Source organism: Cibotium barometz, chromosome 29 (assembly GCF_041138505.1).
Source record: "Cibotium barometz isolate CiBa-2024 chromosome 29, ASM4113850v1, whole genome shotgun sequence".
In the NCBI taxonomy this organism is placed as follows: Eukaryota; Viridiplantae; Streptophyta; class Polypodiopsida; order Cyatheales; family Cibotiaceae; genus Cibotium; species Cibotium barometz.
The window spans coordinates 10,531,968-10,604,056 of record NC_141074.1 but is presented as its reverse complement, the minus strand read 5'-3'; the positions used below and the strand labels follow the sequence as shown (position 1 = coordinate 10,604,056).

The window sequence follows — 72,089 nt, the reverse complement described above, 5'->3', positions numbered from 1 at the left end:
CTAGAACCCTTAGCTAGAAGACTTGACCGTACCAATACATATGAAAACTCACTATGGTTTGTCATAACATTTTTATAAGGGCATGTATGTCTTTTACTGTTTTACTCTACAAGCTTAACACACTTGGATTCAACATAAGTGAGAGAAACAGCCAATGGATGGGTGAGATATTTTCATTTTGCTTAAACACTTACGATGTCTTGGGGGTACAAATGTTTAAGTTATGAAGACTTTGAGAGATGTTAACCACCTTTAAGTAATGTACTTAGAAAGTTTCTAATTAAAAGTCATTTTCTAGTTATTTTTAGTAGCCACAATTAAATTTGACACGATGTATATAACACAATTTGAGAATTTAAAGCTTCAATCACAAATAGTTAAGTTGGTTTATATAGAGGTTTCAAACTTCTTATATCTTAAGACATTTATGGTAGAAACTAGCTCACCTCCACCTGATATTCAAATGAGGAAATAGGCACACTAACTCCCACACTATACACATGTGTGCTAACTTTTATCCAATAATGTATGTTAAACTTGCAAACCTTCACAACTAGACTAGCCTCCAAGATAAATAAATTTTCGACAAGTGTTTTCGGCAAGCGTAGTACACATGTGGATAAATCTTTGAGGCTCGGACAAACCTACTCAGAGGGAGGGGCAACCTTCTTGAAGGGGAAACTTCCCTCCAAGTAGGTTTGTTCGAGCCTCCAAGATTTATCCACGTGTCAGAAGCCAAAAACACCAACCCTAGATATCGGGCAACGCTACAACTATGCACTAGAAGCCAAAAACACCAACCCTAAATATGGTATCCTCGGGCAGCGCATTGAACTCTTATCATCTCTTACAGAACAGAGAATGACATGTTAATGTTTTTTTTTGTTCTTTTGGATACTAAACCTAGCTTAGAATATGAAAAAAAAGACTTTCACATTTCTTAGAAATAGTATGATGATGGAACTTTGTTCTTTTGGTTTGAAAAAGTGCTGGAGATCCTGAACCAAACATAGGGGGGACATTGGAGAACGCCCCACACACGGCAATCCATGCGTGGACGGGAGACAGGCAGACCTATTTGGAGGACATGGGGAACTTCTACTCGGCCGCAAGGGACCCCATCTTTTTTGCCCACCATGCCAATGTGGACAGGCTGTGGGCGGTCTGGAACAAGATAGGTGGCCGCCGTCGCGACCACACAGACCCGGACTTCCTCGACGCGGAGTTTCTCTTCTACGACGAGCATGCACGCGCGGTACGTGTGAAGGTGAGAGATGCTCTCGACTCCTCCAAGCTAGGGATTACCTACGCACGTGCCAAAGCAGACCAACTATGGTTAAATTATCAACCCCAGCCTTTATCATCAACGGCGGCGCAGCCACCGCCCACCACTGCACCCACTACGCTAGGGCCGGCGTCGCAGAATGCAAGCCCTGTCAAGATTGATAAGAAGCTGGCCACTCTCGCCGCAAGGCCCTCTGCAGTACCACAGGATTTGACTGATAAGGGCTTGGATGAAGAGGATATCGAAGAGGTTTTGGTCCTGGAAGATGTGCAGGTGCCTCGCAACGTCGTCACCCACCTTGCCGTCTTCATCAACTTGCCGGATGCCGATGCTCAGACGCCCCTTTCCATCGCTGAGTACGTGGGCTCCTTCGTCAACATCCCCCACCTCGTCGGTGAGGGCATGGATATGACCACGCGTACGCTTACCATCAGATTTGGGATCACTGATAACATCCAGCGGCTCGGCATAACGGATCTCTCCAATCTCATAGTCACGGTCGTGGCTAAGGTTGGCGGTACAGAACTAGTGCCCATTACAGTCAAGGGGATCAAAATAGAGTATGAGTGATTGATCTCAAAGAAAGGCCACTCTATTTTGATGATTTCAAAGAAAGGACTCAGCTATGATCCAGTACAAGTTTTTTTTGAGTGTATGTTGACTTCTTGGATTGCATTTTTTCCCCACATTAGTGTCAGAAATAAAGTTTTTTTCTAACCAGTGAAAAAAAGATCAGTTTCAAGTCCAAACTATTTTATTGAAAAAAAAAAGCATAGAGTAATCGGTTTTTTAACTAAAACTTCAAATTTTTGAATCTTTAAATTCAAAGATAGTGAAAATTATACCCGGTTTCTCTCAATTTGAGCCGTGAATATTGCAGTAAAGGATGTTTATTTTCTGACATTGCCCTACACCTAGAAAACATTGCTCAAGTATAATTATTTGATCTCTAGAATTTTCATCTTCTCCTTGGTGCATGTATTGTCACCGTTTCCCAAGAGCTCGGGTTTCTTCCAAAATTTTGTAACTTGTCTTTTTTTAAGTAAGTTTTTAGTAAGGCCATCAATTTGATTTTTACTATACTAAAATAAGACTAGTGAGTTAGGAACTTCTTTGAACACTCTTCCATTGTGGATAGAGAAACCAAAAGAGGCGAAATTCTTGCCCCCAATTTTAACAAGGGGCAAGTTATATATCTACCAACAAGGCGTTAACAAAAGAGAATCTCCCAATGCTTTTTCAAAAGCAAAAGTGAAGAAATGGAAAGTGGTAAAAATAAAAGCTATATGAAATAAAAACTAATCAATGATCACAAGGTAGAAGGCAAAATTTAAGGAATTCTATGGCAACCTTGAGAAAACGAATTATGTGGATAGCAGGAAGTTTCTTTTGTTGACTAAACTCGATATTGGCTCCAACTTTAGTCACCAAAAATAATTCCCGCTAGCAATCTCCTAATAAGCAAATGTTACACCTGATAAAAGGGCATACATTAGCTCTATGGCCATGAGACAACATGCGGTTTTCACGTAAGAAATTAAGTTCCACCAATAGAGAGTTATTGACAGGGAGTGGCCATAATTCATTTGTTAGACTAGGTATAGCTCACCAACTATGTGCTAAGTTGTAAATACCTAGTTCTAGCACTTGGCTAATGAAATAACCTAGTAAACGTCCTCATGCACAAATTCAATAATGTACAAAGCTCACTCTACCTCTCTCAAAACACCATAGCTTATTGAGAAATAAACTTACATAAACATGAAAGAAGAGAAGATCCATGACACACACATTGGGTATAATCTCCCCCCACTTGCTTGATGGCTTACGCTTTCAAGCAAGTGTATTTAGATATCTTTTTTTATTACTTTGTGAGTCAAAACTAACTTTTACACTCTACTTTGGGCTTTGCCCCTAAACTTTAGGAAAGTGTCATGCATGAATTAATATAAACCATCTACTAAGGGTAAACAATCCATGGACTCTTGGAGTACAACATTGGCCATGACACTTATAGAAAAATGTATGTAATCCATAATAAACATGGACTCTTCTCTTTCTGAGGATGGGCATCTCTTCCATCTGAATGGTTATGACTACATCCTTGTTTGGTGTCACATCCTAATAGAGTTTGTAATGTAGGAGGAAAACCTCCTCAGAAAACTCTTTATGGACATGGCCGGTCTTTATTTTTTAACCTTTGGATAGTTTTGAGCAAGTAAAAATTGACCCTCAATCATCCTTATTAATGTTGTGCTCACCTCAAATATTGGTGGTGGATTGTTTTCTCCACATCTTTCACTACGGATGAGAGGATAAGAAGTAGGGGGTAAGAGGATAAGGGACAAGGCTACAAGGATGAGAGGAGGACTCGAGGTAAGAGAACTAGGAGGAACTATTAGATACTATGGTAGTACCAACTCCACATGCACAAAGATATAGAGGAGACGGGCAATGCCTTTTTAAAAAAATTAGCCCTTTAGAAGAGGTGATGTTTAAGATGTAGTGCATTGATTACAAATGGATGCTATATTTTCTAGTTTTATATAGATTTACTATAGCCTTAAACTTATTTAACTATGTAAAATGTACTAAAAAGGATAAAAAAACAGATACATTACTACATCCTCTTATTAGAGCTACTAATGTGCCTTGTGCCTTTGGTGAATGAAGAAATTCCATACCTCTCAATATCCCTATCCTCATCATCAAATATGGCTCTTCTTCTACTTATGTGACTACATAACCCTCAAAACTTTAGTAATGGATTATGGAAAACAAATTGTAAGACAATATAGAAAAGGATTTTGTTTCAATACTCAAAAATCACATATAAGGGATTCTCAAATTACCCCTTGAATGCATGTGCTATATAGTTTTTCTATGGAGTCAACCCTATGAACACAACAAATCTAATGTGGGACATTAAAGTTAAACCTAAGTACTTGTGGATATATTTGTTAGTTTTTTTTCCAGTATTTTCTTTGTTTTTCCAATTGGATTTGTAGAGTTGGAGCCTTTGTTAAATGCTTGTTTTGATCGTGTTGTTGTCAAAATGTGTCAATCATTATTAGAGTGAAGTGATGAAGTTGATGCAAAGAGAGGCTCCTTTAGAAAAGAAGTGTAGAGCCGACGAGCGTGTAGCTCAACTGGTAAAATTGTTGAGTTCCACGATAAAGACCCAAGTTCAATACCTAGGGACTACACGTCAGGCACACGACATGCACAAATTTACCATTAAAGAAAAAAAAAAAGAAAACATTTACGTTTAGAATCTTACACGTGCAACACATGCGGTGGCCTAGCTAGTTGCTATAGGTGGGGATAACGTGAGAGGGGTGATTTCAAAAAGCAGTCACAAATGCACCATTAAAGAAAAAAAAACATTTACGTTTAGAATCTTACACGTGCAACACATGGGGTGGTGGTGGCCTAGCTAGTTGCATGATAGGTGGGGATAACGTGAGAAGGGTGATTTCAAAAAGCAGTCCTTGCTATCGTTGGGGGCTGCTACTGCTACTGTGTAGTGTATACTTTGCCTCTCCTTTTGTAAAGTAAATTTAAAGAATGATGGTAGGAGTGAAGTTTGGCGACAAGAATACTTCTTGGGCTTTGTGAAGACAGACGACCAACCAGCTTATATAGCCTAGGACTGCCTACAAGCACCATTTGAGAGCTTCAACACTGTGAGCTATGGCTTCCTCTCTCCTTCTCAGCCATGCCCCCACCATCTCACCCTCTTCTCCCAACAAGCTGCCCACCTTCACCTAAATCAATGCTAAGGTCATTGATAGAGCGCCAATCTAAGCCTTAGCCGCACAATGCAATGATAGGGCTGCCTTTGCCAAGCCAATTATGCCTTCTGACCTTAGCAAGTATGAGCCGGCTACCATCAACCCTCCGCCGGGGCAGCCACCTGCCCCGACTGAATACGTAAATTGCTGCTTGTTGTTACCGCCCACGAAGCCTATCGTCGATTTCAGACTGCCGGCCAACCCCAGGGTGCGCAAGAGGCAGGCCGCCCACACTGTGGACGAGGACTACATCGCCAAATACAACAAGGCCTACCAGATGATGAAGAACTTGCCCAGCTCTGACCCCCGCAGCTTCATGCGCCAGGCCGACATCCACTGTTCCTTCTGCAACGGAGCCTACAACCAGCTTGGCAGCTCCACCAACAAGATCCAGGTCCGATCAGATAATCACATAGTCTTAGCCTTAGTGTTAAGACTAGGCATATTTTCAATCAAATAATCACACAGTCTTAGCCTTAGTGTTATTTGGAAGTGCCTAGTTGATCTTATATATTTCAATCGAATAAACATAGAGGTGTCTACCAAATATATATATTTGGTCCCAAAGAAAAGAATCTGTTTCATATGGTTTAGACCAAAGTCATATACCATGTTTTCTTACTAACCATACATAGAGGTGTCTTAGAATATGCTTCATATTGGTTTCCACGAAAGTCAATTTGAATCAAACATTATAAAGTTTTAGTGGCATGGTATAAAGAAGATTGCATTGAAGAACAAATAATACCATTCCAAGTCTTTAAACTTAATTCGTTAATGGGATCGCCACTCTTCCATTGCCCTCTTCCCATATGGCAATATCATGGGTTATACATGCATGAATGGTTTATGCACGGATGATTACTAAATATTGCAACAACACCTTAACAAATTAACTTGCTTTTATAGATACATTTTATCATTATAGTTTGCTAAGCACATCACAGTACAAAATTTTCATCCATTCTTTGTTTTTTAATGTAGGTTCAGCCTTGCATTTGTTTTCTCATTTAGATTCAATTAAACTAGTTTGTACAGAACAATATCTTTTTCTTTTCTCACTCATATTTTGTAGATAAAAACGCAGGTTTATTTGGCAAGCTAGAAGAGATCCCCAACCCACTCTTAATAATCCCGAATGGCCCAAACCTGATGCTTGGACCATCTTATGCTTAAAGTTTAAGATGGTAAGTGATATCAAGACATCACTCAAGTTTTCAAAGGCATCTAGGTCAGTAGGGCTAAATTGGTTTTGTCCTAAATTACATGTTTGTGTGCACATGTTCAATTCCATGCCAATGCACCAAACAAAAATAATGCATATTTGTAAGGAGGACGCTCTGACCTCATTCAAGGATTACTAGGAGAGGGTTGGGAGGTTAACATCAAGGTGATGTGTACAAGTGCAAAGTAGTAGATTCTACAATGTCTTTTAGGTTCTTGAAGGCAGGCTCTATTTTGTACATGCGTGTGCACTACCAAAGATGGATGCAAAAGCACGGGACATGGATCCCACTTCAAGCCTCAGAAGAAGAAATTATGCCTATTGTTGAGGTAGCTGTGATGATGCAAAATGAGTGGCAGTAAGCAAGCATTGGAGCCTATCAGACCTGCGTCAACACTTTAGCATCATGGGCTTTGACAATGTGGAAGAGTCAAGTTTCAAGTTGATGAGAAGAAAGGTATATCTGATTCCACTACATGTCTAGAGTTAACCCTTACACTTTCTGGTTATTGTGCCACTTTCTATATTTTTACAGATTGGGAAGCGTAAGGAGGTGACAACCATGGTCTCAGAATCATAGCGAATGGGGGACCTTGAATTTTCAGCAACAAGGTGCATAGCCCTACCAACACATAGTAGGCATGTGGAAGAGCTTGAAGATGAACTGAGTATATGGGAAAATAGCCTCTGTTCTGATGCACGTGAGGGGCAAGAGTTTCAGGATCGAGGTGAGAGCAATGACAAGCTTTCAAGTCAACAAGGAGATGGAGATCAACATGAAGTAAATGTCACAAGAGGGGCAAAAAATGAAGACATTATAACAATTTTAGATTTTGCTTATAATTTTGTAGCAGGCTCTTTTTTAACCAATCTTTATTTAATTGAAATCTTAATATTTTGCAAAGTGTAATTTTTTGGTCTAGCGGTCTAGTGTGAAAAGGCCAAACTTTAAATTTTAACTATAAATAGCCAAAGGTGCCTTCTTTCTCATTTTCACGTGATAGAAACCAAGCACGAGCTCACACTATCTCTTTGCATTCACATGGCTACCCACTTTGACAACTTCTGTGAGTTTCTCTCCACCACCCCATGGGCGGGCAAGAGCGAGCTCTTTGTCATGTTCTCTCGTGAAGTCGACTTTGAAAAGTCGTTCGCCCTTGCATCCCAACATTATGAGATGCAGATTGCATACATGGAGCAATACTTGGCTCCCCACTCCATCTCCTTTCCCCATTGCCCCAATGATCGATGGGTGCCTGTTGAGCTACTTAAGTACATTCAACAATATGCCCGCCCCTATATCCAGCGCCTTGAATGCTTCATCAACATCTGCATCCCCGTAGGAGCTTACTGTACCTTCAATAAGCAGGAGGTGAAGAGTTGGGGAAGGGCAATTTAGGAACTAGGTTCCTCTCGTGGCTCGCCACTTTTGCATTCCTCATCACAGCGAGGAGCGATGAGCATTCAAATGAGGAGGTAGAGATGCCTGCATTGCAGTTGGTGGCAGGGTATTTGAGGGATGACAAGGAAGTGAAGGCAGTAGGAACGAGTGCTGGTGTAGAAGAGCAGCTTGCATCAGAGCACTTTCCAGAGGGTGCACAATCTCCAGTTGAACAGCCCACTGTAGTAGAAGATGCGGGGCCATCTTTCCCACACTAGGAGAGCAAGGTGCTGCCAGAGCTTGAGATCAATCTCTTGAGCACCATTGTGGTGGAAGGTGAAGAATACTTATTTCTTCATGACCTTGAAAAGACAGCTAGCTTGAGAATGGATGAATGCCTGGGCATTATATGCACGCGATGTGAGGTGGACCTTGATATGTCCAACCTCGGTCCTCACCTAGATAGTGCTATATTACCCCTTAGAGAATCTATCGTAGAGACAGTTGCTTTGGTCAAGGAAACTGTGGTTGAGACCGCGGAGCAAGCCCTAGTTCCAGAGGAGGAATTCACAACCTTATAAGACAAGCTAGGCTGAAAAGGATACCCTTGCTGTGCTAGAGCAATGGAGGAGACCAAAGCACCAAAGAAGGATGAGGCTAAGTCCTCGATTGACCTCTCCGCCCCCACCAGCACTTTGGCAAAAGAAGACATTGAGCAAGAGGTAATAATCGACCTTTTGCAACCTAGAAACATTTGTAATTATGTATAGAAAAATATTTTGATTTTTCTATACATCGCCATTATCCATAGAGACTACACCCCTCAATCTGCCTTCACTCTCCTCTGTTTGAAAGCCCTCTCTAAGGTGCTATGTGTAGCCTCTATGGCAAAAAGCACCAAATGTATAGTTCTAATTAAAAAAATCCCTTGCCTTTGATGTTTTTGGTTCTGGATTTAGGGGTAAGCTTCTTGCTCATATAGGTATAGCCAAAAGCATAGGCATAGAGGATTCTCAAGAAATAGCCCAATCACTCCTTAAGCACACTCTACCCAATAACAAGAGAAGGAAGCTCAATATACCAGCAGCACAGGGAATTGGTGTGGTGCTCTATGTGTAGATTAAATCACATCACCATCACAGTTAAGAGCAAGACCATTACTCTATTGTGCTCACTATGTAAAATTAGGAAATCGTGACACTTCAATGTGTAGATATCCAAGGTTTCAAAATGTTGCACAGCTACCATCACTTAGAGTCCCATTGGCTTTACGAGTGCCACTTGTGTACAGATCACCGCTACTGCAGGACAACCCAACTCTTCCTACTTACCTAGGGGCCCGATGTTCCGGGTACAAGACGCTTCACCCTTGCCGCCACCAGTTCTACCACCACAACCACCACAGGCTAAGATCAATCAAGTATTGATTGAAGAGCCATCAAAAGATGTTGATATGGTGCGGGAAATAGAACTTAGCGGAGAGTACTACGAGAAAACTGCTGAGATTATGCTGGAATACTACGTCCTATAGAATAACACGTCAATACCTGTGTTTCAACCCACGGTACAATGGAAGGGCAAGGACATGAACTCAAATTTAAGAAGAGGACCACTACAATGCTTTGGCTGCGGAGGGCCGCATCGAGTAGCCAAATGTCCAAACAAGAATATGAGTCATACACATCAACCACAACAAGTGGCAGCTTCGCCCAATGACATGCCATTGCTCACCTGTACTAAATGTGGAATTGATCATTTGATCAAGGATTGTCCACACTACCAAGCAAGTGGCTCTTCTTCTACTACCAATCAGGCCATTATCTTGACCATTAGTGTACAATCTGGGAAGATCACACCGCTCAATGTCCTAACAAGAGCTCAAGCTCGACTAAAAGACAAGGGAAGAAATCGAGTGGATGCGATTATTTCCAGAACTAGCCGCAGTAGGAGAAGAGTGAAAAAAGTAGGTAAGGGTGACACACGAGTCACAATTCACGACGGATCTGAGGAAGATGCAATTGATATCGGATCCACCTAATCAAAGGAAGAGGGGTGTCAAGGGGTCAATCATAGAGGATCAGACCAAGGAAAGCTAGAAGAACAACCAACAACTCCTAAGGGGGTCGGTGAATATCCCAATGCCAAGACGAAGAAATAAGAAAGCTCGAAGATGCCAAGGCCCTAGTCGAAGAGTACCAACGGCTTCATGAAGCCAAGTTGAGGGCCAACCGGGTAAGAGATGCAGTTTATCCACGAAACGAACCAACCTGGGGATAGGGAATTGGACGTGCCAACCCCAATTTCGGAAGGAACAGAAGAGGAGTCCCAAGCAAACACAATGTCCAGAATGTTTGAGGAAAATGGGTTAGGGGAGTCCATCCATTCCTTCCCTATGGAAGAATACGAGACACCTGCATGGGAAGAACCCTCTATCTCCAAAGAACCTAGAGATATAGGAAGTCTCACGGCTGTGCTATCCACGCCTGTCCAAATGCCATTAGGGCAAGTGTTACATAATTCACCAACCCTATGGACACACGTAAAATAATGGGTAGAGAGTGGTCTAAAGCTAGCCGATACTATAGATGAGACTCTTCCACCCCTAGCAGAAAGAACCTTGAAGCATACAAGGAAAACCCAAGTCGTTAAGATACTAGTTAACCAACTGGGATGCTACTACAAAAGCGATGACACAAATGCTACCATTCCGATTCATCATAATGGGTACCATGCATTGGCTATCCTGGATGGTGGGGTGGGGATTAGCATCATTACAAAATGTTGCTGGGAAAATTGGGGGAAACCCGATCTAAAAAAAGCAGATCTGATCATTAAAATGGCTGATGGAACATCGTCAAGGCCCATTGGGCTTCTGGGAGAATGTTAAATTCAGACTTTTTACGTTTTGCTATCATCATACATTCGTGGTCATAAACTTCCTGTGCCAACTTGATGCATATGACATAATATTGGGGAGACCCTTTGGGAATCCAAATTGGTGCATGATTGGGCCTTAGATCACGTGTATGTATGTAGGGATTCGCAAATCTTAAAGATTGATCTGAGAACCTAGAAAGCACACCCCATGAAGGGGCAGTTGTTTGGTAACGATTTCGTCACAACGAAACAAACCACTTGCATACAGATATGGCAACCCGTAGAGGGAGATTTCAAGGATAAAGAGGAAATGAAAATGTATGCGTTACTACCTCCTCCAGACTTTAGTGAAAACTGGATGCATGTGTTAGCTGATGTAATGCAGCCCAGGGGAACCCAGTATTTGGAATCTGGAACCTTCCCTACAACCTCTATTTGCATGGGGTTAATTGGTAGATCATGGATGAGGAATCAAGAGGGGAAACATCTAGAACTAGAGAAGGTACTATAGCACCAAGCCGTACTAGTGCTCAGCGCCTCAGATGATAGCAGAAATAGAAACGGTATATAGCTCGACGAAATACCCTATTACGAAGAAAACCTACGGACGCCCAATGATGAGATACCTTGAGGCCACTAAGGTACACGATGAGTTCTCAAAGGATTGGGGCAATGAGTTGAGTAAGATATCTTTGGAGGGAAGGCACAAAGAGAAAGTAGTCCTTCAAGAGCCAGATGCACCCAAGCTTACAAAAGCAGGGCGCCGAAAACACAATAAAGCCATAGCAGAGGCAGAACATGAGGTTAAAAAGATCATAGCTAAAGCCAAAAGTGACAATGAGGACAAGCCAGACTCAGTACCCAACCATTTCAAGAACTACACTATACGATCGGAGGGTGGTCCGACTAACAGCTACTAGGGTGAAAGAGGATGGGCTGTCCACATCATACAATGGCCCGGCAGAAGTCAAGGAGGTAGATATTGCGGGACCAGGGGAAGAAGCTCCGCCCATATAAATTGCTAAATATTTGACTTCAGTTGAAGAAGAAGAGCTCATTGCTCTCCTCAAGGAATTTAAGGATTGTTTCACCTGGAATTACAAGGAGATAAAGGGGGTACCATCTGAGGTGGTATAGCATACGATTCCAATCATGGAATCGTATGCTGTACCATCTGAGGTGGTACAGCATACGATTCCAATCATGGAAGGATCGAGACCAACTAGGCAGAAACCATACCAGATGAATCCTAAGTACGCATACGATTCCAATCTTGGAAGGATCGAGACCAACTAGGCAGAAACCATACCAGATGAATCCTAAGTACGCAGAAATTGTAAAAGAAGAAATTGACAAGCTCATTGCTGCAGATTTCATCTATGAAATCGAACATACGGATTGGTTGTCACCAATCGTGATAGTACCTAAAAAGAATGGAAAACTTAGGGTATGTGTTGATCTTAAAAAGGTTAATGCGGCCACTAGGAAAGACCATTACCCATTGCCTTATACAAAACATGTATTGGAAAGAGTGGCTCGGAGAGAAGCGTACAGCTTCTTGGATGGATTCTCCGGCTACAAACAGGTGTCCATAGCACCAGAGGACCAACACAAGACAGCATTCAACATAATGTGGGAAACATTTGCATACAAGGTTATGTCGTTCGGCCTCACAAATGCCCCACAACCTTTCAATGGTTGATGTGCACAGCCTTCAACAATGACTACTTACAAAAGTGGTTGGAGGTATTCGTTGATGATCTATGTGTACACTCGTGATGGGTAGATCATCTGGCCTGCTTAAGGAAAGTGTTCGAGGAGCGATGTTGATTATATCGTATATCACTGAACCCATTGAAGTGTCAGTTCTGGGTCAAGCATGGTGTGATATTGGGCCACATTGTCTCAAAGAATGGTATATCCACTGATGATAGTAAAGTCAAACTGATATTGGAGCTACCACTACCTACCAATTAAGGAGTGCAAAGGTTTATGGGTCATGTGGGGTATTATCAATGCTTCAATTTTTTTATGCTGAGATAGCCATACCCTTGTATAGGCTTCTTATTTTCTTTGAGTGGACTGAGGAGTGTCAAGAAAGTGCGCCAATTCTACGACCCCCCAATTGGGATCTCATATTTCACGTGCACATCGATGCATCAAATTGTGCTATTGGTTGTGTGCTAGCCTAGCTTGGTGAGTTCAAATTGGACTATCCAATTTGTTTTGCTAGTCGTCAGTTGAATAATGCGGAGGTGAATTACACCACCACAGAGAGAGAAGGATTGGCCTTGGTTTACGCCGTCAAGAAATATCGACATTACCTCTTGGCCAACAAATTCATATTTTTTGTAGACCATCAAGCCTTACTATACCTGGTAAATAAACCTTGCACCACGGGGAGAATCACACAATGGTTACTATTGTTGTTGGAATTCAACTTTACAAACACGGTGAGGAAGGGAACATAACATGTGTTGGCCGACCACTTGTCTAGAATTCCAAATAGGGAACCAGACTGGTGTTGATGATGACCTTCTTGATGCTTTTTTATTTAAGTTGGACATGGTACTTAAATGGAGCGAAGAAATCTCAGAGTATCTAGCCTAAGGTTTTCTGCACGAAATACCTTTGAACAAAGATAAAATGCGAAGACTTATCAAGCTGGCTGCACCTTATCAATTGATTGCAGGAGAACTATATAGACTGGGAAAAGATAATGTGCTCAGATGGTGCGTTAGAGGATGAGTTCGTCACCATATTGGAAGAGGCTCATTTAGGGATAGCGGGCGGGCATTTTGCTGGAGAAATCACAGCTCAAAAAGTGCTTCAAGCAGGACTATGGTCGCCCATGTTATTCGGGGATGCCATAGAATTTGTTAAAAGATGCGAAGAATTCCAATGCTTCGCTATCCCACAGCAAAAGGACAAGATGCCGCTCACCCCTATTATTGTAAGACAAGCATTTAAGAAATGGGAGATAGATTTTGTGGAACCGATTAGTCTAGTGGCACATCCATCCCAAGCCCGATACATAATCGTGGCCACGGACTATTTCACAAAGTGGGTAAAAGCCAGAGCCTTAAAGAGAGCTGATGCATGATTCTTATATGAGCAAATCATCTCAAGGTTTGGCTGTCCATTAGAATAAGTGATCGCGGTTCACATTTTATCAATGAGGTGATTGATCATTTACTTGCAGGATTCTTAGTGATCTATCGAAAATCATCACCTTATTATCCACAGGCCAATGGTCAAGCAGAGAGAGTACAAACAAGATTTTGTGTACTGTCTTGCCAAAAACTTTGGAAGCAAGTCAAACAGATTGGGACACTACAAGACACTGCTGCCATACACGCGTTCCATACACGCGATAAGTTATGCGCGCGTGTATGGTCGCACATGTATTTGAATAGTATCGGGCGCGTGTATATTGGCATCTAAATTCGCATGTATTGAACTTTAAGTAACGCGTCTACCAGCGCGTATATAAGCGCGTGTATATACACGCAATTATACATGCATCAATACACGCATTAATACATGCTTTATTTAAAAAAACTAAATTCCTTTACAAAATTAAAAACTATTTTCTTTAAACCATCTCATAGTACATTACAGTATATATCATTACACAATCCCACTACATGCATTTACAACAATGAAATATATTCAAAAATAAATCATGAGATAATTAAAAGACAACATATACAATAGAAATGTCATCAATTTAGAACGATACAGTGATGGATTGGTTAGGGTTCGATCTCATCTTCAATAAGATCCATCCTTGCCAAACGATCAACATCAATATCCACCATTTGATCAATTTGTAAGGCTACGATTAAATTTATTCCACTATCGATATTCTATCCATTGATAATGGTATCGATGTCCTGATCATCCTCATTAACATCACCATCATCCTCAATTGGTAGGGTCATTCTCATGATCATGAGAAATGGCATGCTCATCCTCATTATCATGATCATCTCTTATTTCTTGATCATCGATCACAACATCTTCATTGGCATGTTCGATATCATCTTCATTGTGGCTTGTTACATCCTCCATATGCTCCATATCAGTGAATGTATTATACATCACTTTGGAACGTGGTGCAATAGGGATGACGTACCACCATTTAATGTCATGCACCATTGGCAGATAGATAACCTGCTCAAATACACATACTGCAGTAATTAATTAGCATACCAAAAGTCAAGGGGTACGCGAGCTTAGATATATATGTACACGAAACACATTAATAAAAAAATGCATACCTGCTCACATTGTTGTGGCAATACGAGCCTATCTTTATTTGTTTGCCAAAACTTTGTAGAGTCAATAGTTATATAGCCACTTGCATGGCGTTTTATCGTTGCATTAGGTCCTTTTTCCACCACGTTCATTTGCCATTTGACATCCAAAACATACACAAAGAAGCGACAAAAGGTCAAGCCTAAATATGTCTTAGATTATGCCACAATAATCCTCCATTTTTTCATTAGCTCCCTCAAAGCTACTAATGACACCGCAATCTTGTGTATTCCTCTTTTTATCAATTCTTTGTGTTCGAAAATGCTTGCCTTCACACCATATAGCATTGAACATAGTGCACTGGACCAAAATTGAAGCAATATTTGTGTAAGCAATGTGAATAAATATTAAAAGCAAATCACTTACAACTAATGCAAAACATTAGTTCTATGTACCTTTAACATGCATCCTCGTGCATACTCCCATTCTTCCGCCGTGATATGCAGCCCCTCGTCGCTCTCTGCTCTCTCCATTTCCTCATGCAACCAATCAACATGGATATCATTCGAAAGTGTTGCTAGCATGAAGTGCTCTAGGAAGAACATCCAACGTGCATGCACAGTGCCACATAAAGCAATTTCATCCACTAAATGCACAATGAGATGTAGTTGACTTATGAGAATGGTTCGCGGAAAAGTCTCCTCTACCAAATAAACCACCTCCACTGCCATAACACGCGCATCATCCAACGTGGCTGGATTAATTGCTTTGGAACTAACATATTTGAAAAATAAATGAATAGTACGTTATACCTCATGCACGTTCATTTTGCAAGGTATAATGAAGGGTGATCTGACATGGGTTTTACATACCTCACAAGCTCGCCCATCTTATAAATACATTTTTTCAAACTCTTATTTGCACAATGGTCGATGCTAGTAGGTAGTATGAATTGCGCACATAAGAGCACATGTATATATGGTTTATGGCATTACAAAATTTAATTTCAACGTACAAGACTTGGAAAACACTTACTTGGAGCATCTTGTGCCAATCGTGGGACTTCAACCCATATAGTTGCTCAACGCCTCTTTTCTTAGTGGTTGTAAAGGCTCCCTTCAATGATCTCATGCATCCAGTGGGAGTACGCAAAGTGGCGATGGCCTGCTTTACCTGCTTCTCCTCTTTCTTTGATATAATCCATGGTGCAGGTGGAAGAGGAACATGCCCACCCTCCTCTCATGGCCAAGCTTCCTGTGACCCGCAAGTCCTCCCGTACGCTAACATTGTCTCGTTTACCAATAACATGTTCCCAAATACCAGATCCCACATTCTTGAAGATGTGCATGGGATCAAGAAGATGGTTGATCTTAAGATGGGTCCAATATGGTAGCCGAAAAAAAATGGAGTACCTACACAAGGGATTGCTCTATGTGATCTTTAATCCAATTAGAGACTACACAAAACAAGATTGAAAAACATTACTATACCTGTTCATGCCATCTGGAGGAAGAATATTTGTAGACTCCCAAATACGCTTCCAATCTTTTGCACGAAGTGTTTGTGGAGGAATGTTACTCTTACCAGCAACATATTTAGGAAGATCTGACGGGAGGAATCGATGATGATTATCGAATATGGTCTTACACAAACCGTCAACATACTCATGTACTAACGAAGGGCCACAAATAGGACATGCATGTTTACCCGATGTTTTTAAACCTGTTAAAATATAAATAAAAGTTAGAATAATAAAGTCAATAGTTATAATTAATATAGCCAATAGTATTAGAGTAGGGAGGTAATTAGAATTCTTACCAGAACAATCGCTGTATCCTGGAAAGTCATGCATTATCCACATCAACACTGCATAGACTTTCATGCACAGACTTTCACGGGCATATACACGCGTTTTTTAACGGGTGTATACATGCGTTTCTTGACGGGTTTATACACGCGACTATGTTTCACCCATGCTTGCTATCCAGGTTCTTCAGAGAGATGATCCCATCTGCATATGGCTTGCCTTCACAAAATCATATGTGCTAGCTTGGATTTGTGCTTTGATGCAATCATATATATACTTTTATTTTTGCAGATTCTTTATGGATCCAGGTTCTTCATCCGATCCATTTGCGTACAGCAATTGGCTGATGGAGATGCTAAATCATTTTGGGCGCCATCCTGGTCCAGTTGAGCTTACAGAGTATATGTATGCCCATCCCCCTCCTTCCATGCCTGGTATCTATACCCCGCCCCGCGAGTATCCAGGTCACTCCACTGTCGTCTATGCCTACGAGTCTGACAAGACGGCATGCAGCTTCTCCTCTTCCACGCCCACCGAGGAGACATACCCTGTCATCCTAGACACACTCACGCACACCCTCCCAGGCACCGTCACGTCAGGGCTCACAGCCACCATCACGTACTCCCTCTCAGAGCCACCGTCACGTTAGGGCTCACAGCCACCGTCACGTAGACAATCCCTCAGTCGTGCCTCCACCCGCAGCAGTAGGAAGAGTGGGAGTGGAGGATGCGGCAGGTGCTTTGGTGGGGGAGGTAGTAGGGCACGCAGTGAGAGAGGAGAAAGAGGGAGAAGAGTTAGAGGAGACAGTGAGGATGAGGAGGAGATGAGAGAGGTGGAGGGAGTGATCTGCTATGATGTGACGGATAGGGACGGGATAGTGATGGATGCGAGGGGGAAAGAGGTAATGGAGTACATGCGTGGGATAGTATCAAACTTGTATAGAAATTATTTTATTAGATTTAAAGATCAAAATAGCCGATTAGTTGGGGAGGTGATAGATGCTGTACATAGTCGGTACCCCAATCCCCCACATGCGACATTCTCGGATGTATGGGGAAGGACGCGAATAAGGGAGATCTTAAGTAATAAAAGATCTTACCTTAAGAAACTTGCGTACGATGATGGGCTAAATGTAGCTGCGGGGGTGGCTATCCTACCGAGAAACCTGCCCACTGCGCACAAACGCGAGTGGAAGGAGGCAAAGAAACGAGCAGAGGGTGGCGTGAAGAGCAGGCAGCATGTGGAGGCACGACAGATCCAGATGGAGACGATTGGATCTTCGCATTTCGGATCTGGCGACGTCGAGTCATGGGAGGAAGAGTTCGTATCTTGCCACTTTCTTTGATTGTTTACTTAATTCATTGATTCTATGATTGTTTTAATCTTACAAATTGTGTTGATTATGATACAACGACGGGTTACGGGGAGGAAGCCCACAGCCCATGATACTGGGTATGCTCGCCGGCATAGCAGACGTGACACGTGGGCCATCTTCAGAGCCGAGGGACGTATTACGGACGCGCAGTTTGAGATGGCCATGAGACCATACGGTCGATAGGTACTTGAAAACTCTAAACGAATGATTTTGGTTTATTGAATTACATATATATATACTTATATACTATATATTACTTGAACAGGCACAAGCTGCTGATGATCCACCCACCGCCACTGCAGAGGGTGGACGTGAGCACTACTCATCGGACATTCCGACGGATGTGAGCTCATCTGATCATGGAGGGAGCACCGAGTCATCATCTGGGTCTGAGTGTAGTACTCAGACTTATAGTATCACATTCCATATTGAGATGTGGTTGTATATATATTTTTGTAACTGAAGCCATGGGCTACTTCGACATATGGACTCCCTTGTATATATGTGTACACATAAAATTTTGATAGTAATATTGAATCGTGAATCGATAGTATTACATTCATGTCTTTCTTGAATCGTGTATTGACAATGTATGCATTCATGTCGTTCTTGTCTTAAATCTTCCTCGTGGATGGTCCAATGCACCAAAAAAAAAATCCAGAGAGTGTTATTGGGTGCTGGAATGCTGGAACAGCATTCAGATACCAAATAGCACTCTTTGGATTTTTTTTTCTCTCTGTTCGCGTGTATAGATGCGTCAACTCTACAAAAAGTTGCGTGTATATACGTGGATAATCTGTGAAATACGCGGGTATAGGCGCGTCAAATCTTTAAAAGTCGCGTGTATATACGCGGATAATCTGTGAAACGCGTGTATACACCCACCTATCAGTGCGTCTAAGTGCAGGTGAACTGACAGAATGCGTGTATACGCCCGTGTATCAGCGCGTCTGACTATTCCTATACACGCGCTTTTACATGCATGTCTCTGGCCGCGATGATACACGCGCTGATACACGGGCCCGTTACTTTTTTTCCACAAGTCATTTTTAGCGGCTAGGAGCGCGGGTATGAGCCCGATCCCTTGTAGTGGGAACACAAGCTAACAGCATCCCTATGGGCCTATCAAACATCATATAGGGTAGCGACGGGTTACATTCCCTTCCGTCTAGCTTATGGTGTGAAAGTAGTTATGCCTATGGAATACATAGTCCCAAGCTTAAGGATTTTCGTACAAGAGCGGCTAACGGAGAATGCATTATCCGAAAGGCTAATTGATTTAGAAAAGCCTGACGAAACCAGACTGATAGCATCACATGGACTCATGGTTGAAAAATTACGAAGGAAACATCGGTTTGACAAAAACCTTAAGCAAAAAGAACTTGAAACGGGGGACCTTGTCCTCATGTATGGTGTAGGTAGCGCCAGAAAAAAGAAACTTAAATGCCAAGGCCTGGGACCTTTCCGAGTATCGAAAATCACACCTCAGGGTCTATCCGAATAGAGACAATTGACGGCATCCAAATGGAGGAGGGTTATGTTAATTGGAGTAAAATAAAAAAATATTTTGGACCACTGACCCAAGAGATGCTCTTGCAAGAACATCTCCTGAAACAACAGAAATAGCTTGCAAAGGAAAAGATACAGCAAGCACACGAAGAGGCTTTAAAGGCTAGAGAGATCAAATACAAACAATTACTACACAAAAGACTTCTGTGACCCTTTTCGATGAAGGGGAACTAAACATTGAGCCAGCACGACTCAAGGTGGGACTTGCTTCAGCTAAAGGCCATGCAACAAGCATTACATTAATAGATACGAGGTCAAGTCATAACTTGATCTCATATGAGACCTGGGTAGCATTAGTAGGTAAACCACACCTCGAACCCACTCATGCGCAAGTTCGTAGCATTCACTTGATAACCACAAAAGCCGAGGGATTTTTAAATGTTAACATTTCAATCAAAAATAATTCCTTGGTCACGAAGGTGTTTGTCATGCTGCAAGTTCCATGGAAGAAGAGATGATTCTAGGAAGGTCTTGGATTTGTGCTAGTATATGCAACATCCAATGGGAAGAATGAACAACATTAATAAGCAAAGGCGAGAAGGTCATGTCCATACCCTTATAGAGCTCAACAAATAGAGGAAAGCACATCATAATTGATGAGGAAACAACCAGTGCAATGGGAATACCTCAACAAAGGATAGAACCGGCAACCATTCCGCAATGCTTACCCACACAATACCCTACATCTGAGGGTACACAGAAGTGGGTGGCCAAGAATCAACTAACAAACAAGATGGACAACATAAATGATATAAGGAAACCAAGAAGAGCCTACTAACAATCAAAGGTCAAACTTTGTGGACTCAAACCAAATGGCAGGACTCCAAAAATCCAAAGAGACCTCAAGGAAAATGTGAACAATGGGTCCAAAAGGATCTACTGCAGGCACAAGGGTACTACCAAGGCAATGCAACAATATGGGTACCCAAAACAAACTCAGTGACCCATACCGCAAACAGATCAAGTCATTAAAAAGAGGGTGGTAACAGTGTGCAACATCTACTCCCAATCCATGCTAGCCCCATACCAACCCTTGTGTGGAGGAAAAACAAACCTCAGCCAAATGGGTTGAATTCTTTGAAAAGCGACAAAAGTACCCACTTTGGCTACAGAACTGAGTAGGGAACTTAACGGTAAAAACAAAGGAATCCAACAAGGAGATACAGATGGAAGCCCTCCACAACCAGACATAGCAACAAAATTGTTTAGTTGGGTGGAAGGAACAATAAAAAACTCCCACATGGAACTAAAACGACTGCATTAGAGAAAATGCCCAAAAGTGCCCAGGTGACCCCTTGGTTCTCATGGCGATAAACAAAAGGTATCCACTGTGAATGCACAAATGGGTACAAGGCAAGCAATGCCTCATTCACTCATCATGTGCATGTTTGAGTGCTTGAGTTTTTTTTTTAAAAAGCGGTTCACGACGTAAACCCCATTACAGCCGTTCATGCCGTTCATGCCATGAACCACCTTGTAGAGTTTCACACTGTGAAACAGTTCAAAACGTTTCACATCGTGAAAGTTCGGTAATTTTTCATCAGCCAATCACATAGTGCCACGTGGTGTTCTTCATTAATAGAGCCGCCCTATCAGACGACTACCTTATAAAATTGATTTTCTTTCCCCTTTTTTGTCATTTTGCATCGAGTGCTTGAGTGATCGTCACCTTCGCTCCCCTATGCATCATCCGAGCTCGCCATCCCCCTGCAATGATTTTCGGCTAATCTTTTGAGGTGGGAGCCTGATACTCATTTTTTCTTTTCCTTTCCTTTTTCTTTTTTCTTTGTTTTGGTAGTTATTTTAGTATCCGTTTTGTGTTCGTCTAAACACAGTGAGTGTTGGCATAAATACTCTGGCTGTTTCACGTAATTCAATCCCAAAATTTATAAAAGATTGGTGTCTCCACATACACCAAATCAAATGATTAAAGAGAATGTTACACTCTCACAAAATTTGTCTGCACTTTCACGCCTGAGCTTTCATGACCAACACTTTCACGCCTAGGCGTTTCACGACTAACACTTTCATGCTTGAGCGTTTTCACGACCAACACTTTCACACCGCCTGAGTGTTTCACGCCGCCAGAGCGTTTCACAACCAACACTTTCACGCAAGAGCGTTTTACGACCAACACTTTCACGCCTGAGCGTTTCACGGAACAATTACTGTACCTTCACAGCCTCACCTTTCACGGCCTATACATTAACTGTCTCTATTAACCAACCATTGGATTGCTCTCATACACTAACATTCTCTTCAACTATACTAAATTATTCCCACTGACTTTAAAAAAAAAAGAGAAAAAAGAAAAAGAAAGAGAGAATAATATCAACCCTACCAGTCATTCGACTGATCTTATGTGCTTGATACAGATGTCGGCTTCAGAGTCTAAAGCCCACAACACATCTCTACCACTTAGGCAAGCAGTGCCACTGGATCCCTAGGCAATCAAAAACGACGGGGGACACAAAAACCAAAGCTGAATTTCTTGGGTCCTTACGCCCAACCACTCCATGGAACCCTCATCCGCCGGACAGAAGCTATTATAGCCTATGGAAAGGTAGCTCTCCATTATCATAGCTCGGCATGTCTACTGGAAGATGCTGAATTGAAGGCCAAATTAGATAAAGTCGGTCTAGGAAAAATGGCAGAAATACTCCCCCGGACTATTGACATAGAATTCTACGCGGAGTACTTGAAGACATATGACAAGAAAACCAAAAGAGGGAAGATCACCAAGGCAGATGGCACTACTGAAGAGCTCCTCATCATAGAGGACTTAATAAGAGAAGCTCTACAGCTCCCAGCTACAATCAAAGCCCACTTACACAACATTAACAAGATGCCCTTGAAGGACATGTTGAAGAAGAAGTCCTATAATTCAAATGGTGCAGAATATGAAAATATCCAAGATGAAGCTATAGAGAAGGCATGCAGGGCAATGTCCTTAATGATGCAGATAAAGCCTGTCGACAGATACAACAGAGTGAGCCTCAACAGAATAGCCAAAATACATGAAGAGAAGGAAGAAGATTGGGCATTCTATCTACATAAGGAGATTGAAGGCCCACCAATCTAAGATCTCTAACCCTTACCTTCTCAATCAGGTGCTCAATCATGTCACCAAAAGACCTCTCAAGGAGTCTGAACCGGAGGAACACATGCAACTGGCCTTGCTACCAAATCAGCCCACATTAACATCCGAAGATGTACAACAAGGGCAGGCCATCTTAATGGAAACCAAGGATGTAATCAAGAAGATAAAGAAAGATCGAAAGAAGATAACAGATAGAAGGATGAGGGGAGTAATAATCGATGTTGCAGCAGAGTCACAGAGACTAGAGGAAGAAGTGGCCACCGAAATCCGAACTTACCAGGAGGCACTGAAGGAAAATATCCTCAGTCAGGTTACACAGGAACCCCAGCAACAACACACTCCCCCAGCCAGCCGTGCTCAACTCAGATTTACTGACTTATCTCCTCTCAAGGATTCCAGTCTGATAGACACACCCATAGAAATAGCTCCAGAGGTAGCAACACTCATACAAGCTGAAGAAACAAGAGAAGAAGAGGTAGCCCTAGCCCTAGTACTAGAACCTCAGGTAACCATGGAGGCAAGTAAGCGCCAAAGAACTCCAGAGCCGTCCATTTCGAGCAAGAGGAGGAGATTGGAAGACGAAGAAAGACCACCACAGCTTGCCTCCCTGCAAAATATCGATTTTTACCAACAATTCTTGCAGGAGACTGTAGAGGGCCTTGACGAGCTGTTCAACCAACCACCAACTAGGCTAGAGACAGAATTAGGAACCAATGCAATATGGGAGCAGGAGCAGAAAGTGTGGCGATATGCTCCATGATCGCAACAATGCACTATGGAAGAAAGTCAAAGATTCATCAGCATAAGTGCAAAACCTACAGGACAACCTGAAAGCAACAGAGTCAACCCACAAGGACATCATTTTGAAGAGTTTGAAGGCTATAGAAGAGCAAGATTCATCAGCACAAGTGCAAAACCTACAGGACAACCTGAAAGCAGCAGAGTCAACCCACAAGTACATCATTTTGAAGAGTTTGAAGGCTATAGAAGAGCAAGAAAAAAGGTATAAGTTGCTAGAGAATAATAACCTTGTGTTGAGCCAAACAATAGTATAGAAGATCAAAGAGAATGCGGAGCTCAACGCCAAGCTAGAACAAGCAAAAGAACAACTCCAGAAATAAGTAAACTACACAAAAGAAATCACAACACTGCATGCGCAGCAAATACAGGTCTTTCAAGACAATGCCAAGACTAAAGAAATTGCATTACAAGATAAGATTACACAACTAACAACATTTCTCAAATCAGAGGAAGAGAAGACACTATGTCTGCAACAGGAAAGAGAACAGACCAACAAGGCACATGCTGAAAAGATCAAAGATATCAATGATACAATAGCTGCATGCCAAGCCGAAGCACACAGAGGTGAGTTGGCACACAAGGAAACATTGACACAACTCAAGGCACCAAGAGGTTAGCAGCACAACGACTACAACATCATTGGGCATACCTCCATATTTTATTGCCATAACTAAGGTGACACCTTGGCACTTCTAGGTAGGTGTTGCTGCAATCGTTTTCGCTCCGTGTGGGAGCTTTTGATTCTTCCTTCCACCCAGCTGAACAAAGTTATTACTGGGTGTCCTGTGGTTGGGGGCTTTTATCCATGTCCCTTGGCTGAACTTCTTTGTTTCTTTTAGAGTATTTGTCCAGCTCCTTGATCGAAGTGGTTACTGACATTGCTTTGGAAATCTTCAACCCATCTTGTTGAGTTATCTTCTTCCTCCATACCAATGTTTGTGCAGTTTTATCATTGGTTTTAGTTGGGAGTTGGTGCTGCATGCTTTTATTACCCTTTCCTTCGTTACTGGAATAGTTTGTGATGGTGGCTACTACGTGGGGTTTGGGAACCCACACTACCGTATTGCCTTGGTAGTATCCTTGCGCTCGTAGTAGTAAATCCTTTTGAACCTATTGCTTATGAATGCCTTGTGGGATGTTGGTATGTCTGGAGTACTGCCAACCTGTTTGTGAGTGAAGGCCGATTCTAATTTTTGGCCCCTTTTTGAATCTTTCTTATTGTCTCAGTATTATCCTTCTTCTCCTCCTTGTGGGGTTGGTTTTTGAGTTGAACCTTGGGCACCCATTTTTGTGTACCCTATGACTTTGGATATTGTTTGTGTAGGGTTTGTGGGACTGATGCTTGTTCTACTTTATAAGTTGATGTCACCATGCTTGGTGTCGCTATCTCCTCAAACATGGTCTGTTTCCCTGTGTTTGTCAAGCTCCATAAGGGTATGGACATGACATTGTCACCCTCGTTCAACAGTGTTGTCCTCTTCTCCCATTGGATATTACATTTACTGGTGCAAATCCAGGATCGTTCTAGAATCATTTCCTCTTCCATGGAACCTACAGGCATGATAAACACTTTCCCAACCAAGGAATTATTTCTGATGAAAATGTTAACACTTAAAAATCCCTCAACTTTCGTAGTTATTGAGTGCACACTGCATACTTGTGCATCGATGGGTTTAAGGTGTGGTCTATCTAAGGCTACCCATGTCTCATATGAGATCAGGTTATGACTTGATCCTGTATCTATTAGTGCAATGCTTGTTGCATGGCATTTAGCTGTAGAGAGTTCCACCCTAAGTCATGCTAGCTCAATGTTCAGTTCCTCTTCGTCCGAGAGAGTCAAGGAAGCCATGTTGACATGTAACATTCTCTTCTGGAGTAATTGTTTAGCTTTGGCCTCCCTTGCCTTAGCCTCTTTTTGAGTTTGCTTCCATTGACATAGCCCTCCATCTGTACGCCGTCAATTGTCTCAATTCTAACCGACCCTGAGGTGTGATCTCAGACACTCAGAAGGGTCCTAGGCCTTTGTATTTGAGTTTCTTTTTTCTGGTGCTTCCAACACTATACATGAGGACAAGGTCCCCCATTTCCAGTTCTTTTGTTTCAAATTTTTGTCAAACCAATGCTTCCTGCGTAGTTTCTCGACCATGAGTCCATGCAATTCTATTAGCATGGTCTCATCAAGGATTTTTAAATCGATTAGCCTTTTAGCTAATGCATTCTCCGTCAGACGTTCTTGCACTGCAATCCTTAAGTTTGGAACTAGGTATTCCATAGACATTACTGCCTCAAAACCATAAGCTAGACAAAAGGGAGTGTATACCATCACTACCTTATATGATGTTCGGTATGCCCATAGGGCCGCTGTCAGCTTATGTTCCTAGTCCGTTCAACTTGTTTCCAAGGTTTTCGTCAAGATAGTACACAAAATTTTGTTTGTACTCTTTGCTTGACCATTAGCCTATAAGGTGATGATTTTTGATGGATCACTAACAATCCAGCAAGTAAATGATCAATCACCTCATTAACAAAATGTGACCCGCGATCACTAACTAATTCTAATGGGCCGCCGAATCTTGAGATAATTTTCTCATATAAGAATTTTGGTGTTGTTCGTGCATCAGCTCACTTCGAGGCTCTGGCTTTTCTGCCCATTTGGTGAAATAGTCCGTTGGCCACCATGATCGCATATCGAGCTTGTGATGGATGTGCCATTGGACTAATGGGTCCAACAAAACCTACTCCCCATTTTTTGAAGGGTTGTCTTACAACAATAATAGGGGTGAGTGGCATCTTGTCCCTTTGTTGTGGCATAGCAAAACGCTGACATTCTTTGCACCTTTTGACAAATTCTATGGCATCTTCGAACAACGTGGGCCACCATAATCCTACTTGAAGTACCTTGCGAGCCGTGATTTTCCCAGTAAAATGCCCTCTTGCTATCCCTAAATGAGCTTCATCCAATATTGACGAACTCATCTTCTCGCACACATCTTCTTAGGACATTGTCTTTACCCAGCTTATATAGTTCTCCCGCAATTAATTGATAAGGTGTAGCAAGCTTGATAGGCCGCCACATTTTATCTTTGTTCCAAGAGTGTTTCCAAAAATGGAAAACCATGAGCTAGATAATCAGATATTTCCTCGCTCCATTCAAGTACCATGTCCAGTTTGAACAAAAAAGCATTAGGGAGATCATCTTCAACACTAGTTGTTGGTTCTTCATTTGGAATTCTTGACATATGATCGGCTAACACATGCTATGCCGCTTTTCTTACGGTAACTATAAAGTCAAATTCCAACAATAAAAGCAACCATCGTGTGATTTTTCCCACGTGGTGCAAGGCTTTTTCACTAAGTACAATAAGGCTTGATGGTCCACGAAGAATACGAGTTTGTTGGCCAATAGGTAGTGTCAATACTTCTTGACAACGTAAACCATGGCCAATCCTTCTCTCTTTGTGGTGGTATAGTTCACCTCTACATTATTTAATTGACGACTAGCGAAGCAGACTGGATAGTCTTATTTGAACTCACTGGGCTTGGCTAGTACGCATCCAATAGCAAAGTTTGATGCATCAATATGCACATGAAATATGAGGTCCCAATTGGGGGGTCGTAGAATTGGCGTGCTAGCCAATGCCTGCTTCAGTTGATCTTATGCTTCCTGGCATTCCTCAGTCCATTCAAAGACAATGAGTAGCTTTTACAATGGCCTAGTGATTTCAGCATAGAAAATTATAAAGCGGTGGTAATACCCAACATGGCCCATAAATCTTTGCACACCTTTGTAATTAGTGGGCGGTGGTAGCTCCAATATCAACTTGACCTTGCTATCATCCATGGATATACCATTCTTTGAGATAATGTGTGCCAATATCACACCATGTTTGACCCAAAATTGGCACTTTAAAGGGTTTAGGGATATACGATATAATCGACATCGCTCGAACACCTTTCTTAAGCAAGCCAGATGGTCCGTCCATCGAGAGTGTGCACACAGATCATAAATGAATATCTCCAACCACTTCTGCAAGTAGTCTTTGTTGAAGGTTGTGCACATCAATCGTTGGAATGTTTTTATTCATCTCCTCTCTTAATACTTGTTATTGTACAACTACCAATCTTCTCAATCTTTGCACAACTGGTTTAGCCTCTGGCTTCAACTGGATATCATGTTGCTCTGCTAATGTTGAGATGTCAAGCTCAACATGAGCTGACACTGATGAGGCGCCTACATGACCGTTTGACATTTACATCACTGGTAGGTTTGGTTAGCTTGCACTGACATATCTTCGCCAGAGATTCTATAGATGGACTACACCGAGACTAGTCCACACCTACCCACTCCACTTAGCGTGTTCACATTATGGACCGCTTGTATATACTCTATTATGTGTGTTAGTCACTTTATCTTTTTTGTAGACCTCTTTTGTTGTGTGAAGAAGAAGAAGATTTTTCAGCCTCTCACCTTATGTGTTCTCTTCTAGGGTTTGTGTGAGTGTGTGTATGCTTGCAAGAGCTCAAGCTCTCTTCTCCCTTGCATCTTTTCATGGTATCAGAGCTTGGTTTATGCTAAGGGCTAAGCGGCAAGCAAGAGAAGTATAGGAATCCGTACGAGGGTAAGAACTTCATCTACTCTTCCCCCTTTGTGTTGGCTATACTACACCCTTGTCGCAAGCTCTTCGGGAGGAGGCACCGACAAAGAAACTTCGACTGAGGAGCTTTCTTTGCAGAGCAGAGCTACATTGGCAACTATAGTGACCGTTGGAAAAAAATTTGGGTCAAAAATGCATTTTGGGTGCGTCTAGACCTCCATTTTTCAGTTCGCATGCGTTCACGGGCATTGCAGGTAAGTTTTGATTCTCTACATAACTCTATTTTTGGAACTACAGGAAGGGCGATTGGTTGTGCAGACACTATATGTATTGCACAAAGAGGTCTTAAATTAAAGTTTCCATTGGGTGTATGTATGTAAATTGAGGTCACTGGTTGTGACCTCAATTTACATACATACACCCAATGGAGGTCACTGGTTCTGACAGTTTGGGTGCAGTATAGTACCACTGCTGTTAGAGAATACAACAGTTTGTGCACGTCAAACAAGAGTGTAAGCTTTTGGTAAATTTGTGGTGTTGCAGACAAGATGTCGAATGATGGAATAAACCAGATTGTTGTAAAGAAGCTTGACAAGAATAACTTCCATGCTTGGAGGTTTAGATTGATAAATTTCCTGATGGGAAAAGGTTACTGGGACTACATTGAAGGTAAACATGAGGAGGCACCAGAGATATTGGAGATTAATCCAACTACTGCAGATGTAAAAGAATTCAAGGATTGGAGTCAAGGAGTAAGGAAAGTCATGTATTAGCTTTCTATCAGTATACAGGACACTATGATTGGGTATATACAGGATGCCAAGTCACCTAAGGAGGCATGGAGCACCTTGGTGAAGTTGTATGAAACTAACACCAAGGCACAAAAGATTCAGTTAAAGAATGAGCTTCATACTGTGGAGAAGAAAAATATGTATGTGAATGATTATGCCTTAAAGATCAAGGGTATTGCAGAATCCCTTGCATCAATTGGTGTTTCTGTTAATGATGATGATAAGTGTTGAAATCATGGATCAAGCTCTCCTAAAGACAAAACATCTACCTAATGATAAACTAATCCTATACTAATCATAACACTAATCTACTCTAATGACATTACTAATCTAAGGTGGATAAAAATAAAAGAGACTCATTGTAATGAGTGTGTGCTAATTAAGTTTATACTCAAGTTTAATTAGGTTACAAGATAGAAACTTGTACTCATAAAAAGACTTGAGATGTTGTTCTTGTATTCCATTGCTTGAAATGTCCTCTTTTTATATGAGGAGAGTACAACTTAGCATTTCTCTTACATGTGGGATAATTCTCACCACTTAGTGACGTGGCTTCTCACTCTCACTCCATATTTTCCTTGTGCTCTTTGGCACCATATTTCTCAACACCCCCCCTTGGTGCCAAATCTTTGGGCTACTCAAGGTGGTTGGATGTCAGTTATTGTTTTGACTTTTTACTTTCTACATTCCCCTATGTGCTGTGAGCAACTTTGGCTCATGTAGTACTTTGGCACTTCCCCCCCCTTGATGGTAGATTGGGTACAATTTTTAGGCTTTCACTCTTCCTCTCTCTCCCCTTGTGCCTTTGGCCTTTATGCTACTTTGGCAATGAATTTCAGCTTGAGTGCATCATATGGCCTCAGAGGCTGATTACATCACACTTTTTGTAGAGACAAGAGGGGTGAATTTCTAGCTTGGGTACTTCATTTGTCCCAGAGGCTAGTTATAAGCACTTTTTGTAGGAAGTAGGATTTTTTACCAACACATTTTTTATTTAAGAGATTGGTAGTGAGATGATTTTTTATCACGTGCTCATTTGACCGCTTTTACAAAGGTTTTAACTCATGCATTTTTGGAGTAGTGCTCCTTCTTGGTCACAATATTTGGTGATAAATTTTTTCGATGATAAGTCCTTTGATAATGATCCGGTTAAGGACTTATGTGTCAATGCACACTTTGATGACGATGTATTTGAAAGCATGCTATAAGTTTTACAGTATGAAGATTTTGAAAGCATGCTATAAGTTTTACAATATGAAGATTTTGACACATGTGATGATGCCCAAACTACACATGTTGATGACAAGACCTAAGATGATGGCATCTTTGAGCTCCTCTCTTACGTGTGAACCCCCTCTTAAACAAGGATAAGGTCTATTAAACCTTATGAGGCATTTTTATTTTTTATTTATTTTTATTTATTTTAAAAGGTAATTTTCAAAAACTTATCTCATCCGCAGCGTCCTCTCTTCCAGCTATCGAACGGTGATGACATTTTCTGGTTTCTCTTCCATGTGCCGCCTTCTTCTACGTAGCGTGCCACACCAGACCAACGATGCTCTCCTCCTTTTGAGTCAGAGTTCATGTGCTACAGTAGCTTTAGAAGTGCCCCCAACGTCAAGCTCGCCATTGAAAACATCAAAGGAAAGTGTGTCCTCTTTTCACTGGCCATGAGCAATATAAGGGAACGGAACATGAACGTGGTTTTGCCATATTTCGTAGCTCCGGCTCCACCTCTCTCTGCTTGCACTCTGTTTTAGCGGTGTTTTTTTGTAATTTACAGCGCATTTGCTTGGCTACCCACAAATGAAATTTCCCGATCTCTTAGTTCGCAATTCTAAGTAGGAGAATGATGTGATTGCTAGATTGCACTGAAAATGGATGCTTAGAATGGCTGACTTGCCAAACCTCTCACCCTCTCTACCTCTAGCAAGCAATGGAAGTGATGCGGAAATGCGGGGAAGCAGAGTGGGGAGCTTCTCAAATCGGGAGCTTACTTTTAATACTAATCACACAAGATATCACTTGCTAGAAAACAACAACTAAGCTAAGCTACGAGAGCTAAACCTTGCTCTGATACCATGTTGAAATCATGGATCAAGCTCTCCTAAAGACAAAACATATACCTAATGATAAGCTAATCCTACACTAATCTACTCTAATGACATTGCTAATCTAAGGTGGATAAAAATGAAAGAGACTCATTGCAATGTAATTAAGTTTAGACTCAAGTTCAATTAGGTTACAAGATAGAAACTTGTACTCATAAAAAGACTTGAGATGTTGTGCTTGTATTCCATTGCTTGAAATGTCCTCTTTTTATATGAGGAGAGTACAACTTAGCATTTCTCTTGCATGTGGGATAATTCTCACTTGGTGATGTGGCTTCTCACACTCACTCCATATTTTCCTTGTGCTCTTTGGCACCATATTTCTTAACAATAAGGTGGAAGTGTGTCTACGTGGTCTCGGACCACAATACAAGGCATTAAAGATGTCTATTCAGACTTGGGAGAACATTCCCAACTTCACATATTTGGTGTCAATGTTGATTATTGAAGAGAAGAATTTGGGTGAAGATCAACAGTCTTCACAAAACAAAAACAGTTCGGAGCAGCATGCCTTCTACACAAGTTCAGGTAGAGGACGAGGGTATTTAATGAGATGAGTAGCTGGCATACTATTGAAAAAGATGTTGTTGTTAAGTGGAAACGTGGTTGCACAGAATGCAGGTCAGCAATCACAATCATTGAGTGGACCAAGAGAGTTCTCATCTAGTGGTTCTGTTGATAGACCATGGAGTGGTAGGCTACGTCATAATACCAATCCTGGAAATGTAGTTGGTACATCACATAAAGGCAAAGAGAAAGTGGTTGATCCCCTTGGTATGCTTGATATTTCTGCAGGGAATTCTCTTGTTGATGGTGGAGAGTCTAGTAGCTCGGAGATGAGCCTTAATGTGAGGAGCTTGGGATTCCAGTAATGAGGACACCTGGTGTGAAGAAGGCTATGAAAGCCATGAATGCAAAGTTATGAAGATCTAGATGAGTCAAAAACCTTGTGAAGAGGTTGACTTATGATGGTTATATGGCACATCATTATATGGCAAAAGTTGTGCAGGTTGTAGAACCCATATGTTTTGATGACGAGGCACATCATTATGATGGTTATGTGGCACATCATTATGCTTATATGGCAAAAGTTGTGCAGGTTGTAGAACCCATATGTTTTGATGATGAGGCTATTGGAAATGTGTGTTGGGAGAAAGCTCTAGATGAGGAGATGGATGCATTGTATGGAAATGAGACTTTGAATTTTGGTGCCATTACTTGAAGGCAAGAAAGCTATTGGTTATAAGTGGGTGTATAAGGTGAAACATAACAGTGATGGTAGCATAAGCAGGTACAAGGCTAGATTGGTAGCCAAAGGATATAAGCAGACACATAGGATTGATTATGAGGAGACATTTGCCCTGGTTGTAAAGATGGCAACTATGAGAGTTGTGATTGCCGTGGCTGCGGCTAAAGGCTAGTTTTTACATCAGATGGATGTAAAAAATGTGTTCTTGCATGGTGACTTGCAAGAAGAAGTGTATATGGAACCTAGTTTTGAGAATACAGGTCACCCGAAGTATGTATGTAAGCTTCGTAAGGCTTTGTATGGACTGAAGTAAGCTCCACAAGCATGGCATGACAAGATTGTTGAGTATCTTGTCACTATTAGTTTTCCTATGGTAGTTGCAGATCACTCTTTATATGTGCGGAAGAGTTATAAGGGTATTGTGATCATCACCATTTATGTAGATGCTCTGATTGTTGGGGGTGACAACTTGGATGAGATTCAGCATGTGAAAAGTCTTCTCAAAAGGAAGTTTGAGATGAAGGATTTGGGAGATCTGCGCTACTTTTTGGGAATTAAGGTCACCTGATGGTTTTTGGCTATCACCACAGAGACAGCATGTATTAGACATGTTGTCCAAGTATGGGATGGCTGATTGTAAGCCAATCTCGATGCCATTAGATCAAAATGGCAAGCTTAGTGAGGATGCAAGTTATGTGTTGGAGGACCCCACTATGTATAGGAAGATGGTGGGGATTTTGATCTACGTCACGATTAGCAGGCCAGATTTGAGTTACACTTTTGACTTAGAGAGCTAGTTTATGCAGGTTGTTCTGCGCAAACCACATCTTGACAGTGTGCGCGATGCGCACTTTGGTATTTAAGGGCCATTGTTGATTATGCATTGTTTTATGCAAGTTATGTGTTGGAGGACCCCACTATGTATAGGAAGATGGTGGGGATTTTGATCTACGTCACGATTAGCAGGCCAGATTTGAGTTACACTATTAAGTCAATATTAGGTAATTTGGAAAAAATCTCACATTTTGGGAATCAATTACTCCATATAGTTTTGGACATATCTTAAACATACTAACTCCAAATTTGTCGAAGATCATAGATTTAGATTCTACTCTTCAAGATCTTTCTGATGATATGTCACATGAGGGGGTTTTGATAAACTTTTGGACAAGTTCACCATGCTCCCATTTTTCAAATGGGAATGGGATTTTTCCCAAATTATCTAATATGGTGTTTATTGACTTAGAGAGCTAGTTTATGCAGGTTGTTCTGCGCAAACCACATCTTGACAGTGTGCGATGCGCACTTTGGTATTTAAGGGTCATTGTTGATTATGCATTGTTTTATGCAAGTTATGTGTTGGAGGACCCCACTATGTATAGGAAGATGGTGGGGATTTTGATCTACGTCACGATTAGCAGGCCAGATTTGAGTTACACTATTAAGTCAATATTAGGTAATTTGGGAAAAATCTCACATTTTGGGAATCAATTACTCCATATAGTTTTGGACATATCTTAAACATACTAACTCCAAATTTGTCGAAGATCATAGATTTAGATTCTACTCTTCAAGATCTTTCCGATGATATGTCACATGAGGGGGTTTTGATAAACTTTTGGACAAGTTCACCATGCTCCCATTTTTCAAATGGGAATGGGATTTTTCCCAAATTATCTAATATGGTGTTTATTGACTTAGAGAGCTAGTTTATGCAGGTTGTTCTGCGGGCGCAAACCACATCTTAACAGTGTGCGATGCGCACTTTGGTATTTAAGGGCCATTGTTGATTATGCATTGTTTTATGCACCAAGTGTACCATTGGAGTTATATGGGTACACAGATGTAGATTGGGCAAGTAGTATCTCAGACAGAAGATCTACCAATGGATTTATGTTTTCATTGGGGAGTGTAAATGTTACATGGAGCAGCAAGAAGCCCACAATTGCCTTGTCGAGTATAGAGGCAGAGTATAGAGGAGTTGCGGTGGCAGTGTGTGAGGTAGCTTGGTTACGCAAGCTACTTGCTGATTTGGGGTTGCATGTGGAGAACTTTATCTTCTTTGTAGACCTCTTTTGTTGTGTGAAGAAGACAAATATTTTTCAGCCTCTCACCTTGTGTGTTCTCTTCTAGGGTTTGTGTGAGTGTGTGTGTGTTTGCAAGAGCTCAAGCTCTCTTCTCCCCTACATCATTTCAGTTGATACTCCCCTAACTTGTGTATAAGAGAAAATGAAAAGGTCTAGAAACTTCTGCAACATAGTTAGATACTCTTTCATCTCACAAATCCTTGGCAAGCATTTTCTGTGAGACTTCTTCCCTATTTGGCTGTACTTCAACTTCAATTTTCAGCTTCCCCCATTCCTTTGCACACAACTGTACAAACATACACATGAGGTCAGAATCTGGCTCCAACAATTGAACCTCCTCCCCATCATCCTCTGAGCTATCTTCCTCTAGTTATGATTCCTCTGTGTGGAACTAGTTTCTTCATCTTCATCTTCTGAAGTAATATTCTTTGGAATCAATTCTCTCCCCTTGGCCATGTCATATCTGACTTGTTTTCTCGCAAGCTGATCCAACCCCAAGATAAGGTGTTCTCTCCACCAATCTTGTCCTTCTTTCATTGTGCTATCATCCTTGGCCTCCCCAAAATTAATGGGTAAGCTTCTATCCTTTTTGGCATCACATGAACATCTAGCTCGACTTCTTGTCCAAGAATGGTCCTCTGCATCTTCTTTACCACTCCCAAGCATCTAATTTTTGCATTATTTACCATTCTAACTCTAAACTCAGAAGGTGCACTTACCTTCAACCTTAAAGCCTCCACCATTGTCTATTGGATCATTACAAAGACTTGGGTACCACCTGTTATGGAAATGTGAATTGTGGAATCAATTTCGGAATTATTTCATATTTTATGTGATATTTATGGTACGCTCATTTGTCGCACGGTCATGACTGGCTATGCATGAGAGTGTGAAGCAGCGGTCACATCGTGATGGGCGGATAAGTGAGATTTAATGTGTCTTGTGTTTTTGGTTAGCAGATCAATGAACGGAGTAGCATGGGTGCGATGGATTTTGGCCGGTACGCGGCCGTCGGGTTTTGGTATGTGCCGATGGTCTCCCGCCCCATAGTTTTCATTTAATTAAATTGGTGCAATTTGAATGTAAATAACCAAGCTTGGAGACCAAATTACTTTTTGATATTTATAGCCCAAAATGGAATGTATCAAGCTATTTTTGAGAACTTTTGTTTTGGCTAATAAATAAATACATGCATGAGGAAGTGTGCTCACTCATTCATGGGGGGAGATTGAACCCATTCTCTTTGTCATACATATCTTACTTTTTATGGTCTTCTGGTTGATTTGCCAAGTTATGCTATGGTGATGGTGGTTAATTAACAACATTGGTATCAGAGCTAGTACATGTTGTACGAGAGTGAGATAACACAACATCTATGCCATGACACACAAATAGCAATAACACTGAGAGCTATAACTGGCTGGCACTGCACAATAGCCACTGTGATGAGGAGAGAAAAAGCGTGTCGACTTATGCCCTCACAAAGGAGAAACCTCTTTTCGATCTGGCTTTTTTGCTCTCCCCAGCCTTCACTAAACATCAAACCAAGGCCATAGCCGTGTTCAAGGGCTCCTCCTCAACCACCCAAGTACCCATTCTCCCTGGTTTCTAGTAGCTACATAGAGAAAAAACTACTCTCCAAAACTGCTTTCCATCTTCGATGGTTTTACTCCCATGGCCTACTCTCCAGGCCTACTCTCCAACATCGGCATACACGGATGGTGTTGTGCTGTTGTGAAGCTTCCTAAACCACCCTCCATCTGGCGTTTGGCGATAGTCGAGCATCCTCTCAATACCAACGATGGAAAAGTGTTTACCTCTACTCTACAGAAGGTTGACACTTTCATTTTTTTTAAAGGACTTTGATCCTCTTGTTTCACAAGCCTTTGAATCACCCTTTCAATAGTAGCTTTTGATTGAAAGTGTGCCTTTTTATTTTAAGCTTCCCAAACCTATATTCCTAGCCATTCTTCTTAATCCTTTTGATTCTAAAACTCAGATTAAAGCCTACCACACGGCTTTTACATTAAGCCTCCCAACACTTTGTATTTCGGCCTATCACAAACTTAATTCATCGGTGCTTGGGTAACTTCCACTCTAGGCTTTCAATTTTCTTCATCATGTTGTCATCAAGCGACAACTTGTTGCAAAAGAACTCCGACATGGGTACCCCTTTGCCTGATCCTACTTTGGAACAACAAATTTATTTATTGCAACAAAAACTTCATGATGCTGAACGCCAATTTTACAAGACCGTGACAAGCGACCACAAGACACGGATGACTGAATCGCTAAAATTTTGCGAGCCACGTTCGATACTCAACAAACCCAAAAAGAATAAAAGATAAGTAATCGCTCCTTTACATTTTCTCGCTTTGATGGTCGCAAAGATGGAAAAACTGTTTTGTCATGGTTAAGTCAATTTGATGACTACTCTGCTGAAGAAAATTTTCTTGAGTGTGACAAAAGCAAGTGCGCCACCAAAACCACATGAATGGTAAAGTTGCTTTATGGCGAAACGTGCTTTGTAATAGTATTGATCACCCTGCCACTTGGACCTCTTTCCAAGAGAAGGTCAAAGAATGATTCTTACCACCTCGATTTCATCTTCATGTGTGCCGCGCATGGTCAAATTTCTCATGGATTGAAGGTGAAAACATGAGTCAATATACTGAGCATTTTTGGCAACACCTCTTACTCCTTTGCATGGTCAAAGACGTGCCTAAACATTCACTTCAATGCAAATACGAAGACGATATTCAATGTGGTATACAAGCAAAAATTAACACTTTGAAGCCCTCTTCACTCTACGAAGCAATTTCTTTCACTCACGATGCGGAGAAAGAGTTTCAATCTATTGCCCGAATGGTTCGCTCTTCTCAAAAGGCTACTCAATTTTGCCAACCCACAAGCAGCAACTCAAAATCGACAATCGTCTTGGGTAACAAAAAATCGTAACTTTTGAAAACCTTTTGTTATTCCAAGAACTGACACTTTTAACAACACTCATGCACCTACTTTCCAAATAAAAATGTATCTAATGTGGATAATTCCAAGCCAAATGATGTAAATTCAAAGCCCCATCTTAGCCACAATAGCGTGTACACACCAGTGCTAATTCGTAGCACAAATATCCCATCTTTTGTTATAAATGCCATAAACCGGGCCATAAACAGTCTCACTACCCTACTAAGCTTCCAAAGGACAACCCTTCATATTGGCAAAACTTCACTATATTAAAGAGGATAGTGCTAATGATGATCTCAATCTGCTCTAGATTGGAGTGACGACTCTCTTCAATCCAAGGTGAACAACACAGAATCTATTGATCCAGGTATGCCTCCCTCGCTACATGCTTTATTGCAAATGAAAGTTCATATAAATGGTTCTAAAGTATGTGTTTTACACAATGATGGTGGTTCACATGACTTCATCTCTAAAAAAACTTGTTAAGAAACTCCAACTTGAAACTTATCCTTCTGTTTATAAAGTTAAATCTACTTTTCAAGAAACTAGGTACAATGGCACACGTGAAATAAAAGATCTCAAAATTTCTATTGGTCTTTATAAGGAAAAATGAAATTTTCTTATTGCACCTCTGCACTCCACAAATGTCATTCTTGGTATGCCATTTAGACACCAACATAATCCACAGGTTGATTATCATACACACACTATGTCTTCCAATTTCAATAATCAATCTCTCTCTTTGTTAATCCAATTCTAGGATTAACAAGAGCTACTGCCATTATCTTACATCAAGGAGTCATGGTAGATACACCAAAGGGTCATACATTCAAGATATGAAGCAATAGTGTCCAAAGCTACAACTTGGACACGCACCCGTAATGGTGTGACGGAGTATTTATGGCGATTCCCGCTTCAAGAGCATGTGGTAGCAAGTTAGGATGAAGTCCTAAGTGATGTACTTCATGTATATATTATGAGAGTAGTCATTATAATAGCATTAGGCCTCTTATGAGCCTAAAGTGCCCGATCGGCCACAGTTTAAATGTGTAAACACTTATGGACATGTATATAAGTGAATTTCTCTCATAATACAACATACTCGCCCATTGTGCAGTTGAGTCTTGCTCTTGCTAATCTCTCTCCCTAATGCATGCTAGTGCGAGTGTGTGAGTGAAGTGAGGTGAGAGGAGGGACGAGGACCCGTAGTGCAACACGGCGGTGTGACAATGCTCACGGGAGATGCCATGGAATTGCTTCTCAAGGAGTTATAGAGCTTGGAGACCTCAAGGGTTACGAGCTCGGCCATTGGAAAGATCCTCACGATAGTTGCGGTTCACCAGGTAATCTCTTTTTGGATGTGTTTCAAGGAGGGTTAGGGTGAGCCATAACACTCTTTATCTAGTCACTCTTCTCTTGAAATGTTTCCACTTAGCTTAGAAAAGGGAAAACCCTACACTCCTAAGCTCTTGCATACAAATCAATCTTAGGTAATCTCGCATTCAAAGCCTATAATGGTGCATTTATATAAAATGTTAAAAAAGACCTTAGTGTCCATAAGGGACCCTAAGATCCCCTAAATGATATCTAGACTAAGGTTGCGGCTTACGATCATAGACCTATCCAAACTCCCCAAATCTCACCCCAAACCCCCCTCCCCACCTTGCCCTCGACGAATGTAACCTTTTTTTTTAATTAAAAAGTTATACAATGTGAGAAAGCTAATCGGACTCTAAAACCACTCTGATTTCTATGCATGTTTATAATTTCCCCATTTTGAACCTCTTCCAAAATCTGAACATACACCTATGCTCCCGATTGTTTGAAGCACCTACACACCAATTTTAATCTCAATCTAACTTTGGGTCACAACTAATTTTTTTGCAATGCCTATTAAATTTAGCTATTATTCTTGAAAAAGTCAAATTGAAGCATCCATAGTGTGCTTGACACTCCGAGAAGCCTATTATTTGGACTAGTTTTAGACGAGATAGAAAGCTTTTTTGGTTTCTTTTTTAGTAAAAAAATTTCTAAGTCTAGAACTTGAAAATTCTTGGAAAAGAGCATATTTGGTGAGGCTAATATAAGAGTCTATTATATAGATAAGATTTTCCACAAAGCGAGTTTGTACCCTAGAGTCCTTGCATGTTAACTAACTTCTTTGATATAAGACTTTGAGAGCTTATAAAGACCTATCAAAGAAACTATCAAGTGAGACTCATTTGTGAACTCGTTTCAAAAATTGAGCATAGAGCTATGCTCTTGACACCTTGGAGCATCTACTAACACACTAAGTTTTGGCCTAAATTAATGTATTTATAACTAGATTAGTCTACAAGTGAGCCTAAAAGCTAATCTCATTGAGAACGAGAGGCCCATCGCTTGAGACTCCATAAAAAACATATATTTCTAGTACCCTATGAAGATAGCCCCCCCTAGTGTGAATATTTTGAACTAGTGCTTATAAAAGTTTTTTGAAACACAATACTTATAAAAGTCCTCAATATTTTACAAGCTAGAACAAGTTTTTCAATCAAAAAAAGGCAGGGGATCTTGGATTTGAAGTATCCCGAGTCATAGAGAGCACAAGGATATTTCCCTCGATGAAGTCTCATGAGACTGCTATTTTTAGAAAGCATTACTTTTTGCCCGAAATTAAACATGTTTTGAATTAAATGGTGTGACTATATATCCATTATTTACATGCATCAGAAATTTATATGAGAGTATCCAATTCATAATATCATAATTGATTCCCTTATCTTAAGTAGTTGCTAATGGAAACTGCCTTCTTATTAGTAGTTGACAACTTGTTATTTGATTGCTACTAGCAATCAAATTGGGATCAAGGTTAGTTAGAAAATCTTGTGTATATCCTATTGTTCTGCATCCTTTGAATTTCAAAGCATGTAGAATTTGTACTACATCCTTGGAATTACCCTTGGAATTACAGAGCATGTAAAACTTTGTCACTACCACCTTGGGGTATTCCCAAGACTGTGGTATATAGGGAAGAATACTTTGTTGACTCCTTTCCAAGATTTTACTCCATTTTTTAATTTGATTAACAAATTTTCTTTTTGTTTTGATGAGACCAAATCGAATCTTGGAGAAGCAAGGACCTTGGCTCCTTTAAAGAAGAGACTTAAAACATAGTGGAAGATGAGCAATTTGCAGCTTTCCACCAGCCAAAAAATGTTTCTTATCAAGGAACTTTGTTCATCAAAGGTCCCTCTGAGTTTAGAATCATTTGGACAGTGTTTCTATGCATTTACGTAGTGGCAGGGGTCTTAGGTAGCTCCCTAATTGGTAGATTGTATATGTCTTCTCATGCTTTCAACTGGCAGTGGACCTAAACCTGCTAAGCCTAATGTGGGCTAAGAACCCGACTGCAACCAGAATCAAGTAGCGAGTACAACCACTTACCTATATTTAAGCCTAATGTGGGCTGAGAACCCAACTGCAACCAGAATCAAGTAGCGAGTCTAACAACTTATCTATTTCAAGCGAAAACCCGACTGCAACCAGAATCAAGTAGCGAGTCTAACCACTTATCTATTTTAAGCAAAGACTCTTGGACCTGAACCTAAAAAAGGCTATTTGGGCTGAGAACCCGACATTAACCAGAATCAAGTAACGAGTCTACCCACTTACCTATTTTAAGCAAAGACTCTTGGTTTCAAGATATTTTACCTGAATCCATGGCTATCATTTCCAAGGAAGAGGAATGATGTCATGGCTATCATTTCCAAGGAAGAAGAAATGATGATAGATGGTAATACTAACCCCCTAATTAGACTACTAGTGGGAAAATTGTAACACAAACTATGTGATGTCACCAGCAAGAGATTGGGCTAGGAAGGCTTTAGGGACCTCAAAATTGGAAAGATTTTACATATTTTTTATGGACTAAAAAAAAAGAGTCTTCAATGTGATTCCCAACCAAGAAAGAACTTTGAGTCCGTATTTGAAAAACCTAAATGTTTTTCAGGAAGATAGACCTGACTAGGGATTCTATTTCTATAGGGACGTATGGGATAATAGATATATTCCCCATGTGACTAGCCTGAAGTAGAGAAACTCTAACCCAGTGAATAGTGCACCTCTACTTTTTCATGACTACATAGTGCCTGACTCTCTTCTGGACCCTTGATGGTGGGTATCCCAGTTGTGTGCCATATAACTATGTTTATATAGCACTTCCATTTCCCATGGGGAGCAAACTCATACCTATTGTTTAGTGAGAAGCACACACTTAAACTGTTGTATTGATTGCTTCAGCCCAAAATGTATTGGGCAACAAACCCTTTGCCTTCAACATGCATCGAGCCATCTCCACATGACAATTTGATTACAGCGTTCTACAACACTATTTTGTTGAGGTGTGTGAGCAGTGGTGAGTTGGCGCTTGATGCCATTCTCCTTGTAGTAGCTATCAAATTCCGTTGAAAGGAGTTCTCCTCCTCGATTTGTATAAAACTTCTTCACCTTCTTTCCTATCTCATTTTCTACAAGCTTATGCCATTGTTTGAACTTGCCAAAAGCTTCAGCCTTATCCCAAAGGAAATAAACCCACATCTTCCTACTGTAATCATCGACTAATAGCATAAAGTAAGAAGATCCCCCTAATGCAGTAGTAGACATTTCACCACAAAGATCAACATGTACCAGCTCTAGTGGAGTCTTTGCCTGATTGTTGCTTTCCTATGGAAATGCCTTGCATTGTTGCTTGCCCATCATACACGCTTCACATGGTTCCTGCAATTCTAAAAATGTAGGCAAATTAGCTCTACCATACCCTTTTTCTGCATGTCCTTTAGCACTGCAAATCCAATCTGACCAAATCACTCGTGCGCCAAAGCTTGCTTGTGCTCTTATCTACAGACATTGTAAGGGCACTCAGTTTGTAGAGGATTGTTGCACCTTACTCCTTTGCCGACTACCTTGCCAACAACATCTAGAATTTTTGCTTCAACTTTTTGAAGCATACTTCAAGCCTATGATCTGTCATCACAGCAACAACTGATAGTAGATTTCTCTTTATTTGCAGTATATAGAGCACATCTAATAGCTGTTAATGACCGCGTCCAGCTGGTCATAGTGTGTGGACATTAGCTAGGATTAGTTGTGTGTGGACACAACACATGTAGTGTGTTGTAGATTATGGATTATGGCTTTATGCAGTGTGTGAGAAGGGAGATGGCTTCTCTCTATGGTTAGGGTTTGATAATACATTAGGGTTTGCTCCTGTGTGTGTGTCTCCTCTCCCTCTACTTGTTTTTCATCATGGTATCAGAGCCTGGTGCTCTCTATTAGGGTTTATGAGTGAGTGAGAGAAGAGGGAGAAGAAGCTGTGAAGCTTGCCATTGGAGCTGTGAAGCTTGGAGCACACTGATTTTCATCAAATCTCAGAGCTTGGCCTATCGGGTAAGGACTACTAAACATCCTTGAGCGGATTGCAGGTGCAAAAACACAAACAACACCAGATTTGAGTTGGCCAAAGCAAAGAAAAATTTTGTTTTGCAAGCTCTCCATTGAAGCTTGAGTGTGGTGAATGTATGAGGCAAATGGATGCGAATCTAACAAAGAATCATGTATCTAGCAAATGGGAATGTATTGGAAACTCATGTGCAAGCCCTACAATGAATTTGAAGCAAAGATGATGCATTTAAGTGATTGGAATTCACTGTTTTGAAGCCCTCACAAAAACAAAGAAGAGATGTCCATTGTTGATGAAATTGGAGCCGGTTTTTTACAAAAATCACCTCATTAATGGATTGTGTACCTGCCTAGGAGTGTTGGGTACCTATATATGGCTTCAATTACTGTTACAAACTTGTCAAATCTCCTCAGGAGTAGGCGGCGTAGCCTGTAGGGCAAAATAGAGCAGAAATTTCAATACCTTGCAAAGTGGAGGCCAAATTCTACTTTGGTGATTGATTAAACCCAGAACTTCCATAGCAATTTTGTGATACACATACTTGAGAAGGTTGCTATATGATTGGTTGGAGCAATTATGCATTATGGAGCTGATTATGAGCTGATTAAACAGGCGGCTGTCTGTAGTAATTAGTGAAACAAAGGGTCATTAGTCGACTAATTACTCTCTCAACTTAAATAATTATTCTAATTCCTTTTACATGGAGTTAGTAAACATCATTGCTAAGCTAATGAATGCCTGGTCTCTCAATTTGAACAAGAATCAAAGGAATTAGAGCACTTTTACTACTCGTTTTGACTGGTTTTATTGGTTTTTCTCAAAACAGAGAAGGGGATTTGATAAATTTGGTATGTACACACCTTGGTTGGTGTTGATATGCAACATTGAGCTTGTTTAGGTGTCAATGCAAGTTATCCACACTTGATTGAACCACTACATTGCAATTTGAAGCCTTGGAAAGTGTGCCAAAACAGGGTACTTTGGATTGTGTATACCAGTTCAATTTGAATGCAATCAGTTTGATTTTCTACATCAATAGTGAAGTTCGTTGAGTACTTTGGATTATTTGGAACACTTATTAGAGTGTGGTTAAGCTGAGGAAGGTTCATTTACAGATTTGGACATGTGCGGAAGGTGCATTTGCATTGAGCAAATATATCAGACAACCCAGTACAGATTGTGGATGAGAAGTTGGATAGAAAGAACTTCCAGGCATGGAAGTACAAGATTAAAAGCTTTTTGAAAGGAAAAGGGTTTTGGAACCTTGTTACAGGTGCGGAGCTAGAGCTAGAACTACCCCGACAACCTACACAACAACACGTTGTAGCTCATAAGCAATGGTCAAAGAGAGCATACAAAGTTTTGCATTACTTGTCTATATGTATCTCGGATGCTATACTCATACATATACTTGATGCGGAGAATCCCAAGGATGCATGGGATACATTGGTAAAGCTGTTTGATACAGATACTAGTGCTCGGAAGTCTCAGTTGAGACAACAAATTCATAATGTGAAGCGGAAAGGAAGGAGTATCCATGATTATGTACAAGAGATAAAGAAGTATGCAGATGTATTGGCAACTATCAATGCCCCCATGCCTGATGATGATTTGGTAGACATTACCTTGCATGGTCTTGGTGGCAAGGAGTACAAGTCTTTTGATACATCTATTTCTGTTCGGAGTACAGGTTTACCAGGTTTTGATGAGTTGGTTTCACTCTTGCTTGTTGAGGAAATCAAACTCAATGACTCTTTTCATGATGCATCTACTATTCATGATGATAATGGCAGAAATCAGGCTTTCTATTCACAAAGGGGATTTAGAGGTAGGGGGAGAATTGCATCATGTGGTCATGGGGTAATGGTCATGGATGGCAAGATAGGTCACCACACAACAGAACTTTCAGCCTACATATGGTGCTAGAGGTGGTCGTGGATATACACCTCAGAGAGGCAGAGGTAATCCTCGTGGAGGAAGAGGACGTTGGGCAAGGCCAACAAGCATCTATGCAAAATGTGGAATGCCATTACTATGGGAAATTTGGTCATATGGCACGTGATTGTTTTCGCAAACAAAATGATTTGAGAGGGGTTAGAGCACAACATGGTGGACATTATGCACAACATGGTGGAAATTATGCAAATGGTGGAAATTTTGCATCAAGTAGTAATGATGGCAGCGCAAATCACTTGTTTGCCATGAAACATGTCATGGGATCTATGATGACAAATGGTCAAAGTGATGTTGGTATATGGACTCTGGAGCATCAGACCATATAACTTGTCATGGCGAATGGTTTGAACATATGAAGCCTATGGATGTGAAAGGCTATGTGGACAAGAGATGATACCCAGCATGCTATCACAAATGTTGGAAGCGTACCATTGGTGATGTGCATGATGGTGAAACAAAGTCTATGGTGGCAGATGTCTGTGTAGTATACTAGTAGTCATAGACGGTTCTATAAAGGTAGCAGGCCATCTAGATGTTGTAAAATGATGGTGCATTGTGGTTATAATTGTTGTCTAAATATGTTGTGTGTAATATACTAGTAGTCATAGGTGGTTCAGTAGAGGTAGCAAGGCATCTAGATGTTTCAATGATGGTGCATTATGGTTATGGTTGCTATAGTTTAAATTTGATTAAGAAATTTTGTGGTAAACATCTCTTGTGTCAGTTTGAGCAGTGAGTTACACCACTACTTTTCATGGTTGTGTGGCCCCATGATCATGTAGTCCTCATCTACCTTTCATGTATTTGTTGTTTGGTCTTTGTCACTTGGGTATATACATAGAAAAAGTATATTTGCCAACCCATATATGTTTATAACATGATAATCGACTCTCAGATTTTTACCTACTTGTTTTGGTCCTCAATTTATTTATTCTTTTAGGCCAACTAATTTCAAGTATGTTTTGTCCCCATCACAAGCATGCACTTAGTTGATCTTATGTGCAAAAACTAACCTACCCTCACCATTGGTCAAACACCCATCCCTTTGTGAGGGCTCACAATTTTATTAACCTCTTTACTTGTACAATGTATAATTCCTTATAAAGCCTTGGCATGCGCATTTTTTATGAATGCCTATGAAAGTTGGGCTATTTGAGCTATTCAGATATAAATAAGGAAAAACGTCATGAGGGCCTCAATTAGAATTGTTCACTCATAGTTGTGAGATGCTTACACATATTCTAGAAAAGTTTTTGTAAGAGAAGATTATCATGGAAAAATATCATGAGGGCCTTCAATTAGAGAGTTGTTCACTCATAGTTCTGAGATGCTTTTGCACCAATTCTAGCAAAGTTTTTTAAGAGAACATTTATCATGGGCTACCCCAAAACTAGCCACTTATTCTAGCAAAGGTTTTTTAAGAGCACATTTATCATGGACAAAACTAGCCAATTTATTCTAGAAAAGTGTTTTTAAGAACACATTTATCATGGGCTACCCCAAAACTAGCCCACCTATTCTAGAAAAGTTTTTTTAAGAGCACATTTATTGTGGACAAACTGGCCCATTTACTCTAGAAAAGTATTTTTTAAGAGCACATTTATCGTGGACAAAACTAGCCCGTTTACTCTAGAAAAGTATTTTTAAGAGCACATTTACTCCACATTTATCATGGGCTATCCCAAAATCCAAGGTTTCTATACATTCATATACGTAGAAAAAAAAATATTTACCAACCCATCTAAATTTGTAACATGATAATAGACTCAGAGTTTTACCTGATTGTTTGGTCCTCAATTCATTTATGTTTTTAGGCCAATGTATTCTAAGTATGCTTTGTTCCCATCACAAGCATGCACTTACTTGATCTTATGAGCAAAAACTAACCTAGCCTCACGATTGGTCAAGCAGCCATCCCTTTTATTAACCCCTATATTGCTTACTTATACAATGTATAAGTCCTTGTAAAGTGTTTTGAACATGCATTTGATGATGGATGCCTATGAAAGTTGGGGTATTTGAGTTATCCACGTATTGGTAGGAAAAATATCATGAGGGCCTTTAATTAGAGTTGTTCACTCATATGTGAGATCCTTGGGCCTAGAAACATTTTTTTAAGAGCACGTTACCATGGAAAAATATCATTAGGGCCTTCATGTAGAGTTGTTCATTCATAGTTGTGAGACTCTTGCACCTATTCTAGATTTTTATTTTTTTAACAGGAGCACATGGGGCTACACTTTTAAAAAACTAGCCCATTCATTCTAGCAAAGTTTATAAAGAGCACATTTATTATGGGCTACCCCAAAATCCAAGGTTTCTATACATTCATATACATAGATAAAGAATTACTTATCAACCCATCTATATTTATAACATGATGATATACTCTTAGACTTTTACATGATTTTTTTATCCTCACTTTATCTATTATTTTAGGCCAAATATTTCCAAGTATGCTTCGTCCCCATCGCTTACTTGATTCTTATACATGTGCTAAAACTAACCTATCCTCAAAACACCCATTCCTTTTGTGAGGGATCATAAGTTTATTTGTTAGATATCAAAGCTCCACCCTTAAAACACACATTCTTTGTGAGCGATCGTAAGTTTATTTGTTAAACATCAATGCTCCAGCCTCATATTGTATTGTCTAGGTGGTGGCTACCTCATGTGTTTATACGGACATCCCTTATGAGAAGTAGCCATGGTTGAGCAAGCCGAGTGCCCGGCTTCCCCATATTCACACAACACGGGAAGGTGGCCAAGGAGGCCAAATGGTTTACAGATAGCTTGGATTAGATTTGGCACACTGCCAAATAGACTACATGCTACACTCGACTATTATCTCTTAATGGTTTACACATGGACTAGTAGGCTTTATTATTAGACACGCTATTTTGACATTGTGGGGCACAAATAGGGGACAAAATGAGCTCAGATGGTTGTGCAAGGTGGGGAAGCTGCTACATAATCTCTAGTACATCTTTTTGAGCTGATTCCAGGCGGACAGTGACATCAACTATGACTGCAAACTTGTGTAGTCGTCCTGCATATATAGGCCTATATAGATACACAACCATCCCCATCTCTACAGAGTTCACATTAGTAATCATTATGGATTTATTCCCTAGTTTCTACTAGCATACAGCCTCCGTCTTAGTATTTCTAGATCATCTATCGAAGCTCCCTTCACAAGAGCACAAGGTTGTGCAGGTTTGCCATCTATTATATCACTTCAGTAATAAAATATTATTATCCATCTCTATTATTGTGCAATTTGAGTTTTACAATTTTTTGGTGTGAAAGATCCTAATTCTTGTGAGTGTTCTCTTGTATACACCCGACGTTGTATCCTCTTACATCATAGCACGTGCATTTGAGGATGGATGACTATGACATTTGGGTTATTTGAGTTATTCACATATTTTTAAATGGTAAGGAAATATTTGAGTTATCATGGCCTTCAATTAGAGTTGTTCACTTATAGTTGTGAGACCCTTGCAACTATTCTAGCAAAGTTTTTTTAAGAGCATGTTTTATCATGGAAAAATATCATGAGGGCCTTCAATTAGAGTTGTTCACTCATAGTTGTTAAATCCTTGCACCTATTCTAGCAAAGTTTTTTAAAGAACACATTTATCATGGGCTACCCCAAAACTAGCCCATTTATCCTAGCACAATTTTTTAAGAGCACAGTTTTTTAAGAGCACATTTATCATGGGCTACTCCAAAACTAGCCAAAAAAATATTATTTATAACCATTCATCACACAGGTTCTTAGCTCACAGAAAGTCAGAAAATTATTGGATCATCTGTATGTCCCCATGCAAAACTCGTCCTATATATCAGATTATTTGGTGTGCCAATTCGAGCACAAAAATCTCATCTATGATATTAAGATAAAAAAATAGAGGCATAACAAATGATTGGATAGTCATAATGGGGTTGGGGCTAGGGTGGCTTTTGGCAAGAACATTTGGCACTCAATCATATCTTAACACTTACAAAGTCAAGATAGATTCATAGAAAAAACAATTCATGGATATGTGAAGGCCTTTCACACAATTTCATTAAACTAGCTAGGAGATTTCATGAGTACATAGAGTCAATTATCTTCATGGGTAGATATATGAAATCAAGGCCTGTGATACACATAGAGTAAGTTATCTTCATGAATAGATAGATGAGATCAAGGCTTGTGATACAATTCCATTAAATGAGCTAGGAGATTTCATGGGTAGGTATATAAGCATGTAGTATCAATTATCTTTTATAGAAACAATTATCTTTTATAGAGCTTGCAGTATCAATTATCTTTTATAGAGACAATGTAGCACACATAGCATATGGCTTACATGCATTACAACTATGCTATGCAAAATGGGATTTGATTATGAATCTTGGAATTACCAATGTTATGGGATTATTATGCATGAGATATAGAGGTGGCAAAAGGATGCTTTTATGTTGCTAGCTACCCAAAGGAGATAGTTCAAGGAAATGCATACTATAATTCCATGTACATAACTAGAGATAAAGGCAAGTTGGTTAGGGAGTATGCATGATGCTAGGCATACCTATGGAAATATAGCTGAACTAGTGCATTTCTAATGGGACAAGTAAAGTTTCTCATCTTGGAGAGACCAAGGTTATGGGATTTCATATGAGACATGGAGGTTGCAAAAGGATACTTTCAATATCTACCCATATGTAGTTACTAGAGATAAAGGCAAGTTGATGGAGATTTTATGATGCTAGGCATGCCTAGAGAATATAGCTTCCAATGGGTTTCTTCACTTTGACTTATTGTTAAGACCAAAAGACATGTATGGTAAACCATTTTCTCACATATCTTGATTATAGCTTAATATAAACACTTTAGGTCAAGTTACTCAGTTATCTCATTTGCAAAAAACCATCCATCCCATGTCATATAAGTTTTGAAAGAGTATGGAACCTTCATAATATCACATGGATACCACATTTAGCTTTTCACACACATAAAATATATGTCTCTCACAAGGTAGACACGGCTCTTATGAACTTTTCTTCCTCCAATCACTTAGTATCATGGCTACCATGGTTGTTCTTGTCTTCCTCCAATCACTTGGCATCATGGCTACCATGGTTGGACTTTTCCTCTTGCGTGCACTTTAGCAACACAAGGACATGTCATTTTTGAGTATTTGTTTCCACTTTTTCAACATTATTATGGTCGTTTACATGTAATAAACAAATTCATTAAAGATATCAATTGATCCACCACGCATCCTCTACATTCTTAAAGAAAAACAAAAAGAAACACGTGATGTGTGGATATTGACATGCAAAATCAAGTATTTATTTGAAAAAAAGTGTATGCTAGATTGAATATATAAAGGAATGGTGTTTCTTAAGAATAAAAACTATATGAAATAAATAGGGGACTTATATAAAATAAATAGGATTTATACATCAAATAGAAGAAATAAAATATTTGCATTGATAAGCATATGTAATGAATTCAACAAACTTTTATATTAGATTTATTATTTAGGTAAAAATCTATAGTGATTGTAATTTCCACCAATAACTAGACAACCTCTCTAAAGTAATCAAGTTCATGTATGTAGATTTAAAAGTGTATATGTGAGAGTGGGCATCCCCTATATATTCAGTAGTGCTATGGATATCTTCTTAGATTCCCTAAATGGTGGTTTACACTTTGCATGTGATGAGATTGCTAATAAAGTATTGTATTCTTAGCTCCCTAACCTCTTGCAAAGAGGAAGCTCTTAGAAATGTAGAGGTTACAAAAGCTAGGAACCAAGGGAGAAAACTACAAAAAATGAATCAAGATGATCAACAACAAGGGAGGAAATTCCAATAACCTAAAATCAATTGCAAATTACACAATTTAAGGAATATATGAGGAAAACAAAATGGCAAGAGAAGCGAGAGAGGCTATAGAGGAGGTAGTAGATAAAAGAAAGTAATAAATGTTGGCAGTAAAACCCAAGGAGACTAAGTCCAAGAAGAGAATAAAGTAGTCTGGGAGTCTAAGCTATAATCCAAGAGAATCCCAAAGAAAAAACATCCAAAAAAATATCGAAAAAAGATAAGTACCACTTTCATACACTAAGGTAAAGTTTCAAATAGGGCTTATAATGCCATAAGGTCATATGCACCAACCTCATAATTGAGGAACATGGCCTTGGAGTCTTGATGTTCTATGCACTTCCGTGAGCTTTTCTATTTCATCAAAACCCACACATGTTTTTAACATAGATGGTTAAAGTAGTAGCTATCTAATAGATGAAGCCATCTATAGGGCCAATATGATTACCCTTAACAACCTAGCCAAAAACCTAACAAGATTGGTCCTGGGGCTAAGACCCGTGGAGGGAGACCTAAACGTTACAATTGGATTGCTAGACTTTTGATTCACCTAAGAGATAAGAAAAGGCACAAAAAAAACAATGAATCTCATGTTGAGATACAAGATAGTGACAAGTTATAGAGAAATGATAGCCAAGGCAAGATCAAGTTCTAACAAATTAGGAGAGTAGCTTAATCAAAATGATAGCAAGGTATGAAAAACTTTAATGACTATTGTCTAATCGATAACCTACTATTACTCTAAAAGGTAATAATAAGAAGAATAACATTAGCATTTATTTTAGGTAGTGACCAAGACAATAAACCATTATTGCTAAGGACCTTATAGGATGCCTAGAAGGAGAATACATTGGCACACTGGCACCCTTCCTATAAGAAAAAATACACAAAAATATATATTGGAGAAGAAGGTCAACAAAAGTTTCCCACATTCTCTACTTCAATATGATGAAAAGAACAAAGACTATAGAAGGATGGTGCAAGAAAATCCAGGATGTGTAAAAGAGAGGATACCTTTTTTAAGGACATATATGAAAACAAGGAGAAAGAAGAAGAGCTTGCAAGTGAGGACCCAACTAAAAACAAGGAAGATGAAAACAAACACCAAGAGGGTGATGAAAAAAAATCAATCTATCTAGAGCTTCATTGGAACCAAATGACTAAGTGAAGCTAGGGAGTAGTCAAAACTAGAGACTAGTAAAAAGAAAAATCCCATGAAAGCGAAGGCAATTAGAGTGGTCTATAGATAATAACATGATAAGACATGACAAGGAACCATTGATTTTTTTAAAATCCCTCGTAAAACTTGCCACCAAAGGTTGTGACCCGTCCCCCTTTTTAGGCCCCTTACTCCATATCCGTCATCTTTTTTAAGGATTAATTCTCATTTTTATAATATATACATACATATGTATGTATGTATGTCACACGAGAGAGCACACTTGAGGCTTGCAAGATAAAGATAAGGAGAGAAGAATATAAGGATCATACCGAAGTCACTCTTGGTAGAGCAACTCTCTCGTGAGAGCTAGGATCCTAAACATTGTCTCCTTTGTTGTCACTACAAAGGAGCTTTACAAATGGATGGAAAGCAAAGGGATAGAGAGCTATGGAAAGCTTAACCTTTACTTTAATGTCACAATGAGTGAACGCATAAGAGAGTAGACAAGAGAAAGAGAGAGGTAGAAAAGAGCATACATCAACACCATCACAAGAAGGCTCAAACTTTATTGTGAGAATGGGATTATGTGTTTTATACAATACCTAGCCACCTAAATGATGTCTAAGGATCCCATAAGCTAGTCTAAAGCTAATTTCATAGTCTCATATACATTACCAACATTACATGAGTCGTAACCTCGACCTTTGACTATCTTCCGGCCTCACATAAGTCATAAGCTCAGAGATTTCTCAGATTCGTTTTACATGAAGCACATTGTGTGGTGCAAAAATATGGCTTGAAGAAGTTGCCGCATATTTTGGAGTAATGTTAGCCATTGTGGTTAACATACCCCCTCCCTAATCACGATTTCATCCTCAAAATCGACAGTGTAGCTCCGTTAGAGGCTAGCGACAGAAGCCGTTGAAGTTCTAGTATAAGTTAATGTACAACTTCCTGTACTAGGTGTTTTGATAATTATGTGGAGAAAGAAGGTGAAAGGTGAAAGATACATTACCTATAGCTTAAAATGCTTCCTTAATGTGTTCATGGAATTGTGGCACATTCAAGGCACCGAGAGCCTCTCTATGTGTGAGCTACTTTCATGCCCACAGAAAAGAGATTGAGCCATACCCTTGCCGAATAAATTCCTTGCTTTAAAGTGGTTGAACCTCCTCTAAAAACATGGGTTGGAATGGTGAAAAAAATGTAAGGCATCAAGCCATTTAGATCACATTGAGAGAGCTTGAAAGCCAATTATAAAAACTACCTGCATTATGTTGTTAGAGACAACCACAAAACTGTGGACAATATAAAATTATTCTCTCAAAAAGATTAACTACATTATTGACTGGATCAATTTACATGTATGGCTCAACAGTCACGATGACGATTAACAAGGTCTTATTCTGCCACATGCGGACAAATGTTACTGATTGCATACCCTAAATGTTTGAAGAGATCCCCTTAAACTAATATTGCATTTGCATCATTCTCAATAGGAGATTCCAGCCATCTTTAAGCTTATTATCATCTTTGATTTTTGCTTGTAGCAAGGACAATGAAGAACAATTGAGGAAAACAAATGTCACAAGCTTCATTCTTATGTGAAGCCACACTTCAGCACTACCAAAACAAGCTATGCACTCAGTGTACATGCTATTCAATTCAAGTGCTCCAAAACTGACTAAAAGACTACGAAAATTAAGAAGTAACAACATACTAGGCGTGACCCTTTTCTAGCACCTCTTTAGCAATTGCTGCCAACGTTTTAGTGCTCTATGACATTATACAAACTAAATGGGGCTTCAATCTTTTGTAACCTGATCAGCAACAAACGCTTTCAAGTCTCAAGCATTCAAAAACAGGTACGTCTAACCCAAGTTGATTGAGAACCTAGATTGGTTCTTTTGATTTTTCTCGAGCAGCCTCCTCTGGGGTTAAAGTGCGCATGTTATCGACAGCATGAACAGTGGTCTGAAGCTCCTCCCAAATAGCTTTGTAGACCATCCTCTGCCGGTTCACGCTTGACTTCCCCTCAAACTCTGAGGAGACCACCTCAATGCTGTGACAAGAAGTCATAAGCCAAGCCATCTCAGTGCCATTGACGCAAGCATGCCAGCATGCAGATTTCAAAACAATGGATGCAGCAACTAAGGCTTTGAGAGGATCATTCAAACCTTACATGACGCCCATCACCATAAGCATCCTTTACAACAACCTCATTTGTATTGAGGTGCTCCTTCAACTGTACACAAAACACCCAACTTCATACTTCAAGTATAGAGGCTCACTGCAGCACACACCCAAAAAGGAGGTGGGCCAAGTGACTCTAGGGCTAATTGTAACCAAACCAATAAATCCTTTCTTTAAATGCATTACACGTGTTAGTAGACATAAGAATATTTACAAACCAATGCAGCACTTGAACGAGAACAAACTCTGGTTATACACCCACCCAGCCAGGAGATTGCAGCCATCATCTACATTTTCTACTCTCTTTTATAAATTTCAATCATGGCCTTGCTATTTCCTGCAATTTGGCATAAATGCTAACCGCCACATTTTCATATGGGATTTACATGTGAAGGTCACCCTGTTGGGTATTTGGAGCTTCATAAGTGTGAAACAGCCCTTATATGTTTGTAAGTGCGTAAACAGCCTCTTAGGCTGAGATATTATGTGTGTGTGACATAAGCAATGATGTCAATGGCCTTGCCATGTGTCATTCCTTATTGTGTTTGATTGAGTCAAAAGATAAGGCTCTAAGCCTACAAAAAACATTGTACTTGACTGAAGTTTCAGATCAATCAATCAGTCATTGAGTCATGCCATCACTCTTTCTGTTCACAGTTCACCATCTCTCTTTGGGTGTACTCGCCATAGCTCAATGACCTATTAGAGCTAGCATCGTCCCTGTTGCCTATTCACGAGGTACTTCTCCTATTCGGGCACCAGCTCCCTCTCGCATGCCCGCCAAAAGATCTGCTGTTCCCGCCGGAACCCGCTTTGTGTCGCACTGCATCTCTGCCCGCTGACGAACCTCATGATAGCATGCTGGCTGAGCTGAGCAGCACCAGCAGCTCCCCCAGCTGGGCGGACCGAGGTGGGGTTCTTGGCCTTTATGACTTCTTTTCGCCTTCACGACCTTGCCCACTAGCTTTCCTTCACCTTCGATGCCTTGCCATCTGTCAGCTACCCACCACCAGCATTGTAGGCTGTAGCCTGCGTTGTTTGGCGCTGTCATGCCTACGGTTTGCCCCCACCCATTTCTCCTACAGAATGCCTTTAATAGCTCTTCGCGACTCCACCTGTTCAATTCGAGCAGCAATACTGATAGCATCAAAATCCATGTCATATGCAAGATCTCATCGGCCCTTAGCTCTGAGTACTGTCTCATTGACCAGCTGCCTCTGCTTTATCATTATGGCGCTCCCAACATCTACCGTGTCCTCATTAGTTGAAAAGTTCTGTGGCAGTGGGTGCTTTAACATTATGGCGCTCCCAACATCTACCGTGTCCTCATTAGTTGAAAAGTTCTCTGGCAGTGGGTTCCCCACTTGGCAGACAAAGATGCAGATGCTTCTCATGCGGAAAGGGCTACGAAAGGTCATCTCCCAGCAAGAAAAAGACCCTGAAGCCTCGGCCCCTAAGCTGAAGCTGTGGCAACAACACAACCAAAGGGCCATCGCAACCTTAGGTCTCGGACTTACAAACTCACTAGTTCATCATATTGATTTCAAGTCCACAACAAAGCAAATTTGGCCAAATCTCAAAGGTACTTTTGGCAACAAAATCACAAACTCTACTAAAGTCCTTTTAACTCAAATTTTATGATCTGAAAATAAATGAGAATGAAGACTTGAGTGACCATTTGGCCAAGTTCGGATCAATAACCCAACAGCTCGCCAACCTCAAATGTGAACCTAGACGAAGACAAAGTTGCTGTTGTTGGGGATTAGGGTTTCAGAGGAACAAAGACACACACACACACACACACACACACCAAGATGGTACACAGCAGCAAGCTCTCAAGAGTGTGAGAGAGATGGTGATAGCTTCTCAAAGTAGATAGATACAAGATGTGTGGAGCAAGGGAGTTGACTCCACAATATCATAATACAATAAAATAAGTGTGGTGTCCTTTCACACCTAATATCCAAGGGGAAAAACCCAAAGGGCGAAAAGTGCCCTTGGTTAGCCCATGTTCACATGTAGCACTACTCATAGCATATATGCTAATAAACCCCCTCTGTAGTGGCAATGTGAACTTGTAGAAGGTCGATAGCAGATCACTCTCTGTAGGAGAGTAAGCCTAGAGCTTTGCAGAAAGCTTCAAACTTCTCTTGAGGCAATGACTTCGTGAACATATCTCCAACATTGTCCTGTGTAGAGCAGTATGATAATGTGATCTCCCCTGCATGAATCCTCTCTCTGGCATAGTGATAATGAATCTCTATGTGCTTAGTGCGTGCATGAAACACCAAGTTTCGTGCCACAGCTATAGCACTCTAACGGTCAATGAGTATGGTGGTGGGTGTCTGTTGACACTCACGAAGATCAGTCATCAATCTCCTCAGCCATACACAATCTACTGTGGCTATAAAGGCTGCCTTGTACTCAGCCTCACAAGTAGATGTGGCAACAATGGGTTGCTTTTTGCTAGGCCATGATATGCATGAATGCCCCAAAAAGAAACAATTCCCGCTAGTGGACTGCCGTGTATCATAGTCACCAACCCAGTCTGAATCACTGTAAGCATGTAACTGCAAGCTGCCCCCCCTAGGATATACCAACACAAGATCCAGGGAGCCCTGAAGATAGCGGAAGATCTGCTTCACTGCTTTCCAATACTTTGTACCTGGGCTGTGCATAAATTTGCTACATTGGGAAACCCCAAACTTAATATCTGGACATGTGTTGCATAAATATATGAGGCAACCCACTGCTTGGCTGTAAACACTCATATCAAAAGGCTCTCCAACATCATACATACTCAATTTCAGCCCTGGCTCCATCGGAGTAGAGATGGGCTTACAATCTTGAAACCCGAATTTGTGCAATAGCTTTTGAATGTACTTCGATTGGTGTACATAAATCCCAACATCTGTCTGCACAAATTGTATGCCCAAATGACAATGCAACAATCCCAAATTTGTCATCTCAAATGACGAATGCAATTCAGCTTTGAATGCTGAAATTTTATCCATGTCATTCCCAGTTAGCAACATGTCATCCACATAAAGAATGAGCATAATCAAAGTACCATGATCCTCTTTCACATAGAGGATGCTCTCCGTTGGACTGTTCTTTTCGAAGCTTGCATACTTTGTTTTCCTAACCATGCAACACAAAACCAATGGGCTGATTTACATACACTTCTTCCTGCAAGTCCCCATTGAGAAAAGCTGATTTTATGTCCAATTGATGCACTGTCCATCCATGATGAGCAGCCAATGCAACAACACATCTACCTGTGGCCATACAAGAAGTGCGTGCGAAAGTCTCATCATAGTCAATGCCTTTTTGCTGGGCATATCCTTTGGCTACTAGCCTGGCCTTGTACCTGTCAATGGTACCATCAGACTTTCTTTTTAATTTGTAAACCCACTTTGTGTCAATGGGCTTCTTGCCAGCAGGCAAGTCTACCAAATCCCAAGTGCTGTTTTTATGGATAGAATCCATCTCATTTTGCATGGCTTGCATCCAATGCTCATCCTCATGAGTCTCTTCAAATGAATCTGGCTCATCTACAACAAAGTGTACTCATGCAAGCAACATCTGCGTGTTCTCTTGCATTACGTGAACCAGCCCGTGTCCTGCTACCAAGTGGAGCTGCAAGTTTGCTCTCCTGTAAAGTACGGAGCAACCAACGAGGCACAACTCTAGCCTCCTCACTCTTGCTCCACTACTGCCTCCACATTTTGAGGTGTAATGAGCTCATTCATGGGCTGATTTGGAGCACCCAAATGCTGTCCATTGGGCAAAGTTGATGGCTAATCTATAGAGCCATCGATTCCCAACAGGAGAAGTCCTTCAAACATGTTATGTGGGCCCGAAGGTGGCTGTCCGAAAATTCAGCCAATGGCTGGTCTGAATTTTCAGCAAATACAACATCTTTGCTGTCCAAAATCGTTTGTGTGGAAGGATTAAAGAGACGATAGCCTTTACTGCCACCGCTATAACCCACAAATATGCACTTAGTAGCTTTGTCATCAAGCTTACCTCTCAACTGCTGAGGTACATGTGCATATGCTATACATCCAAAAACTCTAAAGTGATCAACTTTAGGTTTCTTTTCATGCTAGGCCTCATATGGCATGATGGTTTTCAATGCTTTGGTAGGGCATCTGTTCAACACATGTGTAGCACACGTTATTGCCTCCATCCAAAATTTGTGAGGCAATCCTTTGCCTTTAACCATGCATCTAGCCATTTCCATCAAAGACCTATTCTTTCTCTCAGCAATACCGTTTTGCTAAGGAGAATATGGCATCGTATATTGATACTTTATACCTTTCTCTGCCATAAATGCTTTGAAAGCAATGAACATGTATTTCCCCCCTCGAACTTTACGGAAGATTTGCACTTTGCAACCTGTTTGATTTTCAGCTTGTGCCACAAAATGCTAAAAACATGCAAATACATCAGATTTGGCCTTCAAAGGATACACCCATGCAAATCTGGAGTAGTCATCGATAAAGGTTACAAAGTATAGATGCTTTCCAAAAGATGGTGTCCTCATAGGACCACACACATCACTGTGCACAAGCTATAATTTCCGGACAGCCCTTGTTGATCCATCTTTTGGGAATGCATTTCTATGCATCTTACCCAAATGCACCCTTCACATACATGTTTTGGTGGCAGCTCTACATGAGGCATATGCTATACCATATTATGCCTTTGCAATAGCATCAAACTGCCATAATTCACATGTCCAAACCTGGCATGCCACAATTCTGCCTCGTGCATGGTAGGTGTAAGAGTGGTAACCACATGAGCATCATGCTCTCTCTTGTCAAACCTATCAAGCCGATATAACCCATGGTACAATGTGTCGGGAGTGACCAATGCATAGCCACCTTCACGGTCTTTCACTGTGCATCTATCGTCCTCAAAGTTGACTTCTAACACGCGGAAGCTCTAAGAGTCTTCTTTCAGCCCTAAACACCACTTAGAACATGCTGATGCAAAAACGCAGACAGAAGGGAGAGTAGAGAGAGAGAGAGATAGCTGGAAATTCAGTATATTCATATGGTACAAAAAGGTACCCTAAATCTACAGCCATAGGCTGCCTTCATGAAAAGGTAGAATACACCACAACAGTCCTACACAAAGGACCCACAACCTAGTGGAGTGAATGAGTCTATCCTTGAGCACACATGCCTATTTATAGGCCCTTTGGACACTTTGAGTGCTGGCCGACTGGTCATAAAATCCACAAATACTGAAGCGCCTGCAACCACCTTCCTTTGGTACAGCCGACTCTCCTTTGGTTCAGCCAACAGACCCTTCATGCAGTCGACAGCATCCTCTTCATGTCCTTCTCCATGCCCCATTCTGCCACATCTGCACTTTGTGCTCAAAATCCTAGTTCTAGTCATCTTTTCCTGGCTGCCCCTTCTGGACTAGCTTCTGGACATGTCCATGGGCAAACTTGCACATGACATTGTTAGCAAAAGAGGAGACGGACAACAAGTTCTTCTTAATCCCCGGCACATACAAAACATCTGAAAGACATAAGTCTGCACCATCTGCTGTTGTGAGGATCACCTCACCAACACCCTGAACTGGATAAGAAGAATTGTTTGCACATGTTACCAGCTTGCCTTCTGGGGCAGCCATAAGTTTCTTAAACAAATCCCTCCGAGAGGTGATGTGTTTAGAAGCACCGCTGTCAAAATACCATGTGTCGTGTGTTTCATTGACACTGAGAGACATATGCTCCAAAGATGCATCATAACTGCAAGTGCAAGATTTACTGATGCATCATCTTTCCTTGCAGGTGATGAAGAAGAATCTACAGCCATGCCGCTTTCCTTTTTCTTCTCCTTTGCAAGCCTCTTTCTGCACTCTTTCAAGTAATGACCTGGCTTCTTGCAGTAGTGACATTTGCCCTTCTTTTTGGGCTTTCCTACATCATTTTTAGCCTTTTGTGAAGGCTGTCCCGAATCAGCCTTTGGCTGAAAACTATGTTTAGCTTTTTCCTTGCTCTTGTCTTGGGCAACAAAAGCCTCATCACCACGCATGCTGAAAGATTTGTGCTTCCGATTCTGCTAGTCCTATAGCAACAAACCAACCAACTCTTCAAACAAGATTGGTTTAGGATTACCCCGCATAGATAGAATGAGCGATGTGTGGAAATTCGAGTAGGGTTCTGGCAAAGATGATAGTGTTCTGGAAACCAACTCCTTTTCGAAAACGACCTCATCAATGTTGAGCAACTGCTCCCGAAGATCCTAGATCTTCATAAGATGATCAGCCATACTATCACCTTCATTCATGTCCAATTTCTCAAGCTCTTTCTTGAGAACTACAACCCTAGCCTCATTCTTTGCCTGATACATGGTTTCAAGTACATCCCAAGCTCGTCGTGAGGTCTTGCAAGACCGAATATGCGTATGATTGATCGCTTTACTGACAAAGCAATCAAAGCCATCGCTTGGGCATCTCGAGTATCCCATCTTTTATGCTCCTGTGAGAGAGGAGTGGGTACTGCTGCTTGTTGAACACCACAGCCAAGCGTGTCAGGTGCTATGCAAACAAGGCGTACATCTTCACCCGACACATAACCCCATAATCCTTTGGCCACAAGAAGGTTTCAGACCATGAAACTCCAAAGGGAGTAATTCTGCCATCCAATTTGTCCTCTTGGGACAAAACCCCGAATATGTCGATCATATTTCCAGCCATTTGCTCAAATCTCTTCACCAAGAGATATGCAAACACATGCAACCAAATGTGCTGTAAAAAGCACCTGCATGCAAAATCCAAAATGCACCGAAGTGCGATGTCAAGCAAGCACAATGTCCTGTACAAATGTTTTGCCCCAAATTTCAAGCTACAATCCTGAAAATCCCAAAATTTCTGAGCACCAATGGGCTAATTTATGTGTCAATTGCACATAATTGACAAAAGCCCTAAAAATTTGTGTACCAATGAGCTTCAATTTTGCGATTAAGCAATGATTCCACAAAAGCCCCAATTTTCTGTGTCCTGTAAATGCAATTGTGCAATTTCTAAAAAATCTCCAAATTCTGAAAATCCCCAAAATCTGACAAATCTCTAAATTTTTCATGAATCTTGCACCCTAATGCTGCCTGCATTTGAATGTGGCTTCTTGTCCACTCGGCATCCACAAACAAGTCCAACTAGTGTTCACATCAAAAGCCTCTGTCATGTGCATCATAGATGCCATGGACATTTTCAGGACTAAATCCAGAAGAGGCAGCCAAATAAAGAGTATGATCCAGGTAGAGTCAGGATGATGGAGCACAGAGCACTTTTGGCAGTGTAGGTTGGAGCAAGGCATGGAAAACATGAAGAGGATGCTGTCGGCTGCAAGAAGGGACTGTCGGCTGCATGAAAGATGACGTCGGCTGTATCAGAAGACAAGGCAACTGAAAAGCGCATCATTACATGGATTATGATCAGTCGGCACTGCATTCATGATGAATTAAGCCAGTCGGCTGGCCGACCAGCAGTCGACCAGCATTCCAATGCTCCAAAGGACCTATAAAAGGCACCAAGTGCTCATGTTATGACCATTCACTCCACTAGGGAGTGGGTCCCAAATAGTAGAGGATTTTGGGTGTTCACCTTTTATAAAGACAGCCTATGGCTGTAGTAGAAATATACCATATGAAATATACTGAATTTCCAGCACATCTCTCTCTATATATATCTGCGTTTTGCATCAGATGGTTTCCAGGAGTGTTTAGGGCTGAAAGAAGACTCCCCAGAGCTTCCGCGTGTTACACTCTTTCACATGAGTCCTGTACACAAAAGCTTTCTCCCTCGATCAAGGCTGCCACAACCATCCATAGCCTCTCACCCTATGAATAGCATCACACCCTAACACATGCAATGCTCCTCCATCACAACAAAGACTCCAAACTGTTTCCCAAAAGAGAACTCACATCACAGCACAGCATACCATACAGTCAACAGACCTGTTCCAACCCTCTCTGCCTTCCAAGGGTACTATCCATCTCAATCATGGATTCCCAAACCCCTATCCAATCACCAGCAAGGCTGTACCAAACATGTGTCCATTCCTATACCCACTGCCTGCATGTGACCTATCTCTTAGAGAAACCAAAAACATGTTTCCTTGAGAAACCTACGACCTGTTTCCACATGAAACCCATAGGCATGTCTCCCCTTGGAACCTTTGTCCTATTTCCACACAGAACCATACAAAGCACCATCCAAATACAGTGCCAACAACGGCATACATCTAGTGACATGTTTCCTCATGAAACATCTAGAAACATAGATATGCCCACAACTGTAGGTCCCTCTTTTCCTTTCAAGCAGGAAGAAAGCAATCTACTCTATGAACATGCACCCATGTGAGCTTGCATCACTTCCATGCCAGGAAACACATCCAAGTGACTTGTACTTGCAACCGGAAACCCATGCAGCCCATAAACAGTCTCAAAGTGGCCCTTTGGTCCTCTTGAAATTATTCCCGCCCCTCTTCCAAACAAAAGAGAGAGAGAGAGAGAGAGAGAGAGAGAGAGAGAGAAAAGTCTATTCAACTCTGTCAGTCCTCAAAACGAGAGATAGCGCATCTCCCAGCCCTCAGTCCCCTTTTCTAAGAGAGCCAAAGCATGTATATGCTGCCCGACTCCTAGCCAGCCAAAGAGGGAGAGCAGTCCAGCCCGACGACTCCTGCTCAGCTGTGCACTGCCTGCAGTCTGCCCACTAGCTGTCCAAAGAGAGAGAGAGAGAGAGAGAGAGAGAGAGGGAGCAAACGTAGTCCAGCCGCGCCGTTCACTGTGCGCTGCCTGCAATTTACCCACCAGTCGCCACAAGGAGAAGCAAAACCTGTCATACTGCACCTCTTGCAGACAGCCCGCCAGTAGCCAAAAGGGAAAGTACACATGCTGCAGCCCGACCTCCTCCCCAAAGGCGTGGACAGCCCTGCGTTTCCTGCAGCCCAAACCGCCAGCCTTCGAAGGGGAGAGAGAGAGAGAGAGAGAGAGAGAGAGCCCTTTGCACCTGCCCGACTTTTTCCCCATATTGAAGCGCATCAGTCTGCTGGCCCGACCAGCCTGCCAACCTTTTTCCACGAGCCAAAAAGCACACTCCCCAATAATAGTGTAACCCCTCAAAAAAGGGCTTCAAAAAGAGTGTTCTTTTATTTTATTGGATTTTTAACCCTTTTGTCACCTCTAACCTTTGTCCCCATGGGCTATGAGAAGGGACTTTAATCATTTGGCCCCCAAACTGGTGCCATTCACACTGTCCACCATGTCCCCATGCACACTTGCAAACTGTCAAGAGAAAAACACAGGGTCGTAACATCGACTATCGTGCCCTCAATAAGCTAACAATCGAGAATAGACTTCCTAATGCCCCACAACAAGTACATCTTGGAAGGGCCTCTCTAAGACGCCTTGTCTGGAGTTGGCTACTTGGAATGATCCATTTGTGGTCATTATGGATGCTAGCAGTTAGCGTTCTCTTGCAACAACAAGACGGCCATCTTGTGGCCCACATGAGCCACAAACTCAACATGGCAAAGAAAAATTACTCAATATACGAGGATTAGCTCCAAGTACATAACGTCCATCAACCCCGATTGAGGCCGCCACCCCTAGCCTATTTTCCAATGCAGACCTCAAGCTCTTGGAATCAACAATATCCTCCCTCATGGCCTCTTCATTGGTTTGCAAGCTCATGGGAAGCTGCCCAACACATGATCAAAATAAAGACTTGCTCCAAGCAGCCCTCGTTGGCAAGCCTAACAAAATCATCGATATTCATTTTCTTGGGCATGGTTATGCCCAGGTAGTGTTTGACTCTCCTGCAACCGCGGTTGAGAGAGCGCTTCAACCGAATCCTATCACGGTATGCACAACTTAAGTATTTTTTTCTCAATGGCATCATGGCTTCGACCCCTTTGACAAATTGACTGGCTTCCCCGCCACAATTTGCTTCCTAGGCCTCCGTAAGGAGCATATCCCTCTCCTACAGTCGATTGATTGATTGATTGGACAATCCCCCCAAGCTGCAACCTCTGTGGTGGCCACGACAGATGGGATTCCCTCCATCAGAGTATGCACTGCCTCCCCAAAGGCTCTCCCGTAGGTCATCATGTTGCCAAGCCTCCTTCAAGAGGGGCCAATTTTCCAGCGTGGAGTATTCAGGTCTCCCCGGGCACTGCTTCATTTGCAAACAAATGGGACACTTGCTAGAGCCTGCCCTTGACGTCAGGTCCAGAGAGGTCACCCTTCAAACCCGCTTCAATTCCCTCCGAAAAAAGCCCAACAGCCAGCCCCACCCCTCTCCTTAGCCAAATGGACAAGTGCATGGCCATGTAGACCCAATGCCCAACACATTCAGGACACGGGCTGCTGGCAAACCAGCCCAGCGGCCTCATTGCAGAACCCCCTCCCCCCCCCATTTCTCTTAATTGGGCAACGACAACCAAAGGGCTAGGCTAGTGGGACTCCCAAGGCAACGGTTGCTACTGGTAACCGGTAACTGTTATGAGCATTTACCCCAAGACCAGGATCTTAATAGCGAGGTGGGCCCACCCACCCCGCAAGAGGTTCAAGATTCCTCTGTCTAGATATCGCTCCACGAGGTTGTTGATTAAGCGTTCCCCGGCCTTGTTACGTCCCAAGGCTAGTCACGGTTAATACCTTCAGCGGCGTAGGGGGTTAGGCATCTTAAGTGGGGGGGGCTTAATAGCTTTTGTGACATGTGCTATATTTGGCTCCTAGTTTATAGCAAGCTATATATGAGTTTATGAGTCAGTTTGAGGGAGAGCTTCTTAGACCTGGACTCCAGGCCTTGAGACTACTCCGTGCTTACATCTGATGGGTGTGTAGTAGTGTATGGGATGCCGTGTACCGGTGGTATGGGACGCCCAAGACTTTGCACATGGAGCCATGTCCCCGATGCTACTATCCCCCTTTGCTCAGGGGGGAGCCTGAATGGCTGTGTAGTTGGGCAGCGAGCTAGATGCCAATGTCTATGACACACTGTGTGTTTCCCTTTTGTTTATTGTTAATCACAAGGTTTGTTAGTCGGCGGGCTTTACATTGGTATCAAAGTCAAGCCTTCTCGAATTTAGCTAGGAACACTCCAAAAGGGGAGGAGAAAATCCATCACGTGTATTTTCTGGGTTCTAATGTGTGGGCTGCTTTTTGACTTCCAAGGCCCGATGGTATGGGACACTTAGGATGGAAGACGGAGTAGAGTCAAAGGCGTGGTTAAGTATGCTCACACGGCTCTTGAAATCGTTGCATGTCTATGGAAAGAGCAAGAGCTTTTTTGTCATTTCTGTGTGTTTGCTTGTTCTCTTGACAGCTCCAATGTGCATATGTTTAGAGGGTAACACCTTGGTCGTTCTCATGCACAGGAGGCTTTTGAACTGATTTGTTGCGTCGTACTACAGAGAAAAATGAATCCCATGCGCTTTTGCTTGTGCATGGGAGTTTATGCTTTTTGGACTCTACTGCATGCTTTTTCTGTTTAAGGCTGTGAACAGCAGTACCTACATCTGAAAACCAGAAAAGTCGCAAGGAAGAGAGAGAGGCAGTGGACTGTAGTGTACTGGTCAATAAGTCATGCTCTGTCAGCCCTGTTTTTACACAAACGATGGGATGATGTCTGTGAAACAGACCGCACTGCTGGTCATATAATAGCACACACCCACGTGTGTGTGTGAGAGAGAGATGGTGGGCAGCAGTCCTGACACGTGGCTGAGAGCATGAGCGCATAAGTGCACCACAGGGACACACCGCTTTTCATAAAAAAGAGAGCATGTGCATGGGTTATTTTGGGCATCTTTAGTCACAAGTGGCTTTTATAGTTAAAAAAGAGGGAAAAGAAAGCTAAAAGCTGGGCGCCTTGTTATTTTGGGAGTTAGCTTGCTTTATTGGGGTACATGCTCATAGAATCCTGCACGCTTGAGGTGTGGGCTCACATGTGAGTTGTGCTTTTACAAAAAGCCCAAGCTTACATGACCTACCCACTAATAGCTATTAGCAACCATCTTTAACTTTCTGTACTTTTTAATTCCCTGCACAGTTGCTGAGATTTCTGTATCCTCTACTCCATGGCAAAACAAGAAGCAACTTCAGGGTGTTAGATATGATAATTCAACTAAGAAGATTGATCAAAACATACTCAAGGTGGATCAAAGATTGTACAAAACATCATGAATATGAGAGACAAAAATCTGGTATATGCAGAAAATTGCTTTAAGATTTAACACAAGAAGACACTAACTATGATTAGGCATGAACCAAACTTACATAATAACTTGATCACGACTTGTACCTTATTGTCACGTGCACACCATTCAGGTGTACAGTGACATGGCATCATTTTAGCATCATAAGCATCATCAGGAGTCATCAGGTATTTTACTGGCATTTATGCAATTTTATAGGCATTTTACAGGCATTTATGGGGCAGCCGACAGCAATTGTGGACATGGCATCTGGCCGACAGCACTTATGCTGGCCGACCAGCAGCATTCATGCATATATATACAGGCGCCTCTCCATTCAGCATAGCAAGCTCATCATAGCAGCATTCAACAGTGTGTTCTCCAACGCATCTCCTCCAGGAAGCTTTGGGAGCAGCATATCCAGCCAACGCATCAGCATTTAGTAACGCATCATCATCAGCATTCATCTTCAGCAAACGCATCAACATTCAGCCCATCAGTTCTGCGTTTCATCATCAGGTCAGCATCGCATCTGTTCCAAAGCATCCCTTCAGCGTTTCCTTCCCAGGAGACAAGGGAAAGATAGTGGACAGCAGTTCATTCAGCATATTCAGCATATAGGCAGCATATTCAGCAGTATAGATCCATTTGGATCTCATTGTAACCGCATTCATTCATCTAATATAGCTGCATTGCATTGACACATATTTGTCTATCTCTTAAACATCATTAAGTGCAGTTTATCTAGAATAAGGTTGTGATTACTACGGTCTTAACCTCTCACATGTCACATTGGTATCAGAGCGTTACAGGGTAACCAGCCTTAGAGCATGTTCAGTTCATCAGTCATTCAGTCAGACATCATGTTAATCGCTTCCGCACAGTTAAACCCAGTTCTCAAAATTTTGCAAGCCACCCTTAGGGATTTTCCCTTAGGTCTGCATTTGTAACCCATCCATCTGCATTCTTGCACAGCATATAGGGATGCACATGGCTTGCATAACAGTCATCCTAGCAATCAGTCTTGCATACATGTTGCCCATGAACTCTCTGGGGAAGAATGACATCCATCATCAAAGAAGGACATAAGTTTTGGGCTTCAACTGGCAGCAGCAGGGGGTTTCTCTTCCACAGAAGACGGAAGTTGCTCCAACATCGCCTCAGGAGGTTCAGAGCTTCAGGTACGACGGAGATGGTAGGTGAAAGGTTCCCACAGGCAGGTCAGGGATGACACAGGTATTTGCCATTCAGTTCCCGCAGTACATAGAGTCTTGGCTCAAAGGATTTCACTCCTGCAGACGACCTCAGTCCCGACAGCAGCAAACAGAAGGGGACAGTGGTTCGGAGGAGAAGGATCACAGAGGAGTCCAAGGTTGCCAGGTATACCACCCAGAAACAGTTTAGCAGCGGGGAATGTCACGTGCACACCATTCAGGTGTACAGTGACATGGCATCATTTTAGCATCATAAGCATCATCAAGAGTCATCAGGTATTTTACTGGCATTTATGCAATTTTATAGGCATTTTACAGACATTTATGGGACAGCCGACAACAGTTGTGGACATGGCATCTGGCCGACAGCACTTATGCTCGCCGACCAGCAGCATTCATGCATATATATACAGGCGCCTCTCCATTCAGCATAGCAAGCTCATCATAGCAGCATTCAACAGTGTGTTCTTCAACGCATCTCCTCCAGGAAGCTTTGGGAGCAGCATATCCAACCAACGCATCCGCATTCAGTAACGCATCATCATTCATCAGCATTCATCTTCAGCAAACGCATCAACATTCAGCCCATCAGTTCTGCGTTTCATCATCAGGTCAACATAGCAGATCCATTTGGATCTCATTGTAACCGCATTCATTCATCTAATATAGCTGCATTGCATTGACACATATTTGTCTATCTCTTAAACATCATTAAGTGCAGTTTATCTAGACTAAGGTTGTGATTACTACGGTCTTAACCTCTCACATGTCACACTTATTTAGAGACTCCTCTACTCTATTTTTAGTTGCATGAGTTGCATGAACAACATGCACCAACCATTTGTAAGCTTTACACACCAGCCACTGACCACTAGCCTAACAACCACATATTAAATTGGACTAAGTTACATTTATCCAACAATCCCCCCTTAAGACCAACTTCTTACAAGAACATGAACCAAGTCTAACATACTTCCTTGACACAATGAGTAAGAGTCCCCCCTGAATAACAACATAGGGTAGTGTACTCTCCTCTACAACTCGTCAAGTTGGAACAACATAAGTCTTGACTCAACCACATACATGACATAATCTAAAAAGCATACTCATCATCTACATCTTTTATACTAAGACTAGAACAAAGATTTGTTTCTTCTTGTTGGTTGACTTCTTCAACCACATGTACCTTTGCTAGCTTTTGATCTTTTTGGTAGCACTTTGAGGATGATGATTCGTCTTTCCACAATACTCACAAGGATGTTTGGAGAAACAATCCTTAGTAAGATGATTTGTACGACCACAAATAGTACACTTCTTCTTTGCTGATGTCGTAGTAATAGCATATGCATAAGGATCTATCACATCCTTTGTAATCTTCTTGTCTTCTTCCTCCAAAGAATTTATGATACTTTCCAAAGAAGGGACTGGCTCCTTCTCTTTAAGTACCGTCACAATTTGCCTAAAGCTTGAAGGTAAGCTTTTAAGCAGGATAGCAATAGCATCTTCTTCAGAAAGAGGAGACTTAACATAAACCAATTGTCTCATTAAGCTCTTCAACTTGTTAATCAAAGCTGCTAAATTTTCATTACTCTCCATGATTAGATCAAAGAGTTGCATCTTCAAACTGATCTTGGAATGCTTTGCCTTTGCACCAAAAGTACGTTCTAGTAATTCCCAAGCTTCCATAGCTGACTCAACATCATCAATATAATAAATAAAATCATCTTCTAAAGCAGTAATGATAATACCAAGTGCTTGCTCATCTTTTGCTTGAAGTGCAACCGTTGTAGCTCTTATAACTGCAGCAGAAATACCTGCTTCATCATCAGAAAGTGGCTTGACCGTACTCCACAGATTTTTCTTCATGAGGTAGCCCTCCAGCTTGATTTACCAGGTATAAAACCCAGTTCCGTTGAATTTGTCGTTGAATTTGTCGGAGAATTTGAAGCTCATGATGATGAAATATGATGCTTGATGTTGAAAACTTGCTCATATAGATGATTTAAGCCCAAATAATAAAAATATCATCAATATAAATCAAGATAAGTATCACCATGTTGTTGGAGCAAAAACTGCAAAAAATAGGCGACTGAAAAACGTCTTCGTACAGCAGTTACGGTGGACCATATGCTCCAAGATTTGGTATGCTGAATCTTCACTTGATGGACTTGAATCACCTCAGAGGAATTTGACTAATTTGTAGAGACGACGGCGAATGGTTTGAATTAGCAAAAAACGACCTGTGCTGATGGCGATGGAAAATTCGTGGAGCTGCGTTGAAATTCGCCTGTGAGATTCATTGTAGAGCTTGCGTGGGAGCAAGGCAAGAAGGCTATATCACAATTTTAAGGTATCATCACCTCAGGTGCAAGCATGAAGACAATCTTCAGCATGTGGTTCAAACAGAGAAAAACTGGCTATGGTGATTGAGAGATTAATTAAGATTTTTTGCTAATCAACTAAACCTAATTGGGTCAAGCTCTGATACCAAATGTTAGATATGATAATTCAACTAAGAAGATTGATCAAAACATACTCAAGGTGGATCAAAGATTGTACAAAACATCATGAATATGAGAGATAAAAATCTGGTATATGCAGAAAATTGCTTTGAGATTAACACAAGAAGACACTAACTATGATTAGGCATGAACCAAACTTACATAATAACTTGATCACGACTTGTACTTTATTTAGAGACTCCTCTACCCTATTTTTAGTTGCATGAGTTGCATGAACAACATGCACCAACCATTTGTAGGCTTTACACACCAACCACTGACCACTAGCCTAACAACCACATATTAAATTGGACTAAGGAGTTGGGATTACATTTATCCAACACAGGGGTCCATGTGGATGCTTTTGGTGGCCACCCTACAACAGTGTCATCTGTTTATGCCCTCATGAGCGATACTACCATGTGGTCTACAGAGATTCTTCTCGTCACTCAAGTACACATGACTTCTACAAAGGCCTTATCTTTTGACCCTAAATAAGAGGGTGTTCCGCCTACTAGTGCGTTCACACGACTAAGGACACTTGACAAGACTCCAGACTAACTCCGAAATACCCAACAAGGCCACCTGGCCATGCAGAGATGGGACATGACAAACCAATCTGTTTTCCCATCTTCCAAGAAAAAAGAATGGCCCTTTCCATTTTTTGATTATAGGAAAATTTAAAAAAATGTTTCACTTGCTTTCTAGTGATTTCTCCTGAGTATGAGCTCTAGAAACTTCACCACAAGAGTAACATGACCATCATGGCCAGCTTCTGATTTTTTAACTGCCACAGCATTTTCATTACAATTCCCATTGCCAGCATGTCATTCACCTAAAACGCACCACCAAAACCAGCTTCCTGTGCGATTCCCAGCTTCCATGATGGGCCAGAATGGCCATTGGTCTGGCCATTTCTGCAGGTGGGCGCTCCTCTTGAAGAAAAGCCCTCCCAATCACAATTCTTTAATCCATCATGGTTGCCAGTCAGTGGAAAACCTATCTGAGCTAACAATAAAATGATCTTCTTTGAGTGTGAGATCTACAACTCAGCAACGCACAGTTCAATTGTCAGATCCTGCACGTCGGAAACCCGCTCGCAGTTGCAGGCACTCATGGGGTTTTTTGGTCTTGTCCATTCCCCAATACATCAAGGACTGGGGCTGTCAAAGGCATGATCGAGGCCATCCAATCAGAAAACTTTATTTTCTGGGTCGCCATCAAGGTCATCAAATTCTGCAGTTCTGACTGGTCACGATCTCCTGCAGTCGCCTGTCCTTATCTGAGGCAGAATGTGAGATGTCAAAATCTGATCGATTTGCCTGTCTCCGTCACCTAGGGAATCCATTCTGCAGAGGCTGATGTGGCCTTCAACCATTGAGTCCTTCTCTGACTACGTGCACAACGGATTCTTCAGAGGGCTGAGTTGGCTGATCTCGCTAACATTCCGCAAAAACCTGCCTCCTGATTGGATGCCCCAGATCTCCCCTCCCGCCACCGGAGGCCATGACAGCGAGCTGTCCTTTCCCTTCCGTCTAGGCGTTGAAGTGGCTCTATCGTATAGTGTCAGAACGGTCGTACAGTGTAAAAACAGTAGAAAGAGGGAGAAATACCTTTTCCTTCATGGAGCCCATGAGGCTTGATTCGATAGAACCAGGTCCTGAGACATCCATAGCCTTGACAGAGAAGACACGTTTGAAGGTGCTGGAAGGGGCTCCATAATCAGAGCCCACTTGCAGTCGGAGCTCTTCGTTGGGACACTGGATATGGCGGAAGCAGAGAGCTCGGGGACACACGGGGCGTGAAGAAGACGAAAAAGAGCAAGGGGTAGCCAGAAATGAGGCTAATGATGGAAGGAGAGCTGCCATGGCTTGAACTCCCCACTACACAGTACGTGCCACACGTGTTAATATATATTACGGGGGGTTCTAGAGGCCTTTGAGAAATTTATTATCTAAAAACTTGAGAAGTTTGTTGAATGGAAATGCAATACCGGACATCCATCATGGTCTCCTCATACTCATAGGATTGATCTCAGCTATTCTGACAACGAGCTTCCCATATAAAAACTTGTGTACGTTCTTCCAAAGCTTCCATCATCCCATCACATGTGTAGCTGCTATCAATAAACCTCGAAGCAAGCTATCACTGTAACACCAATCACGCCCACTCCCAAGAAAGACCTCAAGAGGAACCCCCCCCCCCGGATGAAAGTTAACTCACCACTACCACAGATCACCTAATTTCAA

The 72,089-nt window shown here is 41.3% G+C and overlaps 2 protein-coding genes across 2 annotated transcripts in view; one reads left to right on the top strand and one right to left on the bottom strand.

Annotated features, from left to right (window-relative positions):
- LOC147621827 (polyphenol oxidase I, chloroplastic-like) overlaps positions 1-2,034 on the top strand; it is a 5,188-nt gene extending 3,154 nt beyond the window's left edge. Inside the window, exon 3 of the mRNA XM_086822850.1 lies at positions 988-2,034. Coding sequence (XP_086678976.1) covers positions 988-1,855 — 868 coding nt within the window. The 3' untranslated portion in view covers positions 1,856-2,034. The remainder of the gene's footprint in view (positions 1-987) is intronic.
- Positions 2,035-53,226: 51,192 nt separating this feature from the next.
- On the bottom strand, positions 53,227-71,769 carry LOC147621826 (BolA-like family protein). Its single transcript, XM_086822848.1, has 3 exons — positions 71,454-71,769; positions 53,890-53,957; positions 53,227-53,774 (listed from the first exon to the last, which is right to left on the bottom strand). The coding sequence occupies exons 1-3, from the start codon at positions 71,706-71,708 to the stop codon at positions 53,606-53,608; spliced, it is 492 nt and encodes a 163-aa protein (XP_086678974.1). The 5' UTR covers positions 71,709-71,769; the 3' UTR covers positions 53,227-53,605.
- Between the last annotated feature and the right edge of the window lie 320 nt (positions 71,770-72,089).

Excerpts from the sequence above, each read along its gene's own strand:
- LOC147621826 (XM_086822848.1), bottom strand. The coding sequence starts at position 71,708 with ATGGCAGCTCTCCTTCCATCATTAGCCTCATTTCTGGCTACCCCTTGC. Across the intron at positions 53,958-71,453 it reads TGGGCTCCATGAAGGAAAAG|TTGAAGGAGCACCTCAATAC; the intron begins GTATTTCTCCCT and ends TTTTGTGTACAG. Across the intron at positions 53,775-53,889 it reads GGTGATGGGCGTCATGTAAG|CATTGAGGTGGTCTCCTCAG; the intron begins GTTTGAATGATC and ends TTCTTGTCACAG.